Below are 61,428 nucleotides of genomic sequence, written 5' to 3' on the forward strand. Positions count from 1 at the left end.
CGTTTGGTTTCAGTTTGATCATTTTTGTACTCGATGCTGTACTCTCGTGGAAAACACTGGAAAAAAATTGTAGTTTTGCAAACTGGAAATGTTATTTTCTTCACTACTGATGAGTGATTGTGTTTATGTATGTTTGATGCTTCTTCTTTTTTTTAATTTCATCCTGGCGCGTCCAAGATTTCCGGATAATCGCTGATTTATATTTACGTGTGCAATCTGTGAAAGTCACCTATTTTCGAGCGTACCGGTTACTAAAGATTTTCTACAGCTGAGATTATGTAACACTCGTTATCATCCGTTTTGGTTTTTTTCTTCTGTCTTCGTGCCTGGACTACAGACGGCTCTTCGCTATTGGATAGTTCGCTAGAAGTGCTTTTGGTCTTGCATGCCTTTTCTCGTGCTGCTAGAATATCCTGAGTTCGCTTCTCCGTGCCAGCAAGTATGATTTCGAACCACATGCCTGTTTCTACTCAAACTTTGCCAAAATTTGCGCTTCTGCTTTTCTTTTCTGACCAAGACACTAAAATTTGGACGTTCGCAAGCTGGATATCAATGCAAGCTTTTCCAGGAAAAGAAACTTGCCCCTTCTTCTGATATCTGACGACATATCAACCCCTGAGGAGCGCGAAGGCAGCTTCACTGACTAGAGACTTCAGTGCCTTTGATTTCACTAAGACCTCCAGAACCAGTACAAGCCAACGGACGGATCCTAAAACGCCACACTCAACCTTTGACACATATGCACATCCCAGTTTTAAAGGCACCCAAAACTGATTCGACTGCTGATGAAATGATGACATGAACAGAACTATATTGGGATTGGACCAATAGGAGCACTGCACTATCATTGTCATCATGAGGTTTTTGATTCGATTTCCTTTCGGTTTCTTTCTATCGTACGTAGAGTGATATGCTTGGTTTCTATGTGGTCTTATTTCGGGGGCTTTTTGGAATTTTTTAAGTGCCATTTGACTGTTTACGTAGTGAGTCGTGGCCTGCTGTAGCGCGTTCAAATGCAAGCACAAGCATCGTGGTACTCTTGAGGGAAAACCTCAGAATGGACGTCCTAGATGTAAATATTAAGATAAAATGGAAGGATATTTATTTACAGTCCCTTACTTTAAGCGGTTTAATGACAGATATGTTTGAAAAGTGTAAATTGTGATTTTTTTTCCCCCCTCTCTCTCTCTCTCACTGTCTCTCTCTCTTTATCGTTTTGGATGATGTACCTTACATATACAGTACAAATGTATTTTTATTTCCTTTTTTTGTGTGTTGTTCCGATTTACCTCTTAGTAAATTATATCCTCTGAAAACTGGTAAAAGCTTACTAATAAGTGTAGAGTGATTTGTATTGTGTATTTTACATGAAGGATAACAAAACCGGGGAACTTTTATATTTATAAAATTATATATTAACATTTAGTGTGTCAATATGAGGAAAATATAGGAATTATCCAAGACACATGTAGTTTGTTTTTTCTGAATATTTCAGACTTGAGCTCAGGCTAGCTTATTAGTGTTGTTTTCTTAAATTTGTGGCTTGTCTTTCAATTAATAAACCTTTTCTTGTTGAAACGAGAGCTGGTGTGTGTGTGTGTTCGCTGTTGACAAAATGACTCACCCCCTCCACGGCGTTCCAAACAGGGAAGCTGTTGTTTTTCTCTGTGGGAATAGAAGAAAAATAATCATGTTTCATAGAGTGACTCAAAAAAAAAATGTGGAATTGGAAATTTCGGAAGAAAGGTGAAACTCTTCATTTATGCAAACTGCTCACTTTTAGACAAATACGTTTTGCATTTTTGCTGCTTGCGCAATTTGCTTACATTTAAATGAGCAAATGCAAAACAATTGTTGAACGTTTTTGTGTGCAAATAGAAATAGGGAAGCATGCTTTGTTTAGGACTTATTTACTAGAGCAAGCTTATTCATGTTTACTGTTCATTTAAAGGCAGACACTGCAGGCAAAAATAGTTTTTTCATGCACCTGTTTGAGATTTGGGATTTTTTGGTTTTTCATGAAGTGTTTTTTCAGACTAGTGGAAAGTAAACATCTGAAAGACACTGTTAAGTGTTTCTTTTATAGCACTTTATCTATTTGTGTCAGTAGATTTCAATTACAGTATATTTTTCTCAGTGTTGGGGAAAGTTACTTTTAAAAGAAAGGCATTACAATATTGAGTTACTCCCTAAAAAAGTAACTAATTACGTTACTTGGTTACTTTTTATGGAAAGTAATGCGTTACAATATTGAGTTACTCCCAAAAAAAGTAACTAATTACGTTACTTGGTTACTTTTTATGGAAAGTAATGCGTTACAATATTGAGTTACTCCCTAAAAAAGTAACTAATTACGTTACTTGGTTACTTTTTATGGAAAGTAATGCGTTACAATATTGAGTTACTCCCTAAAAAAGTAACTAATTACGTTACTTGGTTACTTTTTATGGAAAGTAATGCGTTACAATATTGAGTCACTCCCTAAAAAAGTAACTAATTACGTTACTTGGTTACTTTTTATGGAAAGTAATGCGTTACAATATTGAGTTACTCCCTAAAAAAGTAACTAATTACGTTACTTGGTTACTTTTTATGGAAAGTAATGCGTTACAATATTGAGTTACTCCCGAAAAAAGTAACTAATTACGTTACTTGGTTACTTTTTATGGAAAGTAATGCATTACGTTACTTTTGAAATCTGGCCAGGGCTTGTTCGTTTGTTTTTAATATAAAAAGTTCTATTTTTGTCAAACGTAAAAGCCTTTTCACACCAAAAGCCTCAGGCTTAGAGAAAAGTAAATTGACGTCTGTACAGTAGACCGCAGAAGAACAAATATCAACTCTTCAGCAATAAAAAAAGAAAACAAGTGTTAGATTATCTCGAGTAATTTTTGCTTATTAGTATGGATGAAGTGGATCATCGAAGGTCAGCAGCAAAGACATCGGTTCATAAAATGGGATTAAATACATAAAGGATATTTGTATTATTTAACATTTAATTATTGCAGGTTTGCGTTGAATTTCAGTGTTTTATTCATTTTGAAGAACACTGTATCTGTTTGTTAAGTGAGTGAGATATTTTTTTTTTGCATGTTCACATTTATTCTATCTAGAACTAAAGTAACATCTTACAATTTTTTTTTTATCAATTAATCAATATATGTGGAAAAGGTAACTGGTGTTGCTTATTTGAAAAAGTAATTCAGATATTTTCTTGTCAATCAAAAAGTAATGCGTTACTTTACTAGTTACTTGGAAAAAGTCATATTATTACGTAACATAACGCATGTTACGTAATAATATGACTTTTTCCAAGTAACATGCGTTACCCCCAACACTGATTTTTCTCAAAATGAGTTCTAGTCAGGTTTCCATCCAAGGATTTTTTTGTGAAAAAATATTTAACGCTTTAAAATGTAGTTGATGGAAATGCCATTTATCAACAAAATTACTCAAGTATCGACAAAAGGTTTTTCTGTTTAACTTTAGTGCATAAATTCTATATTGATAGTTTAAATGTCGTAAAAATTAATGTGGAAACACTTTTTGTAAAGAAAAGGGGCTTTAACGCAAAAAATGTGGTGTCACATGACAAAATCAGTCAATAGGCAGCATCTGTGTTCATAAGCGCATTAAATCATAAAATTATTTTATATAGGCCAGTGTTTCCCCTAGGTTTCCAGCTTTTTATGAAAACATTAATTTCAGTGGAAAAATAAGTCCCAAACTCTCTATTATAACATTTTGAACAATAGGGCTCTACAATTTTTTTTTTTTTTTTTAAGAGTTTTAAATAATTGACATAAAACAATATATATGATAAAAAATAAATATTACAACAAGATTAGGCACTTAATTGTAGAAAAAAACTACAATTATTTTTTAAACGTTTTAAACTGAATTTTTCTTCCATGTATTGATTTTAACAGTAAACCTCTGTTTGTTTGCCAAAAATTAAAAGGGTTTATTTTTCATTTGATTAAAAATAAATACATGTTTATGCTTTCATTTGATTATCAGACAAATTAAAGCACAATAGGAATATATAAACACCTACATTAAACTGGACAAAAGTAATACAGGACTAATATTGTTCTGTTTCATGTTACACCGTACTTTTATTTTGACAGGTTGGCGTGAAGTTTCTGTGTATACAGTATGATATGATGCTAGTTTTCTCAAATGAAACGGTAAAAGTGACACTTACAGCAGTTTTGGAGATTGAGTTTATCTGTTCATGTGAGATGCAAATGCAATTAGCGGGAGCGTCACGTGTGTTTCAGTCTGCTTGTAGTAAAAAAAACACGTCTCCGCCATTCATACATACAGAGGCAAACGGAACATGCAGGATTCATATTAAAACGGTCTTTTTGCATTTCAGTTTTCACAGACACTAGTCCATATGAAAACATCCACTAAATTAAACTGCTGTAAAAAGTTATCAGATAATTTTTTTTTTTTTGCATAAATCTCTTAATCTACCTCAGTCCTGATCAAAACTACCAAATGTTTTGAAAAAATTCAGGATTTTGACTCTTTAATTGCCAAGTTCATAAATGATGTCACTGATTTTGGAAAAAAAAACCCACACAAAATGACTTATTTTTAATATAAAAGGTAATTGTGGCCTGGATTTTTTTTAACCTTTTTAACAGTCTTGGACATGTGAAAGATTAGTAAGAAGATTGGCTTTCATGCATTGTTAGTTTTGGCGCAGCATCAGATTTTCATTTTTTCTCCCTCATTTGTTGTTTGTGGCTGTTTTTGCCCCATTGACTTCCATTATGACCACATTTTTTGATTGCAAAGCCATGACACCATATAATGCTGAATTCTTGATTGTTTGTGGTTTTCCCTGTTGGGAAGGGGTAAAATTAGTAAATTTTACTGTTTATTATCAGTTGGCCCCATTAACCCTTTAGATAGGCCTTTGCAAAAAAAAAAAGCTTAGTTTTACATAGAGTTCTATGGAGTATAACGGCATATTATAGTGTGCTTGTGTGTGTGTGTGTGTGTGTCTGAGTGTGTGAAAGTGAGTGAAAGTGTGTGAAAGTGTGAGAGAGACCTTTGTGCACCTTGATACGTCTGAGAAAATCAAAATAAGCACCTCAGCTCTCAGAACGACATGGAGTAAACAAAAACAAAGTAAGTATATTTATGTATTTGTTTACCATATATCCTGAATTTGTTTATCATTTATCCTGAATTTTTTCAAAAGATTTGGTAGTTTTGATCAGGACTGAGGTTGATTAACAGATTTATGCAAAAAAAATTCCAAAAAATATTGATCTGATACATTTTTACAGCAGTTTAATTTAGTGGATGTTTTCATCCACGAACATAACGAGAGGGTAGTGATTGTGAACAATGCACAAGGGTTAATCCAAAAATCGACGAATTCCGTGGCATTCCGCGCTATAGTAGATTCGGTTTTTATGAATGGAGTCCGCGATCCAGTCCGTGTTTTCGCGGAGGAGACATTGTAAACGCCATGTAGAGACAGAAATGACATGCCTTCATGTAAATAAGATAAATAACATAAGGCTATTTAGTTTGTTTAATAAAAGAACAATGCATAGACCTGTTCTATAGGAAAGATAACCTTAAATGACTTCTATTGTGATCTGGCGCTATATCGAAAATAAAATGAACTAAGATAATGGTAGGGGAAACACTATAGGCCTATGGTAAGAAGACAAGTTGCCTTTCAAATATACATCTTAATTTGATGTTCTTTTAGTATGTTGCAAGTTAAAATGTATTCATTTTGCACAAAAAGTACATTTTACATTCATTTTGGCTTGTTAGCTTATATTTCTATTCTTGTTTTATTCTCAGTTCTGTTCTACCGTTGAATTGAAAGGATTTGTTGTGGAGTGATGGGAAGTAAAATAGCATAGTTTTACAATATGTTTGGCTGGCTGTATTTTACTATGACAATTTCAATGCTTAACTGCACTTTGTTTTTTCCACCCTTGTAAAAGTGGAAACAACTTACAACAGACTACTCCTTTTGTGGTCATCTAAGAGTAAGACATTATTCGAAACTATTCTAAATATTTGTTTTATTTGTGTAGGCTACATTCGCAATAAGAACAAAACATTATTTTTTTAAACGACGGAAACAAACAGGATGCCACTTTCTCAAGAGCGCATCACAAAAATTAAACTAAATTTCGCATAAAGGCTAGGGCTGTGCAATTAATCGAAATTCAGTTTCGGTTTTGATTTCTGCTTCAAACGATGAAAATGCATTAATGGAGATGAAACGATTATTGCGCTCCATTCACATGCAAATCAGCAAAATCATGTAACGCGACTTTCATAAAACGGGACGTGCTTGATTTATTAATGTTTCTTTGATGTATATTTTTGAAACTGATTTCATCCAGCGTTTAGATTTTTGTACTAGAAATGTATGCAAATTAGTGCATATTTCATTGAATAATGCTCATTTGCATATTTAAACAACATTTCAGAAAACTGGTAATAGAAAAAATGTTGCGATTGTCAATGTAATCAATCAGCTGAGTAAGAAAGGTGATGACTATTAGTTCATTTTTTTACTCTATTCACCTGCAGTGTCTCGCCTTAAAGTGGGATTTAAAAAGGAAATACGAGCTATGTCTGAGTTTGGGTGATTTAAAACCAAAAGCAATGCTTATAAAGTTATTTCATCTAATTTTTATATTAGTTATGTTGTTATGGAGAATTGCTGACATAATTTGAACACAGTTCAAAACACTTGAAAGATGAATGTAAATAGTTGCCTTAATATTTGGTAAGTAGATAGTCCCCATCATTTTGAGGTGAATGTGTTTAAAAGTCTGAAAAATCTCTGCGTAACTTTAAGGAACTTCACTACCAAACAGCATTTGTCTATAATTAAACACTTTTTGGGAGGTGTTATTCCATAATATTTACTTTTTATGTGTGTACCACTGATCAGAACTGTGCTAGCTAACCATGCAGTTATGCAACTTTTTTGTGTATTTTAGTATGCTTTAGTAGTGTTTTTGTTTCCAAAACATTAATGTCATGACCGAAACAGCTAATAATTCAGTATACTTTATCTTTATAATTTGTTAATAAATCCTTAACTTTGAAAATCAGTATGATCAACTTTTTGCGTTTTACAAAGAAAATTGGATTCAAAATACAACAAATCTCATAAATTACACTTGAATTATTGTTTAAAATATAATTGTTATCGATTTACCACTGCAAAAATGATAATTCAATAGCAAACATTATATATATATTTGAAATGTAGATGTAAGCAAAATCTTAACAGGTCAATATAACCCTTCCATAGACGTTTACTGTTTTGGTAGTGACAATTTTGGGGAGAAAACAAATATTCCAAAACTTTCTGAAAATACAATATGAGAATTAACTGCACAGTTACGAAAAATGTGTACCTTGGATATCATATTAATTTGCATACATACAATTTTTTTTTCCAACTCTGACTTTGAAACAATTTAGCAGAATGGCCCATATATTCGAAGATTTATGATTCACATATACCTATATAATTGATCATGAGTGTCCAGTTTCATATTAAGGTTAAAAGACGTCGAAACTATTCGTTTTTATTTACCTGACTGGATCAATTTAACGACGAAAATGCCGTCGAACTTGTTTTTTTAATGGCAGGCGCGCGTCTGACAGGAGTGGCGCGAATTGCTTTTACCTCAGGACAGAAAATTAAATAGGAAGCACATTAGGACGACTCTGTGAAAAGACTCAATTAACCTGAATTAACCAGTTTCATAATTTCTAATATAGTCAGAGCTATATGAATGTTTTCGTCGAGAGGGACTGTTTAATTCAGTTAACTTTTAGTATTTTACCTTAATGAAGGAGGCCTTGATGTTTGTAGATCAGCCTGTTGAACTGACAAGCCACGCCCACAACATGAATAATACAGAGACGCACAAACTCTAATATTGAATAGGTAAATCATACTGAATATCAGAAACACTAAATTAACATTACATATTTGTATATGTTACCTAAAATTTGGAGACACGAATAGGATTGTATCCTTAAAACCGTTTTTATACAGAAATGCATAAGTAATATAAGATGAAGATGAGCATCGTCTTATAAGTTACATATTGTGGTGAATTGTTTGGACCAATTTTGCAGAATGGCGCATATATTCGACGATTTATGATTCACATATACCTATATAATTGATCATGAGTGTCCAGTTTCATATTAAGGTTAAAAGACGTCGAAACTATTCGTTTTTATTTACCTGACTGGATCAATTTAACGACGAAAATGCCGTCGAACTTGTTTTTTTAATGGCAGGCGCGCGTCTGACAGGAGTGGCGCGAATTGCTTTTACCTCAGGACAGAAAATTAAATAGGAAGCACATTAGGACGACTCTGTGAAAAGACTCAATTAACCTGAATTAACCAGTTTCATAATTTCTAATATAGTCAGAGCTATATGAATGTTTTCGTCGAGAGGGACTGTTTAATTCAGTTAACTTTTAGTATTTTACCTCAATGAAGGAGGCCTTGATGTTTGTAGATCAGCCTGTTGAACTGACAAGCCACGCCCACAACATGAATAATATAGAGACGCACAAACTCTAATATTGAATAGGTAAATCATACTGAATATCAGAAACACTAAATTAACCGCTAAACATACATATTTGTATATGATACCTAAAATTTGGAGACACGAAAACCGTTTTATACAGAAATGCATATGTAATATAAGATGAAGATGAGCATCGTCTTATAAGTTACATATTGTGGTGAATTGTTTGGACCAATTTTGCAGAATGGCGCATATATTCGAAGATTTATGATTCACATATACCTATATAATTGATCATGAGTGTCCAGTTTCATATTAAGGTTAAAAGACGTCGAAACTATTCGTTTTTATCTACCTGACTGGATAAATTTAACGAGGAAAACGCGTCTGACAGGAATGGCGCGAATTACTTTTACCTCAGGACAGATTCATTAGCGGCGTTTGTTTGTTTTAGTTCATTTAGGTTTCCTAGAATTAAATAGGAGGCACATTAGGAAGGCTAGCAAACTTGTACTGTTTCACGACTCTGTGAAAAGCCTCAATTAACCAGTTTCATAATTTCTAATATAGTCTTTACAGAACTTTATGAATGTTTTCGTTGAGAGGGACTGTTTAATGTAGTTAACTTTCAGTATTTTACCTTAACGAAGTTGGCCTTGATGTTTGTAGATCAGCCGACAAACGTTTCTTAATGAGCGACAACCTGTTGAAGTGAATGACAAGCCACGCCCACTACATGAATATTAATGTAGAGACGTGCGTCACTGCTGACGTAGAGACGCACAAACTCTAATATTGAATACGTAAATCATACTGAATAGCCTAAATTAACGGCTAAACGTACATATTTGTATGTGTTAATTACAATTTGGAGACACGAATAGGATTGTATCGTTAAAACGTTTTTATACATAAATGCATATGTAATATAATATACAGTTGAGTGTCGTGTACATATTGTGAATTGTTAAAAACAATTTTTCCTCACACTTTAACATTACCCAAAGAATGTTTAATTCTATATATGTTATCGAAATATATACGGAATGTTATTTTTAGTAAAAATCAGTGCACATTATTACAAATAAAAAAAATTCCAACAAAATTTTCAGGATCAAATTCATTCATGATGGATAAAATCAATATCCTTGCAAACTGTTTGCAATTTTTCTGTTTTATGTTGCTTTCTAAATAAGATTTTGCTTTTGATATGAGAAGCACAAGTGCATGAACACATTTCTGTGAAGATGAATAAATATGAAATACACAAGACTTCAAAATCAATTTAATATTACACTGTATTTGATAAATGGCTAAAAGTAGTAGTTATTTGAGGAAATGCTTACTGTTCAGAACTTTCCTATTTCGTTTCAAACAGAATATGAAATCAGGCTGAACAGACCGTATCGATCTGTCATCTAAACTTACTCCAGGACATGCAAGGTTGACACGATTGTCTAAATTGCCGCCGTACGGCTTCTCAAGAGCAAGTCTGTCATTTTATAGAGAAAACAACAAGCTCTGGATAATACTGACATCTTATTTCTCCCACAATGGTAATTTCATATGGCTTTCAACGTTCACATCAAAACGCAGCGTTCTAGTTCATCTCATATCCATACACCACCGTCATTTATTATACCAATGACTGATATTCTCAGGCATCCAAGGGGAACATGATGTACGCTCAAAAAAAAACAAAAAACAGAGAGATTAATGGTATAAAAGTGTTAATTAATCAGTTTTCCATAAATGGAGCTCTTGTGAAAACTGCATTAACAGTTCACCCAAAACTAAAAATGTGTCATCCAGATGTAGAAAAATTTGTTTCTTCATCAGATTTGGAGAAATGTGTCTCACCAGTGGATGTGAATGGGTGCCGTCAGAATGAGAGTCCCAACAGTTGATAAAAAGATCACAATAATCCACTCCACTCCAGTCCATCGGTTAACATCTCGAAAAGACAAAAGCTCAAACAAATCCATCATTAAGACATTATCCATAATAACACTTCCTCCAGTGAAAAAGCAGTTTACAAGCCAAAACTTTAAAGCGTTTGTCTTCTCGAGATGTTAACTGATGGACTGGAGTGGTGTGGATTACTTGTGGATTATTGTGATCTTTTTATCAGCTGTTTTGACTCTTATTCTGACGGCACCCATTCACTCCAGAGGATCCACTGGTGAGCAAGAGATAAAAAATGACAAATCAAATAAAATCATTTTATCTTAACTTTTTTTTTTTTACTTGATAGAATTTTGACGAATTCTGACAATCCTCTGGAGTGAATGGGTGCCGTCAGAATGAGAGTCCAAACATCTGATAAAAACAAGACAATAATCCACAAGTAATCCACACCACTCCAGTCCATCAGTTAACATCTTGACAAGACAAAAGCTGAAACAAATTCATCATTAAGACATTCTTAAAGTCTATAATGCATAATAATGCTTCCTCCAGTGAACAAGCACAGTTTACAAGCCAAAACATCTCTGAACTTTAAAGCTTTTGTCGTTAAGATGTTAACTGATGGACTGGTGTGGTGTGGATTACTGTGTTGTTTTTATCAGCTGTTTGGAATCTCATACTGACGGCACCCATTCACCGCAGAGCATCCATTGGTGAGCAAGTGATGGAATGAAAAATCAAATCAAAGTATTTAAGCATAACTTTGTTTGTTACTTGATAGAATTTTGACAAAATCCTCAAAACAATGACTTTAAGAAAATGTGCTTATCCTCAGGCCATCCAAGATTAGGATAAATTTGTTTCTTCATCAGATTTGGAGAAATGTTTCATCCAACAGTTGCTCACCAATGGATGTGAATGGGTGCCGTCAGAATGAGAGTCCAAACATCTGATGAAAACATCACATTAAGTCCATAATTCTTAATAACGCTTCCTCCAGTTAAAAAAAGCAACGTTTATTAGGCAAAACAGCTTTAAACTTTAAAGATTTAGTCTTCTCAAGATGTTAACTGCTAGACTGGAGTGGTGTGGATTACTGATGTTTTTATCAACGGTTTGGACGCTCATTCTGATGGCACCCATTCACATCCATTGGTGAGCACGTGATGAAATGACATTTCTACAAATCTGATGAAGAAACAAACTCATCCACATCTCCGATGGCACATTTTCAACACATTTTAATTTGAGCTGAACTTTTCCTATAAGCCAAAAATCCTAGTACTGAATCCCATTCGTTTTTTTTCTGTAAAAGAGCTGCATTTTTATTCACAGGCTGCAAAGAAGAATAACTGAAAGATGGAAAGAAAAAGAAACATACATAAAGTGCTAGAACAAATACATGGCTAAAAGAAAAAAAAAAAAAAAAAAAGCATTCAGAAGAAACCGGTTGTTATTGCTCGTGCATGAGTTTAGACTAACCGTTATACGTCTATGATGCTTAACGGTATGCGGCGAGAAACTTGCAAAAAAATACAAAAGCCAATTAGCTTAAAAGAAAACGCATGTCTTCTGTAAATGCAACGCCTGCTAATACGACTGAGTCCAAACCACTTTAACCCAAACACTGCAACTCAAAAAAAAAGGAAATGCTACATGATTTTTAGGTTCACGTCGGCTTTGAAACGTTCAGCCTGAGAGACTCTGGTTTGTATTAAGAGATGAGCAAAAAGTTAAAAAAAAAGATTGAAAATGACATTGTTTAGACATGATGGAGACTCTACTGCATGAACAGCATGAAGCAAACGTCTGGGAACAAATTCATTTAAACAGCTCTCGAAGACTCAACCGAATCCCAGCATGCACCTCTGCAGAGCTGGCAACCGCATCTTCATGCAAAACACTTCTGAAGCTTTAGATGATCATATAACACCGGATCCTGTGCCGGTCTGAATGTAATCTGAACAAAAGCAACACAGGCAAAAACAAAAGACGCGAATGAATTAAATGCAGCCGTATGTATCCGGTTGACCTCTGAACCCCGTGGGTCTCTCTGCATCATTCGCACAGTTCGGCGGTACTGGGTTAGTCTGGGTGGCGTGAGAAGGGTCGGTCGGTCCGGTGTGGATGCGGGTGATCTCAGTCCAGCGGCGTGGGGTCGGCGATGGGCATGGTGTGCAGAACCTCGTCCAGCAGCTGCAGCGCGCGGTGAAGGTGGATCTCGATCCAGCAGGGCGTCTCTTTGATGCTCTGCCGCGGGTAATCGGGACCCCAGCCCTTCACGAAACTCATGCGCAGGATGCAGAGGCGGCGGAGGTCGTCCACACCGATACCAGCGGCCGCAGACAAACCTATGTGACAGATCCATAATGAGTGAACCCATAATAATGATCACATGATGCACTTTACACCAAGATTCAGAACTAGGGAAGCTTGTTTCTGCCATGCAGTAAAAAAATGAAGAGGTTATTCCTTACTTTTTCTTTACAATATCTTACAATTCTGCCTCTTTTTCTCTCTAATCCTTAGAGTCAGAATTGTAAAATGTAAACAAAATTCTAAGAAAAAATGCAAGATGTAAAATTTATAACTATTTTTAGGGGGAAAAAACAACTGAGAGAGATCAATTTCACAATTTAACGAGAAATTTGACTTGTGAGACAAAATTCTGAAATAACATTGTATAATTCTGCGTCAGAAACAAAAAAACACAACAACTGCAAGATGTAAACTAATTTCTGAGGGGAAAAAAAGTTTTAAAAAAGTTTTAAAAAAACACACGCAAGATATAAACTGAGAAATTGCAAGAAAAAAGTGAAAATTGTAGGATAAACAGAATACTAAACTTTTGTAACAATTTTGAGAAACACTTTAGAATTGAGAGTATGACTTACCAAAAAATGACGACTTGTACGATAAAAAGTTGCAATTACTTTTTTTTTTTATCATTTTGTCGGAAGAAAAAAAACAACAGTTGGAAGATGTCAAAATTGTCAAAAAAGAGCAAAATGACAGATAAATTCACAATAAAAAAGAGAACTTGTGAGCTAAAAAGTTGCAATAATTTTTGTAATTCTATCAGACACATTAACTCAGAATTCTAAAAAAAAAGTAAATGAAAAAATGCAAAATGTAAACTTATAACATGCAATTTTGAGAAAAATGTCAGAATTGAGAGAGATTTGTTTCAATTTAACAAAAAATGATAACTTTGTTGCAAAAAAGTTGCAATTACTTTTTTTTTATCATTTTGTCGGAAGAAAAAAAACAACAGTTGGAAGATGTCAAAATTGTCAAAAAAAAAGTGTAAAATGAGAGAGATAAAAAAAAACAACAACAACTGGAAGATGTAAACTCCTAATTCTGAAGGGGGAAAAAAGTTAGTTGTAAACTATATTCCAAGGGGTAAAATAGTTACAATAGCAGGATAAAGAGAATTCTGGAAAAAAAAAGACAAAATCAGAATTTGAAGGAAAGAAAGTAAAAAAAAAAATAAAAAAAAATTAAAAGACATTTACTCAGAATTCTAAGAAAAAGGTAAAAAAAAAAATGCAAGATGTAAACTTTAACAATTTTGAGAAGAAATTAAATTAAGAGAGATCAATTTCACAATTTATATTAAAAAAAATTGACTTTTGAGACAAAATGCTGAAATTACTTTTGTATAATTCTGTCAGAAAGAAAAAAAACAACAACTGCAAGAACTAATTTCTGAGAAAAAAACCCCCAAAAGATATAAACTAAGAGATTCCAAGAAAAAAGTAAAAATTGCAGGAATTCTAAAAAATATATATACAGTATATATTTATATATGTATATATAGTTTATTATGTATATACGCCGCAGCAATGGCTGCCCACTGCTCCGGGTGTGTGCTCAAAATAAAATAAAATACAAAAATGACAAAATTAGAATTCCATGGAAAAAAAGTCTGAAAAGAATTCAGGATGTTAACTCAGAATTCTGAGGGGAAAAAATGCAAGATGTGAACTATTATAACATGCAATTTTGAGAAAAAAAGTCAGAATCTAGATATTTACAATTTACAAAAAAAACTTGAGAACTTGTAAGATAAAAAGTCGCAATTACTTTTTTTATAATTTTGTCAGAAGCGAAACAACTGGAAGACGTAAACTCATAATTCTGAGAACAAAAAAGTAAAAATTGCAAGATGTAAACTAAATTCCAAGAGAAAAGTTACAATTGCAGGATAAACACAGAATTCTGAAAATAAATGAATAATAAAAAAAAAGACAATCAGAATTTCAAGGTAAAAAAAAAAAAAAAAAAAAAAAAAAGTAAAAAGATGAATGCACGGTTTAAACTTTTATAGCATGCAATTTTGAGAAAAGAAGCTTCCATAGTTCTGAAATGAGTATGTTTGTTATACATCATTGTTCTGAGCAAAAAAAAAGAGGACTGGCTGAATGAAAATGCAAAATGGAAACGCAACAAGACAACAAGTTTGAAGTTATGAAACTATATGATTGAATTTCCAAGTATGGCCAACTCAAAGTGTGGTTCTGGAGTGTAAATGGTAGGAGAACTTACTGATAGCAGGTGCGATTCCTCCCACGGATCCGGGGCCAGGGATGTTTCCCGCCACCGCTGCTGCCTGAGCGGCCGCCGCTGCCTGAGCCGTCGCCGCCTGCTGCTGCATCTGTCTGTGGCACTGACGCAGATCAAACACCTGCAGCCAATGCAGTTTCAACTTTAAATATTGCGATGGTTTAACAAACAGGCTGCATATTTATTTTTCAGACTTATAGCAGATACTGTAAAATAAAAGATTTGTGAAACTGCTCCGAAATCCTGATCTGAAACAAATGATTTGCGATTGTTATTCAGATGGGGAGAGTGTATCGCGAATCATACGATTTAACCCTCTGGGCCTCCTCATTTAGGGGTCACACTTGGCTCCCTCGCGGTCAAAAGTGACCGAAGCCTTAAAAAGTAACTTTTTTTTTTCTTCAGGAAAATCAATTAAATACATGTTTGTTCAATAATATTTTGTGATTATTATTTAGAATTTTGAGCATTTTTTTATGAATCTATGCAATATTTATACAGTTTTAATGAACAATTTTTTCCCACTAGAATTATTATTATATTTTTAAATTTAATTATATATTTATTATTTTTCAATAAATACAACATTTCACATTAATATAGAGTAAAAGCATTTAAAATCAATTTTTTTTAAGTGAAAATTGCACCATCTAGTGGCATAAAAAAAATAAAAACTTGTGTAATGTCATGTAACCTGTATCTCCCTATATACATATATACAGGGGCTTTGGGATTCCTATTGTTTTTTTTTTATTGTTTCTTCATTTTAATAGGCTTTGCATTTAGAAATATATTCAGACATTCTAAAAGATAACTTTTGGCAAGGTTGAGATATTTTTTGATTGGATCAATTTCAGGTTTTGCATTTTTCTGCTTATTTCTGTGTGTGTGTGTGTGTGTGTGTGTGTGTGTGTGTGTGTGTGTGTGTGTGTGTGTGTGTGTGTCAGTTCTGTACTTTTGATATTTTAGAGTGTCAGTCCTTGCTTGCCGAACACTGCTTTTCAGCACAGTGGCTGATTTGTAGCTTGTACTACCAAAAGATTCTCTGAATTATCGCTTTTTTCGTATTTCCCATTCATTTCCTATGTCGGTCATTTTTGACCACGAAGGAGCCAAGTGTGACTTTTTTTTTTTTTTGACCCTTTAACATATCCGAATCATGTCACTGATTTTTTTTTGTACTCGCATAGCTAATGCAACAAAAGTCACCAAGTGTCATCTCATTCTGATGAAGCTACGATTTTTAAAAATTCAAAACATAAAAATTTTTGGTCAAAAATTACCGAAGAGGCCCAGAGGGTAAATCGTTCAATTTGAATCATTCAATTCGCAAAATGATTAGTTTGAGATCAGGATTTTGGAGAGGTTTCACAAATCATTTGGCTTAGATTGAACTTCATACTGCGTATCACAAATTATTTTACTTAGATTGGAACTTTGCATACATTGTGAATCATTTGATTCAGAGAACTGATCGAGTCAAATCAAATGATTCGCATGCTTGAAATTTCAAAAATCATTTGAATTTAATTGTTCAATTTGCAGAATCAAATGATTCGTGACATGCAAAGTTCCAATCTGAATAAAATGATTTCGCGGCATGCAATTTGAAGTTTGAAATAAGTCAAATGATTTGGGAAAGCGCTCCAAAATCCTCATCTGAAACTAATGATTCGTAAATAATTTTGCTAATAGAATGATTCAAATCAAATGATTCGCGATACACTCTCCCAATCTGAATAACAATTCGTAAACTATTATTTCAAATCATGACTCTGAGCACAGATCACGAATCATTCAATTAGAATCACTCAATTCACAAAATGATTTCACCAAAAAACCCTTTCACATCTGACTCAAATGATTTGACCCCGAAATAGGCGTTTTTTGATACCAGGGTTAGTATTGTTAACTAAATCTAAAAAAACAAAACAAAAAAAGTATTAATTGAAATAAAATAAATTTTAAATTGAACTTATTTTATTTCAGCTGGGCATTTCTCAATTTTATTTCCTTCAACTTCATGCGCAAAGAAATTTAAATATAAATAAATAAATTATTAATTAATATTATAATAATATAATATAATAATATTATTATTATAATAACAATAAAATAAAAATATCAAAATTTTGAAAAACTATAGACACGTTTACAAATATAAAGAATAAAAGTAATAAAAAACTAAAATAATAGAAATGACAAATACATAAATTACTTAAACTCTAAAATTAAAATTAAAAAAGAAAATCTAAAAACAATTTTAAAATATGAATAGAAACTATAATTGTATCTCAATTACTCTAAATTTCTTTCCATAAATTAAGCATAATCAAAGCTAAAGTCCTGAAGCTGGTTGCCGTTTTCTCAGCTTCTGATTTTTTTATATAGTAGTAAAAATGCTTCTGGGTCAAAGACGAAAAAGTGTTTAATCATTACAACAATAGGTGCAATACTGCTTAAAATTGTTGTTTTTCCCAAAAAATGTTTGAAAAAGTTTATATTTAATTGCATTTTTGTTTTTCTGAGCAAAAAATAAACAACACATTTTCCCCTAATTTACATTCAGTATAACAATCTTGTCAGGCATATTTACAATTTTTTTTTATTTATGACATTAAAAGACAAATTACTTTCACTCCAAACACCAATTAGTTGTAATTCTACGTTTAAAAAAAAAAAAATTGCGATTATCCTAGGTTTTGCCCATTTGCTAAGAATTTTTACTAATTTAAAACAATAAAATGTAATATGCCCCCTTAATTTTTATACAGTGCCTTGCAAAAGTATTCACACCCCTTCATTTTTGTCACATTTTGTTTTGTTGCAGCATTATGTTAAACTGCTTTAAATTAGTTTTTCCCAACAATAAATTTACACTCCATACACCATAATAATGACAAAGCAAAAACCAGATTTGAAAATTGATTACAAATCAAACACTGAAATAAGTAGATTGCATAAGTATTCATACCCTTAACTCAGTCCATAGTTGAAGCAGCTTTACAGCCTCAAGTGTTTTTGGGTCTGATGTGAGCATCTTTGCACATCTGCATTTGGCAATTATCTGCCATTCTTTGCCTCACCTTTTCACCTCTCCATCTCTGTCAGCTTGGACATTTTCTAGAGTCCTAGTTGTTCCAATGGTCTTCCATTATGGAGAATGCTTCTGTCAACCTTCAATGCAGCAGATTTGTTTCTGAACTCTTCTCTAGATCATCGCCTTAACGCAAGTCTGTCACTGAGCTCTACAGGCAGTTATCTTGGTTTTTGCTCTGATATGCATTTTCAGCTGTTAGACCTTTTCTGAGAGGTGTGTGTCTTTCTAAATCAGACTCATTCAAATGAATTTGCCACAGTTTAACTCCACTCCAAGTGTAGGAACATCTAGAAGCAATATGAATGCTCCTGAGATACATTTCGAGTGCCCCAGAAAAGGGTATGATTACTTATGCAACGGGATCTTTTCAGTTTTTATTTTTAATAAATTTGCACAAATGTTAAAAACCTATTTTTTGATTTGCCATTATGGAGTAGGCAGCGTAGATTGATGTGGGGAAAAAAAGTAATTTAAAGTAGTTTAACATTAGCAGCAACATAAAATGTGAAAAAAATTAAGGGGTATGAATAATTTCTATATATTTTAATATGTGCAAGTCAGAATAATCATGTTGTTTGAATTGTTACATAAATATTGAGTTACACTGAATGACAATGTAACACTATTTTAACAAAATTGGCATTTTATTCTCCAAAAACTTTTGAAACCTTAAAAGTAGACACTTTACTTACATTTAATGTGCTTTCTCTGGACATAAAATCACTTTTGTAAATTTCTTTTAATATAGACATCTTTGACCCTTCTATTTACCTCACATATTTCTGTCATTTTTGCACTTGTCAAAATCCTAGAAATATTTATTTAATCTTTTTTCTCAAATTCTATTTTCTCCATTGTAATCTTTCTAGATTCCATTTTAATGATGTAATTCAATTTTTGGACTCAATTCAACTTTAATAATCAAAAAGCATGTGTAATTAATAGAAATCATGGGGAAAAAATTACATATCTGAATATTTATTAAATATTATTACATAAATATTTATTTACAAATCTTTTTTCTCAAATTCTATTTTCTCCATTGTAGTTTTTCAGGATTCCATTTTAACGGTTTAACAAAAAATGTTCTATTTAAATTTTTCTGGACTTGGTTTTAATAGTTAAATTCAATTTTAATAATCAAAAAGCATATCTAATTAATAGAAATCATGGGGGAAAAAATTACATGTCTGAATATTTATTAAATATTATTATATAAATATTAATTTTTCTTAAATTCTGTTTTCTCCATTGTAATGTTTCTAGATTCCATTTTAAAGGTTTAATAAAAAAATTCAAATTTAAAAGTTTCTGGACTCAAAAAACTTTTGAAACCTTAAAAGAGGACACTTTACTTACATTTAATGTGCTTTCTATAGACATAAAATCACTTTTGCATTTCTTTTAATATGGAAATCTTAACATCTTTGACCCTTCTATTTACCTCACATATTTCTGTGTCATTTTTTCACTTGTCAAAATCCCAAATCTGTTGAAATCCGAAGTGACTCTATGTCTAACCTTGATGTAAGCGCTGGGGTAAATCTTGTGCACAGCGTCTCCAGGAGCGCGGCCGGCCTCTCGGTCTAAGTAGTAGCTCTGAACGAAGACGGCGTGATCGCTCAGACAGCGAACCCAGACGTCCCCTTCTCCTTTACATTCCAGCTGGACGCCCTTCCCGATGTGCAGTCTGAAAACAGGCACGCAACAAATCAGATCAAGCCAATAATCAGCAGTTCAATCAGGATTACTGTGACGGCTGTACCTCGCCCTCTCGATGGCCTCCGTTCTGTGGACGTTGCTGAGCTGGCCGAGGCAGAAGCGGTCTCCTCCGGACGGGTCCACATAGCCGTCCACGGTCACGATGGGACAGGAGGAGGGAACTTTAAAGGTCTCGCCCACTTGGACGTCCATCTCGAAATAAGCGATGGAGCACCAGTACTCTGGAGCTGCCCGAAATCAGGACACCATAAGACACCCGGAGCATGAGCGAAATCAGATCAGAAGAGAATGAGACTCTTACCAGGGTGGTTGGAGATCGGTGGCTGAAACGCGATTTCGTTGTGAACAGGCCCTGAGGAGAAAAGATACATAAGGTTGAGAAAGTCCACAAAAATTTTTCTTTAAAATAAATCATAAATCAAGACTTTTAGATCTTACAAATAAAATTAATACTGTATAAATCCATATAATCTCTAAATAAATCATGCATGTCAGGCTGTGGCATGTGTTTAGCTGTAAAACAGCTTATAATTAACATTTTTTATTTAAAACAGACATGTATTTATTAATTTTTGTATTTTGAGAATATATATGTTGTCTCTTATTTTATGTTATCATTGTTCATCATGGGAAAAAGATATTTATCTGAATATTTAGTCAATATTATTATAGAAATATTTATTTACAAAAAAATTTTTCTGTTTGTTTTTCGCCAATTCTGTGTTCTCCATTTTTTTCTAGATTCTATTTTAATGGTTTAATTAAATTTTTCCAATTAAAACTTTTTGGACTCCGTTTTAATAGTTAAATTCAATTTTAACAATCAAAAATATGTCTAATTAAAATTGCATATCTGAATATTTATTAAATATTCAGGGTTCTTACACCTTTTCCAAAGTACAATTCAAGCACTTTTCAAGCACTTTCAAGGTGCATTTTCAAGATTTTCCAGCACTGTGGTAAATTACATATTCACATACATGAGTTCTAAATTTTAAATCAGATGTTATTGTGCTATTAAAAAACAACTGTCTCTAGATTGCATATAACATTGCCCCATATAAATAGTCAACATTCAGTATTCAAATTGTATAATTTAAAATATATAATTAATATTATATGTAGTATTTTAAAAATAAAATTTAAAGGCTTTTTAAGACCTGCACAAATAAAAGTAATACTGTCTGAGTGGAGTAGGGCAATGTCTATGGTAACACATTAATGACTGCTATAAAATGACTGTAAAAAAATATGATAAACTAAAATTCTAAAACTTGAAAACTTTCTAAAACTTGAAGGATTTTCACAAATACATTTCACATTCCAGCCTAAAAGTACTAAAAGGTAGTCAAAAAGACACTATAAAATTAATAATAAAATTTAAATGGCCCAAATGAAAAAAGAGAATTTTTTAAACATTGAAAATATTTTTGATTGACATTGAGACTCCTGATTTCCTATTAACAAATATCAAGGTATTTTTTTCACTATTTACAGTGTATCTGCAGAATTTTTAAATATCAATTTAAGGCAATTTATGACTCTTTTTAAGAGCTGCACAAGTAAAATGAACGCCGTAGTGGGGTTGAACAATGTACAGTAACATTAAGCCATTAAATGACATGATTTATAATTCAGATTTTCACAAAAACAAAACATCTTATACAATGGCATTTCAGCCTTTATACCTTTAAAATGGATATATCAAGTATAATTTATTTAAAACATAAATATTACTGTCTTAATTGTTTAGATTTTTAGAAAGCACATAACTTTTACATTTACAAGTCTTATGTGTTTGCTGCACAAAAACATGGGCCAAAATTGGTGATAATCTTACTAAACAGCTGAATATTCGCAAATTCATTCCCTGTCACGAGGGGGCGCTTTAGGAGTGCTGAAATTCTACGGTTTCCTAGTAATGGCTGTACACAAATCAGCATTAACGCAGTTTTATCAGACATAAAATGAAAATGCCAACGACACGTTTCTGAGGACAGTCGCTTCCCTTCAGATACATTCATATAAAGACATCCGTGCCGTGTTTTGACTTTGAAACCTGCAGCATGCATATTTATTCAATATGACATCATTGCCTTTTTAAGTTTTATCCAGCCCTATCGCGATTCTCGTATATCCGTCCCTAACTCTTAAACTTATAATTAAGCCTTTTTTATACTATTTAATACATTTAAAACTTTGTATGGCCTTAACTTTGATAAGGCTAAATTGATGAGTTTGTAATGACCCGCACGAGCCCTCTACTTTAAGATAGTCCGGTGAAACATTTTGGTAGCCCGACTGGAAAACACAATAGCCCCGGGACATAGGGCTGGCAATTTTGCGATCCCCAAATTCTCGTTTTAAACATAATTCTTATTTGTCGTTTTCAAGCCATCGAGGACTGATGCAACAACCTCCTGATAACTGGCATGTTTTATCTACCGCTCTGTTCCATCAGAGGGCGCGCAGCAAGAAAGACCGGCAGATCACACTACAGCATCACGTGCACACTCGAGCGGACCTGTTTTTTTTTTTCTTTTCTTTTACATATAAGCATAACAAAAAAATAACTATTTAGTATGAAAGCGAATTAATATTAAACCGATGCAACTGCATATTCAAGCACTTTCAAGCACTTCATCCAAAATCCAAGCATTTTTCAAACCTTGAAAACACTACATTAAAATTCAAGCATTTTCAAGGAATTCAAGCACCCGTACGAACCCTGAATATTATTATATAAATATTTATTTAAAAATCTTTTTTCTCAAGATCATTTTTTTTAATAACAAATTCTGTTTTATCCATTGTAATTTTTCTAGATTACATTTTAATGGTATAATTACATTTTTTGGACTTATACAATTTAAAACTATTTTTTTAAATAATTTAAAAAAGTGTGACTTTTTATTTTCTATTATTCTTATTTAAATATGTATTCATCTTTCTCGAAATCTTTTTTTAAACCAAATTCTGTGTTTTCTATTTAAAATGTTCTGGATTCCATCTTAAGGGTTTAATAAAAAATTTCAAATTTAACATTTTCTGGACTCTGTTTTAATAGTTACATTTAATTTTCATAATCAAAAAGTATGTCTAATTAAAAAAAATCATGGAAATTACCCAATTTAAAACCAATTTATTAAAAGTTTATTAAAGAAAATCTATATCTGAATATTTATTAAACATGATTCTTATTTAAATATGTATTAATCTTTTTCTCATTGCAATTGTTTTTGTTTAATAATCAAAAAGCATGTCTAATTAATAGAAATCATGGGGGAAAAAATGACATATCTGAACATTAATTAAATATTATTATAAAAAATATATATATTTTCGTAAAAAAATTTTTTTTTTTACCAAATTCTGTTTTCCATTGTAATTTTTCATAAAATATTTTTTTTTAATAAAAATGTAATAAAATGTTTTCTATTTAAAATTTTCTGGACTCTGTTTTAATAGCTAAATTAAATTGTAATATGCAAAAAGCATGTCTAATTAATAGAAATCATGGAACAATTAAAATTATTATTGAAATATTTATTCTATTCTATTTATTTATTTTTTCTCAAAACCTGTTTTTTTTTTTTTACCAAATTTTGTGTTTTCTGTATTAATTTTTCTGGTTTCCATTTTAATGGTTTAATTAAATTTTGAATTATAAAATAAATATTCATTTGAAATAAAATACATAATCAATAAATAATAATTATTTCAATAAAAACTTAAACATTAATAAGTTTAATAATTTAACAAATTAAAAAAGAATTAAGTGTTTTAATGATTCGATTTTAACAGTTATATTAAATTTTAAGCATGAAAATGCATGTCCAAATATCCAAATTCATAAAATCAACTTAATTTGAGTTTTCTAAAAAAAAGTTTTTCCTTATTGTGTCTAACAACACACTTAAGGTCAGATCTAGTAAGCGGGCTCGTAAAGCTGTCAGATGTGTTTTGTCTGAGGTGAGACACTCACAGTAGTGTGCTGGATGGGCCATGGGCGGATGATGCTGAAGATGTCCGTTCTGATGGTGAGGCACAGTTGGAGTGAAGTTGCTGTTCCTCGTCCAGGTGGAGGTGGCATCTGCGGACAGAAGAAGAGAGAGAGCGCACATCTGACACTGGACGTGCTGTCACGAAACAGGTTTACTCATGCTCTGAATACTGAATGCAGGAGATGCTGAAAAGCTTTCGGACTCTAGGAGGAGCTGCTGGGTGGAGGTTCACTGATGGCTTACTGTGATGGTACGTGGAGGGCTGGCCGGGGGGGAAGCCATTCTGCTGTGAGCCCTGCCCCGTCCCAGAGGCAATCTGCAGCAGACCTTCACTGCTATGGCTTCCTGAGAGAACGCTATTGGGCTGAGCTGGGGAGAGAGGCGGCATGCACACATCAACACACGCACAAACCATTAAACACCAGGACTGGCCGCCGTGACCGCAAACTTGTTATACATTATAATACATAGCGATGCATTACAACTCTGCGTACAATCACTAATAATATGCATTAGTTGTTTCCCTGTCATTCTCGCGTAAATAGGGTCCGTACAGATACTTTAAAATTAAATTTCAGGACTTTTCAAGCACTACTTTTTTTGACTTTCAAAGACTTCACTGTCTTCCATTTCAGATTCTAAAAAAAGAGAAACAGATATACTAACAAATCACTAACAAAAAAATAAAGTGAAGCAGATGCAAAGTATTAAAACTAAAGTATTCTGAAGCATACTACATTTTTACTATACTATAAAACCAGTTATTTTTTTATGAATGCACCGGAATGAAAAATCTTGGGCGAAGCCGAACAAAATAAAACACTGAGCTGATTTTTTTTCACCATTGCATAAATTAAATTTTTACAGTTTTGTCTTGCTTTTCAAAAAAAAAAAAAAAAAAAAAAAAAAAAATCAATTACAAAACAACACTTTAAAATATTTACTTAACACTGAACATTTTTAACATTCTAGTAGACATTATAGCCTACCAACAAACCACAATTTAACTTACAATTAAGTTAGTAAAATAATATTCTTTGGCCAATTTAAGACCCCCTTCTTGAATCAGGCATGTGTTTTTAATGTGCAAATAAATGCAGCCTCGCTGAGCAAAGGAGAATGTTAGAATAAATGTATTAATAGAGCTGTTGATTAGGAGTTTTGTCCTTTGGTTAGCTATAAACAGGTCATTTTCAAAAGGGGCATGGTCATATATACCCAAAAGCCTATAAAACCTAAACAAAAACTTAAAACTTTACCAGTCCCTCCAGGATTTCACGATTTTTTTTTGTGATTTTTGCGATGAAAATTATAAATTTTGTGGTGGCAAGTCCTAGAAATTTGCGAAAAGTTTTGCGATTAATTTAATTATTTAATTTATTTATCAATAATTAGGATATCACATTTACCATATTAGGTATTATGTTAGAGGCTCAATTATCATACATAACACAAATCAAACATAAAATTTGTTTATTCTGATACATTTGAACTTTTAAAATAACCTATGGGCAATATTCTTATGTGACCTTTGTAAACATTAACAGCAGGTGTAGAAATGTATACTGTACATAGCCTACTTCATTTCAGTCGCATCTCAGGTGCTTTTTACATTTTGGTAGCCCAAAAATTAATTGAACTAGCCCAAATAAAAAAGCTTTTTAATTTTTTTTTTTTAAATATAGAAATTCAAACAGGAGTCTAAATGTCAATCAAATATGTTTTCAATACAAAAATATAAACAAATATCAAGGAAGGAATTTTATTTCACTCTTTAGTGTATCTACATAATTTTTTAATATAAATTTAAAGCAATGTATGATCCTTTTTAAGAGCTGCACAAGTAAAATGAACAGAATGAGTGGGGTTGTACAATGTAAGGTAGAATTTTATGTCATAAAATTACATGATTTATAATTCAGATACAGATTCACACAAAAACAATATCTTATACAATGGCATTTCAGCCTTTATACCATTAAAAGGGATAAATCAAGTATATAATTTATCATATTTAAAACAAATTACTGTCTTAATTGTTTAGATTTTTTAGAAGGCACATTAAAAACCCTATGTGTTTGCTGCATAAAAACAAACAGCTGAAAAATGTATTGGAAAAAATTCTAAAAAATTAAAATTAAAAATTCTGTCACAAGGGGGCGCTTTAGGAGCGCTGAAATATTATCGTTTCCCTAGTAACGGCTGTATACAAATCAGCTTTAACGCTGTTTTATCAGCATGAAATGAAAATGACAACGACACGTTTCTGAGGACAGTCGGTTCTTCTCAGATACATTCATTTAAAGACATCAGCGCTGCGTTTTGACTTTGAAATGTGCAGGGCTCATATTTATTCAATGACATCATTGCCTTTAGAAGTTTTATCCAGCCCTATCATGATTCGTCTTTCCGTCCCTAACTGACTTTTAAAATTATAATTAAGACTTTTCTTATACTATTTAACAATTTCAAAACTTTTATGGCGTTCCATTTGCAACAACAGAAGCCCTCTACTGTACGATAGCGGGTCGGCAGGCCAGTGAAACATTTTGGTAGCTCGACTGAAAAACACAATAGCCCCCGGGACATCGATCTTGCGAGCCCTGCAGACAGACAGCTCACAGACATCACGTGAGCAGCGTCTTTATCAACATGATATATATATTTATCTTTTTATTATTGAAATATTAGAATAACCATTTTTTTGCGATTATTTTGCGGTTAAATGACAAATTATGCAGGATCGCAAAAAAATGCGACATTTTGTTGATTTTGCATTAAATTCAGCGATCGCAGAATCGCGAAAAACTGGAGGGACTGCTTTACTTACTGGTGAAAACATGTGCCGGATGACTCTTAACAATTATGCAAAGTTTCACTGAGATCGGACCATAGGTGGTGCTACAACAGTTAAAAAGGTGTCAAAAACATATTTCCAATGTAAAAACTAAAATCGCAATAAAACCTCCATATATTCACATATACTCTTCATATCATATGATAGATCTCCTCATTCTGAACAACTTTGCCTTTAAGACCACTGTTGTCGATCAAACTGTTCTTTTAACATTTGAGATTGTTTAAAAAAACATACTTTGGTGAACTAGTCCCAGGTTTAAACTCAAACTCAATAAAATCATATTCTCCATCATGGATGTGTTCTGGTATCAGCCATTTATTTCATATCGGCCTTCACCCTAACAGCACAGAAGCCATAAAGGCCTAAAATGCTTGAACCCTGGTAATATTTGTTATTTTTGTCTTACTTTGTCTTTTTTTTTACAGAACAACAGTAAAATGACAATACTAACATTTATGTATGTTGACTTTTATTTTGGCGTAAACCCGCGAGAAGAGCTCAGTCCTAGTGTTTGCTGGCAGCAGCAGATTTGTGAATGATTGTCATCTTTGGTCTTTGAACCGTGGCTAAGGAGCTGCTGTCAGAATAAACACAATTGGTGTCTGGTGTATTAGACAACAGAACGTTCTGGAGTTGATTGACTAATGGATGATTTCAGTCATCATACAGTAACCTTTCTCTTCTCATGAAGACATGCGATGTGACACTAAACAGTCTCTCGCCGTCTGTGTTTGGAATGATTTTTGCGTCTTTCTCAGACAGTTTTAAATGCTGACACACTGCCCACTAGGGTTGTCACGATACCATAAAAATGACTTACGATACTATACCAGCTGAAGTATCACGATACCAAGTAGTATCACGATACCATGCAGTATTCTGTTAATTTAAAATTCAAATCTACAAAATGAATAAAAAAATTCATAAATAAAAAGATGTAAATGAAAACAGGCAAGATTTTTCTCTGAGTACTTCACTAATGTGAATAAATGACTGGCTATTGTTATCCATGAAATCATGTCAACAAAAGTCATCTGAGCACTGCACAGAAGCTTCATAGAGTGACATTTAGATGTGGTATTTATGCATTTAGACTGTACTTATAATTGCATAAATAATGTTATAAGATAAATGTTTTAAATACAAAACTCTGAATATAGAAATATGTTGGAAAAGAATGGAACATGACGGGAAACTTAAAACCGCCAGCAGATGGAAGCAGTGTTCATGATTGAATCACTGAGTTGTTCAAACGATTCTTTCAAAACGGCTGAATCATTCAGGGGTGAATCAAATGACTCGTTTTTATGAATGGCTTAGTGAATCAGTGATTCGCCCAAACTAACGCGAATTCAGATTCGAACACAGAAACGAAACTAAAACATCTTGCTCATGTCTTATTGCTGAACTGTCACGGGCATTTTTGCTGCCATATCTTAAAATTTCCAAGTTATATATATATATATAATGATTGATAAGAACCAAGGTCAAAACCACTATGTAAATGAATGGAACTGCATTCGTGATCGCAAAGATGCTTCCAGAAACGAATTATTACACATGTTCTAAAAGTGGGCAAATGAATAAAAATACGAAAATTCTGTCTAATAAAATATTTTGATGTTTAATAATTGATTCTTGGGCTGATATTTTTTTAAATAACATTAGACAGTCATCTGAATCAGACCCTCTCTTCTGAAACTGCAGCGTGAACAAGGATGTGCGCGTGCAGCTTCTCATTTCAAACTGAACTGAAGCATGGTGAAACACTGAATAGCATATAAAGCCTATACACTGCTTGTACTACACAAAGCACAGCAGAAAGACATTTTGGCAGTCAACTTGTAATGTTTCTGCTGGCGTGTATGAACGTTTTAAACAGTGTTCCTGCCGTGCATACAACATATCTTATGGTGCTACCGTTTGGACGATACTACCGTTTCAAAAATGCAATGGCACCGCGGGTATTTGTAAGCTTTAGTATCGCGATACTACCGTAGTACCGGTATACCGTGCAACCCTACTGCCCACGTTTGCTGCATTAGTGCACGCCTCTATTTGAACACTTATTTCATACTATGACTGTGCAATTAATAGAAATTCAGTTTCCATTTTGGCTTCAAACGATTATGAAAATACAATAATCGAGATAAAATGATTATTGCTCCTGATTCCGCCCCCTTTGTGCGCATTCGCTCCTCTATAAAAGCCCAATTTCACATGCAAATCAGTAAAATCATGTAACGTGACTCGCATAAAATGGGACGTGCTTGATTTATTAATGTTTATTTAATGTCGAGTTTTTAAAAACACAAAAGAGAATTTGCACTGTTCTGTGTATGTGTATGCATAGCTAAACGCTCAAATACATGCAAATGTCAAAATGCAGCGTTTGCTGATTATTCGTGTAAATCTTCGTCAGTTATGTCTGAAATTAACGTAAACAGTTAATAATGAAATGGATCCGTGCAGCTCTTAAAGCGGCCACAAGTGATATTCTTTCTGCCGTCTCTGTGCTTAATGTTCATTAAACAACAAAAGACAAAGACAAAATCATTTACTGCTCTTGACGGAGGGACTTTTGTAGTTTTTAAAAGAAACAAAGCATGTTTAATTCTTACAGTGAAGACTACGCTGTTTTATTTTACATTAATTACATTAAATTTCCCTCAAAGTAAAAAGTTTTATTTGTATCGTTTTTTTATTGTATTGCCATCTTTAAATTAATTAATCATACAAAGTTCCGGACCCACTCATAATCGTGTTAAATTACAATATTGAACAAAATAATCACGATTATGATTTTTGCCATAATCGAGCAGCCCTATATTATTCATAGTCTTTGAATAATTCAAGCACTTTTCAAGTACCCTCTTCAGAAACATTGCTATTTTTAAGCGTTTTCCAGGCATTCAATTACTAAAAAGTACTTCAAAGTCTTTAAGCACCTTGTACGAACCCTGAGCATCAATAGTGATGTATTTAATAGTATTTAATAATAGTATGCATCACTCAGTATTTTTGCTTTAGTTTGTTCTCGTGTGTAAATAACATAACAGTAAAAAAGCTAGAGCAGAATCTGTACGGTCACAGCGCCCAGCCCTATTAAACACCAATGAAGAATGAGACACCTCCACAAACGAGAAAGCTTTTCAGCATGGCCTATGAGCTTAAGGATATGAGGGAGCGACTGTGACGTGTGTCGTACTTGTGGATCCCACCGCGATGCTGGAGAAGGCGGAGGTGGAGGCCGAGCTGCTGCCCTCTGCTGGCGGGAGCATGGCGGGCGTGTTGAAGGGCTCCTGGGCCACCGGTCTGGCGGGAGGGTGTTGAATCGTCTGCATGTGTCCCTCACTGCTGGGCAGAGACTGCTGGGGTTCGTAATCATACTCATCCTTCACCATCAGACCCGACGGACCTGAAAACAATCAGAAGCAGAAGATACTTCTTTAAAATACATTAAAAATATTACTGTTTAAAAAAATGTTTGACTGGTAGTGTATATGTATTTTATGTAAAATTCACTTTTTGGGTGAACTATCCCCTTTCACTTTTATATTAATCTCTTAAACATGGGCAAAAACATTCAGAAACCAAGCCTTTTTTTTTTGGGGACCATCACTCACCAGAGCCTGACAGAGTGAGTCCAGATAAATCTAGAAGAAAACACCAGATAGTTGAATTAAATAAAGGCGGTGATAAATGAACTTTACACTATTAAATCAAACATCAAACTGACCAATTCCTGGAGACACGACTCTCTCGTAATGGTATGGGTTCACACACACGCTGTCACACTTCAGGTCAAAGGCAAACTGGCAGTACTTGACGTGTTTCAACTCGTTCTTATGAAGGTCCGGCCATCGCCATAACCGTGCATAAATGACATGAGGGAATCCTTTACGACCAGCCACCTGAAAGCAGAAGAGAGTTACAGGAACGGCCATTTAATATGACGTAATACACATGTGTGACCCTGGAGCACAAAACCAGTCTTAAGTAGCATGGGTATATTTGTAGCAATAGCCAAAAATACATCACATGGGTCAAAATGATTTTTTTGAATATTAAGATCATGTTCCATGAAGATATTTTGTAAATTGAACAGTATTAAGGGAGCTTTTTGAAACTCCTAATCAGTAAACCACTGCATTGCAAAATGATTCACTGTTTCAAAGCAATCGAATCGCTAATCATTTGATTCAGAACGGGACTTTAAAGCGTGCATCGCTAATCATTTGATTCAGAACGGGACTTTAAAGCGTGCATCGCTAATCATTTGATTCAGAACGGGACTTTAAAGCGTGCATCGCTAATCATTTGATTCAGAACGGGACTTTAAAGCGTGCATCGCTAATCATTTGATTCAGAACGGGACTTTAAAGCGTGCATCGCTAATCATTTGATTCAGAACGGGACTTTAAAGCGTGCATCGCGAATCATTTGATTCAGAACGGGACTTTAAAGCGTGCATCGCGAATCATTTGATTCAGAACGGGACTTTAAAGCGTGCATCGCTAATCATTTGATTCAGAACGGGACTTTAAAGCGTGCATCGCTAATCATTTGATTCAGAACGGGACTTTAAAGCGTGCATCGCGAATCATTTGATTCAGAACGGGACTTTAAAGCGTGCATCGCGAATCATTTGATTCAGAACGGGACTTTAAAGCGTGCATCGCTAATCATTTGATTCAGAACGGGACTTTAAAGCGTGCATCGCGAATCATTTGATTCAGAACGGGACTTTAAAGCGTGCATCGCGAATCATTTGATTCAGAACGGGACTTTAAAGCGTGCATCGCTAATCATTTGATTCAGAACGGGACTTTAAAGCGTGCATCGCGAATCATTTGATTCAGAACGGGACTTTAAAGCGTGCATCGCGAATCATTTGATTCAGAACGGGACTTTAAAGCGTGCATCGCTAATCATTTGATTCAGAACGGGACTTTAAAGCGTGCATCTCGAATCATTTGATTCAGAACGGGACTTTAAAGCGTGCATCGCGAATCATTTGATTCAGAACGGGACTTTAAAGCGTGCATCGCGAATCATTTGATTCAGAACGGGACTTTAAAGCGTGCATCGCGAATCATTTGATTCAGAACGGGACTTTAAAGCGTGCATCGCTAATCATTTGATTCAGAACGGGACTTTAAAGCGTGCATCGCTAATCATTTGATTCAGAACGGGACTTTAAAGCGTGCATCGCGAATCATTTGATTCAGAACGGGACTTTAAAGCGTGCATCGCTAATCATTTGATTCAGAACGGGACTTTAAAGCGTGCATCGCGAATCATTTGATTCAGAACGGGACTTTAAAGCGTGCATCGCTAATCATTTGATTCAGAACGGGACTTTAAAGCGTGCATCTCGAATCATTTGATTCAGAACGGGACTTTAAAGCGTGCATCGCGAATCATTTGATTCAGAACGGGACTTTAAAGCGTGCATCGCGAATCATTTGATTCAGAACGGGACTTTAAAGCGTGCATCGCGAATCATTTGATTCAGAACGGGACTTTAAAGCGTGCATCGCTAATCATTTGATTCAGAACGGGACTTTAAAGCGTGCATCGCTAATCATTTGATTCAGAACGGGACTTTAAAGCGTGCATCGCGAATCATTTGATTCAGAACGGGACTTTAAAGCGTGCATCGCTAATCATTTGATTCAGAACGGGACTTTAAAGCGTGCATCGCGAATCATTTGATTCAGAACGGGACTTTAAAGCGTGCATCGCTAATCATTTGATTCAGAACGGGACTTTAAAGCGTGCATCGCTAATCATTTGATTCAGAACGGGACTTTAAAGCGTGCATCGCGAATCATTTGATTCAGAACGGGACTTTAAAGCGTGCATCGCGAATCATTTGATTCAGAACGGGACTTTAAAGCGTGCATCGCGAATCATTTGATTCAGAACGGGACTTTAAAGCGTGCATCGCGAATCATTTGATTCAGAACGGGACTTTAAAGCGTGCATCGCGAATCATTTGATTCAGAACGGGACTTTAAAGCGTGCATCTCGAATCATTTGATTCAGAACGGGACTTTAAAGCGTGCATCGCGAATCATTTGATTCAGAACGGGACTTTAAAGCGTGCATCGCGAATCATTTGATTCAGAACGGGACTTTAAAGCGTGCATCGCGAATCATTTGATTCAGAACGGGACTTTAAAGCGTGCATCGCTAATCATTTGATTCAGAACGGGACTTTAAAGCGTGCATCGCGAATCATTTGATTCAGAACGGGACTTTAAAGCGTGCATCGCGAATCATTTGATTCAGAACGGGACTTTAAAGCGTGCATCGCTAATCATTTGATTCAGAACGGGACTTTAAAGCGTGCATCGCGAATCATTTGATTCAGAACGGGACTTTAAAGCGTGCATCGCGAATCATTTGATTCAGAACGGGACTTTAAAGCGTGCATCGCTAATCATTTGATTCAGAACGGGACTTTAAAGCGTGCATCTCGAATCATTTGATTCAGAACGGGACTTTAAAGCGTGCATCGCGAATCATTTGATTCAGAACGGGACTTTAAAGCGTGCATCGCGAATCATTTGATTCAGAACGGGACTTTAAAGCGTGCATCGCGAATCATTTGATTCAGAACGGGACTTTAAAGCGTGCATCGCTAATCATTTGATTCAGAACGGGACTTTAAAGCGTGCATCGCTAATCATTTGATTCAGAACGGGACTTTAAAGCGTGCATCGCGAATCATTTGATTCAGAACGGGACTTTAAAGCGTGCATCGCGAATCATTTGATTCAGAACGGGACTTTAAAGCGTGCATCGCGAATCATTTGATTCAGAACGGGACTTTAAAGCGTGCATCGCGAATCATTTGATTCAGAACGGGACTTTAAAGCGTGCATCGCGAATCATTTGATTCAGAACGGGACTTTAAAGCGTGCATCGCTAATCATTTGATTCAGAACGGGACTTTAAAGCGTGCATCTCGAATCATTTGATTCAGAACGGGACTTTAAAGCGTGCATCGCTAATCATTTGATTCAGAACGGGACTTTAAAGCGTGCATCGCGAATCATTTGATTCAGAACGGGACTTTAAAGCGTGCATCGCGAATCATTTGATTCAGAACGGGACTTTAAAGCGTGCATCGCGAATCATTTGATTCAGAACGGGACTTTAAAGCGTGCATCGCTAATCATTTGATTCAGAACGGGACTTTAAAGCGTGCATCGCTAATCATTTGATTCAGAACGGGACTTTAAAGCGTGCATCGCTAATCATTTGATTCAGAACGGGACTTTAAAGCGTGCATCGCGAATCATTTGATTCAGAACGGGACTTTAAAGCGTGCATCGCTAATCATTTGATTCAGAACGGGACTTTAAAGCGTGCATCTCTAATCATTTGATTCAGAACGGGACTTTAAAGCGTGCATCTCGAATCATTTGATTCAGAACGGGACTTTAAAGCGTGCATCTCGAATCATTTGATTCAGAACGGGACTTTAAAGCGTGCATCTCGAATCATTTGATTCAGAACGGGACTTTAAAGCGTGCATCTCGAATCATTTGATTCAGAACGGGACTTTAAAGCGTGCATCTCGAATCATTTGATTCAGAACGGGACTTTAAAGCGTGCATCTCGAATCATTTGATTCAGAACGGGACTTTAAAGCGTGCATCTCGAATCATTTGATTCAGAACGGGACTTTAAAGCGTGCATCGCTAATCATTTGATTCAGAACGGGACTTTAAAGCGTGCATCTTGAATCATTTGATTCAGAACGGGACTTTAAAGCGTGCATCTCGAATCATTTGATTCAGAACGGGACTTTAAAGCGTGCATCTCGAATCATTTGATTCAGAACGGGACTTTAAAGCGTGCATCTCGAATCATTTGATTCAGAACGGGACTTTAAAGCGGGTTCACAATAAAGACAGAATCTGAAGCACGTGAAAGCAGTCCTGTCTCACCTGCAGCCGGCCGTCTAGCGTTCTCTGTATAGTCACACATTTGCTGGGATGAGCTCCGTTGGTGGTGATGGCGGTGATGAGCGAATCCAGCTCATCTTTCTTCTCCTTCAGTTTCTTCACCAGACTCTCAATGGCTCGTTTGGCGAACGTCTCGCTCTCGCCGCCCTGTCTGTGACACATCAGACTGTGTACGATGCTCAGACAGGCATCATTACTGGTGGGCGTGTTTGTGATGGACATCCTGCGCTGGTTATCGGCCTCAGAGAGGCTCCCGTGTGCCGTCTCAAACTCGTTTCAGCAATGCACCGCCGCCAGTGAAGGGTCCATCCAAACGTTCCCTGTGGATAGATTGAGATTAACACCATTAATGAGCAATCAAGGGGCTTTCCTCAATCATTTTGCATACTTTTATAGAAAAAAATATTTAGAATGAGTTGATGTATTAAAACCCATTTCGGGATAAATTTTTTTAAAAGACAATTCTGACTTTTTTTCTTGCATTTCAAAGTTTGAATTCTGACTTCTTTTTTAGAACATTAAGATATAAACTCACAAAAGAGAGTTACAAAGTAGCAAGTCGGCCCACAATTCTGACAATTTTCTACAAGTTTATATCATGCAATTCTAACTTTAACATCTCAAAATTGTCAGAAAAAGCCACAATTACCTTTTTATTTTTAAATCAGTGGTAGAAACTAGCTTCCATTATATATACACAACCAGTCAAAAGTTTTTGAACAGTAATATTTTTAATGTTTTTTAAAAGTATCTTATGTTCACCAAGCCTGTGTTTATTCAATCCAAAGTACATCAAAAGCAGTATTAATGTGAAATATTTTTACTATTTAAAAAGATTTATATTTCTGATAAATGCCATTCTTGTAAATTTCCTATTCAGCAAAGAAACTTTTCAACATCATAATAATAGTAATTCATGTTTTTTTGAGCAGCAAATCAGAATATTAGAATTATTTCTGAAGGATCATGTGACACTGAAGACTAGAGTAATGATGCTAAAAATTCAGCTTTGAAATCACAGGAATAAATTACATTTAAAAAAAATATTCAAATAGAAAACAGTTGTTTTAAATAGTACAAATATTTACAAAATGTACAGTTTTTGCTGTACTCAGGATAAAAAAAATGTAGGCTTGGTGAAAAACAATAAAATCATACTGTTGAAAAACTTTTGACTGGTAGTGTATATATAAATGTGTATATTACATATAAAATTAATTATATATAGATATAAAAGCATACTATAAATTAAAATAATATTTATACAAAAATATTTTTTGTTAAAAAAACACTATACATGTAAAAAAAAATAAGATTATAATCCATATAAAATAATATATATATATATAGTTTTATTTATATATATAAAAAATTCTGTTTTTAATGTATGTGAGAATATCAATTTCGTACCTGGATATTGGTTTTACTAAAGCTAAACGTCCTTGTTCATCAAACTGAACATGCATGAAGATGTTTAAAGCAAATACTATCAAATAAATATTTAGATCTGAAAATTAATCTGATCAATACACTGACAGCACAAACATGTTTACTAAGAGTTACTTGGATAAAGCGTCTCACATCATAATAATTCTTCACACACTTGATTTCAGACAAGCTGCTTAGTCTTATACGGGTGGAGAAGTGTCTTAAACTCATGAATGGGATGACAGTGGTGTATAAATGAGCTGAAGTGAATGTAAACAACGTTGAGATCTGCGTGTTAGCATAACCTGCTACATGTTAGCACAAGAGCGGCGGTTACTTCAGACTGAAACTTATGATACAGACAAGCTGAACATATTTAAATATGAACGTGGGTGTTCAAATATCATACCTGTTTGTCTCCTGTGAAGGAATCTGCCTCTATCTGTCCAGTTGGTGGTTTTGATGTGAATCTTGTTAGCGGCTACCGCGCGTAACACTCTTCAGCAAGACTAACGCGCTCCGCTGATATCTACAACGATTTAAAGCGACGACAGATGACAAGAGTTCTTCATTTGAGCAAAGACTTCGCTAGACGTGATTTGGCACAATATTTTCTTAACAGTAGAGTAAAAGCAGTCACTACTACGCGCAACGAAAATAAACAATGTAGCCGCGATGGTCTCGAAGTACCATCTCACACACACCCTGCTGCGCAATATGGCGATCAGCGCATGCGCACTGCACTGAGTCCGGCTGCGCCTCAAAACACACCGAGTTGACTAGGTATACTATACACCTGTTTGGGCATCAGAGGCACATTTTAAGTCTGCAACGTTTTTAGTAACATTTGGCACATATACTGTCATGTATAAAAGACCCCTATATGTCCACGAAGGAGTAAATTTATTACATTTTTTTTCTTTGTTCTGTTTGTATTTATAACTACTTAACACACCTAATGGTTTGGTGTTTGGTGTACTTTTTAGTAAAAAACAAATCACAAAAGATCCACGATACGAGCTCCAAAGCCACGATCTGAAGCAAATGATTTGTGTTATCCGCTTTAAATTCCCGAAATGAAATAAAAGATTTGCAAAAGAGCTCCGAGTCCCGAAATGAATCAAATGATTCGCAAACCCACTTCGATTCTTGAAATTAATCAAATGATTCGCGATCCCACTTTAAAGTCCCAAATTGAATCAAATTATTCGCAAACCCGCTCAGAGTCCCGAAATGAATCAAATGATTCCCAAAATTAATCAAATGATTCGCGAACCCGCTCCGAGTCCCGAAATGAATCAAATGATTCCCAAAATTAATCAAATGATTCGCGAACCCGCTCCGAGTCCCGAAATGAATCAAATGATTCCCAAAATTAATCAAATGATTCGCGAACCCGCTCCGAGTCCCAAAATGAATCAAATGATTCCAAAAATTAATCAAATGATTCGCGAACCTGCTCCGAGTCCCGAAATGAATCAAATGATTCCAAAAATTAATCAAATGATTCGCGAACCCGCTTCGATTCTTGAAATTAATCAAATCATTCGCGATCCCACTTTAAAGTCCCAAATTGAATCAAATGATTCGCAAACCTGCTCCGAGTCCCGAAATGAATCAAATGATTCCCAAAATTTATCAAATGATTCGCGAACCCGCTCCGAGTCCCGAAATGAATCAAATGATTCCCAAAATGAATCAAATGATTCGCGAACCCGCTCCGAGTCCCGAAATGAATCAAATGATTCTCAAAATTAATCAAATGATTCGCGAACCCGCTCCGAGTCCCGAAATGAATCAAATGATTCCCAAAATTAATCAAATGATTCGCGAACCCGCTCCGAGTCCCGAAATGAATCAAATGATTCCCAAAATTAATCAAATGATTCGCGAACCCGCTCCGAGTCCCGAAATGAATCAAATGATTCCCAAAATGAATCAAATGATTCGCGAACCCGCTCCGAGTCCCGAAATGAATCAAATGATTTGCGAACCTGCTTTAAATTCCCAAATTGAATAAAATGTTTCGCGAGCCCGCTTTAAAGTCCCGAAATGAATCATATGATTCGCGAACGCACTCGGAACTCCCAAAGTAAATCAATTGATTTGCAAACCCGCTCCAAGTCCTGAAATGAATCAAATGATTCTTAAAATGAATCAAATGATTCGTGAACCCGCTTTAAATTCCCAAATTGAATAAAATGATTTGCAAACCCGCTCAGAATTCCCGAAATGATGCAAAAGATTCGAAAACCTGCTTTAAAGTCCCGAAATGAATCATGATTCGCGAACCGGCTCCGAACTCCTGAACTAAATCAACTGATTCTCGAACCCACTTAAGAGTCCCGAAATGAATCAAATGATTTGTGAACCCACTTAAGAGTCCAGAAATTAATCTAATTATTTGTGAACCCGCTCTTAGTGCCAGAATGAATCAAATGATTCACGAACCCGTTTCAAAGTTCTGTTTTAAATTAAATGATTCGCAAACCCTCCCAGACTCCCGAAATGAATCAAATGATTCACAAACCCGCTCAGAGTCCCCAAAATGAATCAAATGATTTGCGAACCTGTTCGAGTCCCAAAATGAATTAAAATATTTCCGAAACCATTTTAAATTCCTGAAATGAATCAAAAGATTTGCAAACCCGCTTTTAATTCCCGAAATTAATCAAATGATTTGTGAACCTGCTTTGAAGTTCCGATCTGAAACAAGTGATTCGCAATACGCGATCCAAATCAAGCACTTGAATCATTTTGCCAAGCAATGGTTTAACTAATTCGAAACGTAGGAAAACTGTTTCACCCATCTCTATGTGCTTTTTAAAATAATCTGTTTAAAAAAAGTTTAATAAGATGATAAACAAATATATCACTCCACAATGAGCACTTTTAAAAGTAGCCTAATACTTGAAATAATTGTATTAATAACATATAATTCATTCATTTAATCTAATATTTTGTTCATTTTACTTATTTAATGTATTTTTATTAAAATCAACCAAATTTATGAATGTATTATTCATTATTCAATGCCTTAAATCTAACTTATTTTAATACATTTTAATTAGTTAGAATGTTTAGTTGACTTTGCAAAACAAAAAAGTTTTTTTTTTTTTTTTTTTTTTGCAATCAATATATTTTATTACCATAAGATTTATTTATTAATTTCAATTAAATTTTGATTTATTTCAGTTAATATGTGTGTGTGTTATTCCAAGCAGTGCTGAGGACTGATTTCAGGTTGTGGTTGGTGTGTACTGTATATCAGCTCTGTAGTGTGTGGCTTCCTGATATGCCTCTGTATCTCCACTCCTAAAGGTCTTTACATTAAAACACTTAGTGCTTCAGATAAAACAGATCCAGTCTAAACAGGTACCTCTGCGGTTTTACTGACACATAAGGGAACGTGTGAGCATCTACAGGTTTATTCACATCACACGCACAAAAACAAAAAATAACTCTGGACGGCTCATCAATCAGGAATAAATACATTTCATGTCACATTTAACACGGCAAATACATGGAAAAATGGAAAATGTACAGTAATTTTGTGCAAGAATCAGGTTATCTGTTGAGTAAAAAAAAGAAGAAAAAAATAAATTTTGGTACTTTTAATTCTTTTACTCTGTCTTTGATTTTATTTTCTAACACTTTACATGCTAAGTTGTTTAAAATGTAAGCTATAAATGTAAGCAATGCGATAACCTGGTCAAATTTAGGCACTTTTCACAATACGCATTGTTTCAAAGCAGAATATATTTATAATTTATTCATACATTTATGCTTAATAGTCACATCAGTTATTTTAACATAATGTACATTGTACACAACTTCATGCAATAAATGAAAAACAACTGATCTCACTCTCACTCAAGACCAACATAAAAAGTGTACATAGTCTTCAGTCCTCGGGTTGCCAGGTATTCATTCCAAGAATCAACACACATTAGTAAAAATATGCATTTCCATTATTTTTTGTCAGCAGATACATTTTTGGGAGCTCTCTTATTTTTTCATGACTGCATTTTCAAACTTGCCGAGTTGTGCAGAAAAACTGCTAATCTGGCAACACAGACAGAACCTTTCCATTCCATTATTAAAATGTTCTCCACACTAATAATAAAATGGTTCTTTTAGGAACTGACCAGTTAAAGGTCCTTTGAGGAACCGGAAATGGTCTCTCTGTGAAAACACCCTTTAAGAACCTTTATATTTTTAAGAGCGTGAAACACAACACAATGCAATATGGTTACACTCAGGCCCTAATTTGACAGATTTTGTTGGGGTGAAGTTCACACATGTCCGTGGAGCGTTAGATGGCAGGAGGAAGCGGAGGCAGCGTTGGAGACCGTTGCTGTTGGTGCTCAGGAATCCGGCGGCTCTCTGGTCCAACGACACACCACTTGGAATGAGGTCTCATCCTGAGTGAGGGGTCGAACACATCTCGCTTTTTCACACCTCCTTATCACAGCTGTGTGGAAGAGAACGTGGCTGTGGCTCGCACGGCATGTGGCCATCGGGGGCTCGCATATTCACACTCGTTTTGGTTACAATCGGCGCTATTTGACTGTACTGGCATCTACAGCTGCGTGACATCCATAGAACTTTTCCATTGGATTCCAAAGGATCTTTACACCACTCTTAAAAACAAAGCTTCCAAAAGGTGGTTTTTATGGTTTCATGGCAACAATGAGTATTTTTTTAACAAATGGTAAACAAACAAAACAAAACAAAGCTCAATAAAACATTTACATTTTTTTAAAATTAAATACATTTTAGGCTTTATATGCCAAAATATAATTTAAAACGTATTTCAGGAGCAATACATTTTTCCAAATTTGATTATTTAGGCTGAACACAAATGTGGATGGAAAATAACTGTACATCACATGTAATTCACCAAACACGCTCCGAAGCCATTGAATAATGAGTCTTAACTCGTTCCGAGTCCCGAAATGATTCAAATGATTCACAGACCCGCTCTGAAGTTCCAAACTAAATCAAATAATTCACTATAAATGCTTTGAATTTCCGATCTGAATTAAATTATTCATGATACGCACTCCAAAGCCCTGATTTGAATGATTTGTGAACCTGCTTTGAGTCCAGAAATGAATTAAAAGATTTGCAAACCCTCTCCGAAGTTCTTAAACCTAAATCACATTTATTAGTGTGAAGAACTTCTATACACTTCTAAGAAGGTCCTTCATGGAATCAATGCCAATGCAAAACCTATATATTTTAGATTTTAAAATGCTCTTCTAAGAAGTAACCACTAAAAGGCTCTTTGAAAAACTGAAAAATGGCTCTTCTATAGGCCAAAACACCCTATGTATTAAATAAAAACAAAAGCAAAGCTCAAATCAAACAAGTTTAGTTTGAGTTTCCCTCATTGTAAGTGACACTTGAACATCTAAAAGCAGCGTGTTGTAAATCACAATAGAAAACAGACTCATTTACAGCTAATAAATATACACAAGGTCTATATAAAATGCTGTTGAAGGCGCCAAGATTCTAGATGTTCATGCTTTCCTCCTATTTTGATTTGACCAGTCCCGCGGTTTCAGTCTTTCCTCCTGCCGTTTTAGACTATCTGCATCCGCATTCCTTGACCACCATACCCTCGTATTTATTATTCAAAACCACGACGCCGTTCTCGTTCTCGTACAGGAGAGATATGGGCTTGAACATGAATCGAATGGTTCGCAAACTATCTCCGAAGCCACCAATGAGTAAGCAACCGCACTTTGAAGTCCAATCTGAATCAAATGATTCCCTGATGCACTTTAACTATTAAAATTTAATCAGTTTCAACATTTTTCTTCAAGACTTAACTCAATTTTTTAAAGTCAGTTTAATATAATTTAAAATGTAACATTTTTTGGGAAGTAGGTGGATTTTTTTTTACAGCAATGTATTTTCTCGGATTTAAATATTTGAATAGCAAAATATATCTTAAACGCTTTATTTTAAAATAACTAAAAAATATATTTATTAACAAACTAATTATTATGAACTTGGATTAATTTTGTGCCTTTTTTGTATATTTTAAAAATATATTTAAAAATAAACAGTTTTGACATATGGGCCAGAGAACCTTTCAGTTTCTAAAAATAATCACATTTACTCAGTACTTCTACAAACTTCTAAAAAGGTCCTTCGTGGAATCAATGCCAATGCAGAACCTTTATTTTTTAGATTTTTAAATGCTCTTTTAAGTAGTGACCACTTTGAGAAACTGAAATTGGTTCTTCTACGGGCCAAGAACACCCTATGTATTAAATAAAAACAAAAGCAAAGCTCAAATCAAAGAAGTTTAGTTTGAGTTTTCCTCATTGTAAGTGACAAACACTTAAACATCTAAAAGCAGTGTGTGGTATATTAAAATAGAAAACAGACTAATTTACAGCTAATAAATATACACAAGGTCTAAATAAAATGCTGTTGAATGAATTCCTCCTATTTCGTTTTGACAAGTCCCGCGGTTTCAGTCTTTCCTCCTGCCGTTTTAGACTATCTGCATCCGCATTCCTTGACCACCATACCCTCGTATTTATTATTCAAAACCACGACGCCGTTCTCGTTCTCGTACAGGAGAGATATGGGCTTGAGCTCGGTGGGAACGCAGCAGGCCTGCGCGGCTTTCTGAGGACTCTTGAGATTGAGCAGAGTCTGAACGATGGCGTGTTTGGTGGGCGTCACTTCCCGAACCAGAGGATAATTGCAGGCGCCGCGGCAGGTGAACGCCTGATAACCGGCCGGAGCCAGGATGAACGAGTCCCAGCCGATGTCCTTGAAATCCACGTACATCTCGGCTTTCCTGCAGTCTTCTGTTTTAGCGCTGCGCCGGACTCTGGGGCCGTCCTCGTAGACGAGACTGGAGCGAGTTCGGGTCGACGGCGCCTCGTCTCCATCCCGACGGTTTTCGCTCGTGTCGTCTGAGAAGACGATCAGCACGGGTTCGTGTTTTCCATCTGGATCCCTGTCAACGTCCAGATCTATAACAGGCCACTCGTTGGTGTTTTTAAAGGCGTGCAGGTTTTCGATACGAACCTCTAGTGTGGGGTTCACAGCGTTGAGCTTCTTCCAATGCTGGACGGCTTTTGTCAAATCCAACACTTCCCAGCCGCTGTTCTTGCGACGCACGTGCTTCGACGCCAGCGGATCTCTCTCGCCCTCGGCGTTCCCGCAGCGTCCGAATATATTCACCTTCCAGCCCGCTCCGATACGCTGGCGCGAGTCTGTTTTGAGATGCATGTGGAGACGCAGCTCGGCGCTGACGATACGCTCCTGCTGCGGGACTGAGATGTTGAACAGGAGACGGTGCGTCCGAAGGCTTTTGCTTATTATTCCGTGTGAGGTGTGGTCTGTAGATCAGAGATGGAGGAAAAACTGAATTTTGTGAGACCACAGATCATGTTATGTGTGCAAAAAACAGGAGAAAAAAATGAAATATGAGATTTTTTGTTAAAATAATATAATATTTGTTAAAATATGAATGATTTTAAATATATATATTTTTTATAATTATTTAAAGAATGGTAAATCATTTTAATAATAATAATAATTATTAATATTTAAGTATAATAATACTATTAATTATAATAAAGTTTTTAAATAATGTTTAAATAAATCTAATAATGATACCATAACATCATATTTATTACATTCAATTTTTTATTTAAAGTATAGTTAAAATACTACTACTAATTATAGTTAAGTTTTAAAAATAATTTTTAAATAAATCTAATAATAATAAATTGTAATAACATTTATTATTATCGTTTTTTAATTTAAAGAATGGTATTGATAAATGTTTTTTTGTTAAATAATATAATACTTGTTAAAATATTAATGACTTTAATTATTATTTAAAAATTTGTAATTTAAAAAAATAATAATAATTTAAACTTTTTAATGTAAAGATTATATATATATATATATTTTTTTTTAAGTATAATAATACTACTAATTAAAATGAAGTTTTTAAAAAAAAATAATAAATCTAATAATAATAAATTATAATAATAACAACATCATATTTGTTATTATCATTCATTGTTTTATTTAAAGAATGGTTAAAATAATACTACTAATAATAACAATTATTATTTAAGTTTTTAAAATAATGTTTAAATAATTGTAATAATAACATAATATTTATTAAAATCATTAAAAATAATTCATAAATCATTTAAAATAATTATCATTTCATTTTTTATTTAAAGAAATTAAATAATTCTGATTATTATTTTTTTTTAAATAAAGAAATGGTAAAATTTAAAGGACAGTTACAGATCATGTTATGTGTGCATAAGGAACAAGACAGGAGAAAAACAAAAAATATTTAATTTTTTAAAAGTTGTTGTTTTTGTTAAGTACTATAATATTTGTTAACATATTTATGACTTTAAATAATTATTATTAAGTTTTTTTTAATTGTTAAAAAAATATTTCATTTTTTTAATTTAAAGAATGGTTATATAATGACAATATTTATTTAAGTATAATAATACATCTAATTATAATTATGTTTTTAAAATAAATTTTAAATAAATCTAATAATAATAAATTGTAATAATAACATCATATTTATTACTACCGTTTCATTTTTATTCAAAGAACGGGTAAAATAATACTACTAATTATAATAATTTCAAATATATATTTTTTTAAGTTTTTAAAATAATGTTTAAATAAATATAATAATAATTGTAATAATAACAACATCATTTTTTTTATTTAAAGAATGGTTAATTATTATTATTTTTTTTTAAATAAAGAAATGGTTAAAATAATAATGATTTAAAATGTTTAATTTAAAGGATTGTTAAGTAGTTCTAATAATAATATAATATTTATGTATAATAATACTACTAGTTACAATGATTTGAAATAATAATTATTATTTAAGTTAATGTTTAAATAAACCTAATAATAATAAATTGTAATAACATCATTATTTATTTATTATTATTGTTTAATTTTTTTCTTTAAAGAATGATTAAAATAATACTGCTAATTATAATAACTTAAAATAACAATTATTATTTAAAATAATGTTTAAATAAATATAATAATAATTGTAATAACATCATACTTATTAAAATAATTTAAAATCATTATAATTTAATCTTTTTATTTAAAGAATGGCTAAATAATAATAATAATAATTATTATTATTAAAAAATAAAGAAATGGGTAAAATAGTTATTATTTATTTTTTTTAATTTAAAGAATTGTTAAATAATTCTAATAATAATATCAAATTTATTAAGTATAAGTATAATAATACTACTAATTATAATTATTTAAAATAATATGTATTATTTGTTTTTAATAATGTTTAAATAAATTTAATAATAATAAATTGTAATAATGTGATTTTTAAAAAAAAAATACATTTAAAGAGTGGTTAAAAATTCTAATAATAAAAATTATTATTAAAATTACAATTAAAATTACATGATTTTTAAAATAAATAAATATAATTATTAAAAACGATAATATATACATAATTATTTAAAAAGTATAAGTAATTATTTAAACATTTTAATTTAAAGAAAAGTTAAACAATTCTAATAATTATTATAATTTTAAATGATGAAGAATAAGAAATGGTTACAATTAAAAAATTATTTAAGTATAATAATAATAATTATAATGATTTCAAATATTTATAATTTAAGTTTTCAAAATAATGCTAAAATAAATCTAATAATAATAAATTGTAATAATAAAATCATATTTATTAAAATAATAATTATCATTTAATTTATTATTAAAAGAATGGTTAATAAATTCTAATAATAATAATAATTACTATTGTTATTAAAATGACAAAAATGATGGTTTATTTAACAACAAAAAAAGTGGTTAAATAATTGTAACAATAATAAATATCATATTTGTTTTTAAATGATAATATATACATCATTATTTAAAATTCAAACATTTAATTTAATTTAAAGAATGGTTAAATAATTCTAATAATTGTTACCATTTAAAAAAATTTAAAGAATGCCCCATTTTATATTTAATAAAGTAAAAATAATATCATATTTAATAAAATAATAATAAATAATAATTTTTGTTTGTTTTTTATATAAAAAAGGTTACACAATTCTAGTTATAATAAAAACATTAGATAATATCCAATTTATTTAAAAAACATTTGAACAAATAATTTATCAAATTTATCAATTTAAAAAGTTTATCTAGTAACTACTAAAAAGTACTCTCTAATGATCAAATTCAAGACAAAATATATACACAACAATATTCAACAATAAAGAATAATTATAATAATATTAAATTGTAATAAAATAATATTCATAAAAATAATCATTTAAAGTAATTATCATTTAATTTATTATTTGAAGAATGGTTAAAAGATTCTAATAATAATAGTTATTGCTATTGTTATTAAAATGACAATAATGATTTAAAATAATAATTATTCCTTAAAACGATTAAAGAGTGGTTAAATAATTGTAATAATAATAAATATCATATTTTTAAAAAATGATTATACATAATTTTTTTAAATGTATAAATAATTATTTAAACATTTTAATTTAAAGAATAATTATATAATTCTAATAATTACCCTTATTTAAAAATTATGTTAAATAATATATTTAATACAGTAATAATAATAATATCATATTTAATAAAAAATAATAAATAACTTTTTATTTAAAAATGGTTAAATAATTTTAGTAATAGTAAGAAAAAACATTACATAATATCCCATTTATTAAAAAAAAAAAAAATAATATATATATATATATATATATATATATTTTTTTTTTTATTTTTTATTACCATACATATTTTTAAAGGCAATTCGATTTTTCTCCTACACTGAGCTATAAATCTCCACTTCAGCAGCACTTACACACACCACACTTTACATTTTTATTCCTGTCTATATCCTGAAGGTTTTTACAAAGGGATTTGTTCAGATATAATTAGCTTGATTTTATGCAACATTTTATTCCCCCCAAAAATTGTAAAAAATACATTGTTTTCTGTCTGTTCTAAGTTTCTTCACAAATATGAAGTGACAAAATGAGATAAAAATCCCCTCTGTAAAAACATTTGACTCTAATATATAAAAAAAAAATAAAACAAGAATTTTGAAACTGACTTCATCCAGTGTTTAGATTTTTGTACTAGAAATGTATGCAAATTAGTGCATGTTTCATTACATAATGGCTCATTTGTATATTTAAACCTAACATTTTAAAAAACTTGTAATACAAAATTTTTTTGCAATTATCAATGTAATCAATCTGCTGAGTAAGTAAGGTCATAACTATTAGTTAATTTTTTACCCTGTTCACCTCAAGTGTCTCGCCTTAAAATAATTATTTGAAATTATAATTTCATAAACTAATCTAGTAATTACAGAAAAAACTGAAAAACCATATAAAAGGACAGAACTCTGTTCTATAATGTTCAAATTCAAGAAACAATATATACACACAATTAAGAATAAATAAATAATTGATCACAACTGATAATTATGCAACACTGAATTATTTTGTGTTGTATTAATGAATAGGGTAAAAAATTAACTAATAGTTATGACCTTACTTACTCAGTTGATTGATTACATTGATAATTGCAAACATTTTTTGTATTACAAGTTTTCTAAAATGTTAGGTTTAAATATGCAAATGAGCCATTATGTAATGAAACATGCACTAATTTGCATACATGTCTATGTTACGGCCCTATGAGTTTGCCGGTGTGTTGCGTTCTTTCTTTTGTTTTCTCTCACTGTCATCTCTCAGGTTACTCCCCTTGGTTTCCAATTGGCCAGGAAGGTGCCTGTCATTGTTAACCGGAGTGACGTCGCCACCCGCGCTGCCAATCACGGACAACTGCTCTAGTTTAAAGAGACGCCGGAATGAGCGTTCGCGAGCTTGCTTGCGCTCCTACTTTGTGTTCTGTTCTGTTTGATTCTGTTCTAACCTGGTTGTTGTTGTTTTTTTGTCATACTTCGTATGTCTACAGTTATTATTCTATCGTTGCAAATATGCATTTTGTAACTCGTGCTACTATCTGGTGATCGTTAGTTTTTCCCTGGGAAAAGAGGATAGGAAGATGTCACGTGACGTACACGGTACCACACGTAGTAACCAGACTGTTTAAACACACCAGGTTAGGAGTGAGCGCCACACCTGTAGATTTTGTTTTGCTTAGTTAGTATAGTTTATTTAGGGCGTTTTTACGCTGAAGACTTTTCTTTTCCTTTTTATTTATAGTTAGGGTAGAGGTTAATGCTAAGTTAGATTGGGGTTTTGTTATATTATTTTCTTTCCTTTGGCGCCACTTATGTCCCTTTTCCCTTGGGTTTATTTATTGATTTGTTTGAATCTATTTTGACTTGTGCATATTATTTCTTTTTCTTGTTTCTCCATTGTATATATTTTACATTTCCTCTTTTGCTTAAATCATTTCTACTTTTGTATAAATAAATTTCATTTGGCATTATATTTTTCGATTTAGGTTTGTTTTCTTGCCACCAACATTTCACCAAAAAAAATCACTATCTAAATGTTACTTTCTACACCCTAGAATTATCATCAAAATCGTAACATTAAATGGGGGCTCGTCCGGGATTGTTAAATCCCTGATTTTGTGATAATTTGTGTGTGTTGGTGGCAATGGACGCTATTTAGTGCGTTGGTAGTATATTCATGCGGAGGGGTATCGCGTTGCTTATTTGTTTGCTCTGCGTTATGGATGTTTTCAGTTTGCAGCACTTTATTGCCCATCCGTCTTTAGAACAGATTAATTTGTGTAGGAAGCAAGACTTATTGTTGATAGCTGACCACTATCAGATTATTGTGAATAAACAGAGTCGCAAAGCAGAAGTAAAAAGCAAGCTTTTGCAGAATTTGAGTGAGACAAATGTTCTTCCTCTATCAAGTGCTGGGGATGAGACTGGCGGAAGTTTAGGCCTGGGTGACGTTGCTGGGGCGCATCTTAGCCTTGGGGCTGAGGAGGATCATTTGAGTGGTAGAGCTGATGCTGACGCGGAGGTGTTGGCCGATGCGAAAGCCGGCTTGCCACCCTTTGAACCGTTCTCACCGTTTTCCTCTGGTTCCAGAGAGGACGCGCGACTGAAAGTCCGCCTAGCCCGTTTACAATATGAGGCGCAAGAGAAAGCCCAAACACGTCAGGCTGAAATTAATCTGCGTTTGGAAGTACGTAAACTCGAGATTGAGGCTGATACGCAAGTAAAGTTGCGACAGCTCGATCTGGAAGCGATGAAGGTTGCTTCCAGCCCGGCTGCACCGTCAAGCCCGACGCAAGTTGCTAGTGCTTCCCCGCCGACTGATTCATCCCAGAGCACCTTTGATGTGAGTAAGCACATTTCGTTGGTACCTCAATTTCGAGAATCAGAAGTAGATTCATACTTTTGTGCGTTTGAGCGCATAGCTACTTCTCTTCGATGGCCTAGAGAAGTTTGGTCACTACTTCTGCAATGCAAGTTGTTTGGCAAAGCACAGGAGGTCTGCTCTACTTTGTCATTAGAGGATAGTTTGAAATACGAGTGTGTTAAATCTGCCATTCTCAGAGCGTATGAGCTTGTTCCAGAGGCTTATAGACAGAGGTTTAGAATGCATAAGAAAAATTCCACCCAGACATTCGTCGAGTTTGCGAGGGAGAAAGGAATTTTATTTGACAAATGGTGCACAGCAAGTAAAGTGACTGATTTTGACTCGCTGCGAGAGCTTGTTTTATTGGAGGAGTTTAAAAATTGCTTGCCAGAGCGAGTTGTGGTTTACCTTAATGAACAGAAGGTGACTTCGTTGTCGCATGCAGCTGTTTTAGCGGACGAGTTTGTTTTAACCCACAAAACTGTCTTTGCACCTGCACGTTCGGAGAAAACCCAGTTTGTCCCTCCTCAATCACAGGCCGGTCGTTCCAAATCTAGTCCATCTCACGCTCGTGAGGAACGAGAATGTTTTTATTGTCATAAGCAGGGACATATCGTAGTTGACTGCCCGGTTTTGAAAAGAAAATCACAAACTAAAAGTGTAGGGTTCGTGAAAACTCTGAAAACGGCTGTTACTGCACCGACTGATAAAACTGTGGATGTTAGCTATCGACCTTTTATCTTGAAAGGGTTAATTTCCCTATCGGGAAATCATGAGGATCAGGTAGAAATAACCATGCTTAGGGACACTGGTGCTTTGCAATCTTTTATTGTTGCAGATAAGTTACGGTTGTCGGATGACACTTCCTGTGGCTCAAGTGTAATCGTACAAGGCATTGAGATGGGCTGCATAAAAGCACCGCTGCATCGTATACATCTTGAGAGTGACTTGTGTAAAGGGTTTGTAAGAGTGGCTGTGCTTCCGTCACTCCCGGTGAAAGGCGTTGATTTTATTCTTGGTAATGACCTGGCAGGGGGAAAAGTAATGCCTGTTTTAGAAGTTGTTGATAAACCAGATGTTTGTTATCACTCAGATTTGTCTAGCACTTACCCTGATGTTTTCCCTGCGTGCGCTGTTACGCGCGCTCAGTCGCGTAAGTCGGGTGACGTGGTAGATTTGTCTGATTCGTTCTTTTCTCCTCTCCTTGCTGAGGAGGAGGCAGTGGATACGGTGGTATCCTTAAAAAGGCAATCAGTAGAGAATCTAGAGAGTCCCATTGTACCTGTATCTGAAGCAGATATGTTAAAGATTCCTGTGTCACGAGAGCGAATACTCGCTGCGCAAAAGGAGGACACGTCTCTTGTTACGCTCTTTAATTCTGCTGTTTCTTCTGACAGTGTTAAGGACATGAAATGTGCGTATTTCGTTGACAATCATTTGTTGATGAGGAAATGGTGTTCGAAGACGGATACAGATTTTGAGGGGAATGTTGTATACCAAGTTGTTGTTCCGTCTCCTTATCGTCAACATGTTTTATGTCTTGCACATGATCACCAGTTGGCTGGTCATTTAGGAATTACGAAAACATACAACCGAATTTTAAGACACTTCTTTTGGCCAGGTTTGAAAAAAGATGTAGTAAAATATTGTCGCGTTTGTCATACGTGCCAAATAGTTGGGAAGCCAAATCAGGTGATTCCACCTGCCCCACTGTTTCCCATACCGGTAGTCGGGGAGCCTTTTGAGCACATAATTGTTGATTGCGTGGGCCCATTGCCTAAAACTAAAACGGGTAATCAATTTTTATTAACAATAATGTGTGTAGCCACCAGATTTCCGGAAGCAATTCCACTAAGAAAAATCACCGCTCCCGTCATCACCAAGGCGCTGGTAAAATTCTTTTCTACGTTCGGTCTGCCTAGGATAGTACAAAGTGATCAAGGGACAAATTTTTTATCTAAACTTTTTAAACAGGTACTACAATCACTTGCGATTTCTCACCGCGTATCAAGTCCATATCATCCGGAAAGCCAAGGGTCTCTTGAACGTTTTCATCAAACGCTCAAGTCTATGCTTAGGAAGTACTGTCTGGACACTGCTAGGGATTGGGATGAGGGAGTTCCCTTAGTTCTATTTGCTGTGAGGGAAACCGTACAAGAATCTCTCGGCTTCAGCCCGGCCGAGTTGGTATTCGGACATCAGGTGAGGGGACCGCTAAAGGTTTTAAAAGAACACATGCTGTCTATTGAATCAAGTCTAAAAACTAACATATTAGATTATGTTAGTACATTTCGTGAGCGTTTACACTCTGCATGTGCGCTAGCTAAAGAGTCTCTAGCTAGTGCTCAGCAAGGTATGAAGCGCAAGTATGATCAAAAGGCTGTTGCGCGTTCTTTCACGCCTGGTGATGAAGTACTTGTACTTTTACCGGTGTCAGGTTCATCCCTTTCTGCTAGATTCTTCGGTCCTTATGTTGTAAAAAAGAAAGTGAGTGAAACTGATTATGTGATCCATACCCCTGACAGGAAACGTCAAACTCGTGTGTGTCACATAAATATGTTAAAGCCTTACTATAGTAGAGAAAAGACAAAGCGAAAAGTCGTGTCACAGAATACAGAGCCTGCTGTTTCTTCTGTTGCCATAGCCGCGGAGCTGGAGCCGTCTTTTCAGGTTTTGGCCGCTGACGGGGATGATGTGGTACTTCGCAACGCCCCTCAGCAGGGCGCAAGGTTGGCAAATTCGGAAATATTAAACAATCTAAGCCCGTACCTTAAGCATTTGTCTATTGAGCAGAAATCGGATATTGTTAAATTACTATCTGATTTTAACTGTCTATTTAGTGATGTTCCTAAACAGACAACCGTTTTACAGCATGATATAAATGTGGGTGACGCTCGCCCTATAAAGCAGCATGCTTATCGCCTAAACGCAGCTAAAAGATCTGTAATGCGCCAAGAGGTGAATTACCTGTTAGAAAATGGTTTGGCAACACCTAGTTCTAGTCCCTGGAGTTCCCCGTGTCTCCTTGTTCCTAAACCTGACGGAACGTTCAGATTCTGCACAGATTACCGGAAAGTGAACGCAGTCACTGTGCCTGACAGCTATCCATTGCCGCGTATGGAGGACTGTGTCGATAATGTAGGTTCTGCTCGTTTTGTCAGTAAATTAGACATGTTAAAAGGTTACTGGCAAGTTCCACTTACTTCTCGAGCTTCTGAAATTTCAGCATTTGTAACGCCAGACACGTTTCTGCAATATACGTCAATGGCTTTCGGTTTGAGAAACGCGCCTGCGACATTTCAGCGTCTTGTAAATATAGTGTTGTCTGACATTCCAAATTGCAGTGCGTATCTCGATGATTTGGTTATTTATACTATGAGCTGGCAAGAACATTTGTCTTCGTTAAGAATGGTGTTTGAACGTCTTTCGAATGCTTCTCTCACACTTAATTTGGCAAAATGCGAATTTGGCAAAGCAACTGTCACGTACCTCGGGAAAGAGGTTGGACAGGGCCAAGTCCGTCCCGTAGAGGCGAAGGTCACGGCTATTTTGGAGTTTCCAGTTCCCACTACTCGTCGAGAGTTGCGGAGATTCCTCGGTATGGCGGGTTATTATCGCAGTTTTTGCAAAAACTTCTCCTCTGTTGTTAACCCTCTTACGTCGTTGCTTAGCCCGTCTAAGCCTTATGTGTGGTCTGAAGCTTGTCAGAGTGCTTTTGAGTGTGTGAAGACACTTATGTGTAATGCTCCAGTTCTTGCAGCTCCTGTATGCACCTCGAACTTTAAACTTGAGATTGATGCAAGTGCCGTTGGTACCGGTGCTGTACTCCTTCAAGAGGATGATAACGGCATTGACCACCCCATTAGTTATTTTTCCCGCAAGTTCAATAAACATCAACTCAATTATTCAACGATAGAAAAAGAAACACTTGCTTTGTTGTTTGCTTTGCAACATTTTGAAGTTTATGTTGGCTCTAGTAGTCTTCCCGTTATTGTTTACACTGATCACAACCCACTTGTCTTTTTATCTCGGATGTACAACCAAAATCAACGTTTAATGCGTTGGTCATTGTTAGTCCAAAATTACAATCTGGAAATCCGACATAAGAAGGGTACTGATAATGTTTTGGCTGATGCTCTCTCTAGAGTATAACTGTGTTATTGTTTTTTTTTTTTCACAAACAGGTTTGTTCTTGAGGGTCGGGGTGTTACGGCCCTATGAGTTTGCCGGTGTGTTGCGTTCTTTCTTTTGTTTTCTCTCACTGTCATCTCTCAGGTTACTCCCCTTGGTTTCCAATTGGCCAGGAAGGTGCCTGTCATTGTTAACCGGAGTGACGTCGCCACCCGCGCTGCCAATCACGGACAACTGCTCTAGTTTAAAGAGACGCCGGAATGAGCGTTCGCGAGCTTGCTTGCGCTCCTACTTTGTGTTCTGTTCTGTTTGATTCTGTTCTAACCTGGTTGTTGTTGTTTTTTTGTCATACTTCGTATGTCTACAGTTATTATTCTATCGTTGCAAATATGCATTTTGTAACTCGTGCTACTATCTGGTGATCGTTAGTTTTTCCCTGGGAAAAGAGGATAGGAAGATGTCACGTGACGTACACGGTACCACACGTAGTAACCAGACTGTTTAAACACACCAGGTTAGGAGTGAGCGCCACACCTGTAGATTTTGTTTTGCTTAGTTAGTATAGTTTATTTAGGGCGTTTTTACGCTGAAGACTTTTCTTTTCCTTTTTATTTATAGTTAGGGTAGAGGTTAATGCTAAGTTAGATTGGGGTTTTGTTATATTATTTTCTTTCCTTTGGCGCCACTTATGTCCCTTTTCCCTTGGGTTTATTTATTGATTTGTTTGAATCTATTTTGACTTGTGCATATTATTTCTTTTTCTTGTTTCTCCATTGTATATATTTTACATTTCCTCTTTTGCTTAAATCATTTCTACTTTTGTATAAATAAATTTCATTTGGCATTATATTTTTCGATTTAGGTTTGTTTTCTTGCCACCAACATTTCACCAAAAAAAATCACTATCTAAATGTTACTTTCTACACCCTAGAATTATCATCAAAATCGTAACAGTCTAGTACAAAAATCTAAACACTGGATGAAGTCAGTTTCAAAATTCTTGTTTAATTTATTGACATATTAGAGTCAAAAGTTTTTACAGAGGGGATTTTGGGTAACTCATTTCATCAGACAGGAAACACTACTTTTTACCATTTTGGGGGCAATAAAATGTATAAAATCAAGCAAATTATATATGAACAAATCCCTCAGTGAAAACCTTAAGGATAAAGAGTCAGGAATAAAAATGTAAAGTGTGGTGTGTGTAAGTGCTACTGAAGTGGAGATTTATGGCTCAGTGTAGGAGAAAAAAGTCATTGCCTTTAAAAATCTGTATTGTAATTGAACTCTATTGACACAAATAGATAAAGCACTATAAACGAAAGACTTAACAGTGACGTTTTCATTCCACTAGTCTGAAAAAACACTTTAGGAAAAAGCAAAAAGCCCAAAATCTCAAACTTGACAGGTGCATTATTTTATCTGTATATATATTTTCTTTTTCAAAACTGTTCCTAATAGAAGAAATACTAATAAAAGTAGTTGAGGATCAAAGTATTATTTAACTAAGACTAAAACATAAACAAAAAAAAACATCATTGTTACTTGAAACAAGTTAAACTTATACAAAACCTTACATTTACCATTTACCACATTTACATCTTAAGTAAATAAATGAACTGAATAACTGAAACTAAAATAAAAATTACAATAAATTATATAGATATATTTTTAAAAAATAATAAAAATACAACAAAATAGTATATAATAATATAATGTTCACTAACACTACCGTTCAAACGTTTGGGGTCAGTAAGACTTGTAAAAGTCTTTAAAGAAGTCTCTTATGTTCATCAAGGCTGCATTTATTTGATTAAAAATACAGAAAAATAACTGTACTATTGCAAAATGTTTTTACAATATAAAATAATGTTTTTTATTTTAACATACTTTAAAATAGAATTCATTCCTGTGATGAAAAGCTGAATTTTTATCAGCTGTTACTGCAGTCTTCAGTGTCACATGATCCTTCAGAAATCATTCTAATATGCTGATTTATTATTAGAATGATCAATGTTGGATAATATCAACAAATATTTTTTGGAACGTGTGATTTTTTTTTTTTTTTTTCAGGATTCTTTCATGAATAACAAGTTTAAAAAGCAGTGTTTTTTCAAAATATAAATTTTTATAACAACGTAAATTATTTATTATTAACTTTTAATCAACTTTTAATTATTAACTTAATACATCCTTGGTGAATAAAAGTATTAATTTCTTTAAAAAAAAAAAAAAAGAAAGAAAGAAAGAAAGAAACAATAAAAATGTACTGACCCCAAACTTTTGAACGGTAGTGTAAATTAAAATGAGAACAGAAAATATATTTTTTTAAACATCAAATTGTAGTGTCTCCCCCTTAAGACAATCTGCCTTGTCTAAAGCGCTGTAGAAATAAAGGTGAGAAAAAGATTCTGAAACGGGATTCCTTTGCTTTTTGTTATTAATATTCATCAAAAACAAAACTGCAGCTGCTCACCTTCGTTCCTGAAGCTCCTGACGATGTTGGCTGACGGTGCGCCGCTGCGGTCGCTGGCGAATCGGTTGTACAGTTCCAGCATGTATTCGGGCGGTTCGGTGCGTCCGGAGCGGGGCCTCGGCCGGGGCCCCTGATCAGTCCAGTTCAACACCTGCAGAATCTGACCCAGAACCTCCTGCATCTCATCCACATCAACACCTGGAGGAGGAAGCGGACCGCAGCGACCCAAAGACGGCAGCAGGACGCAGAGGCTCAGGACGCAAACGCAGCCGACCGGAGAAAGCCCAGAAAGAGGCATGACCGCGCCGGAGACGTGACGATATTAAAATATAGGGATGATGTGAGGGTTCGGGACACCTGCGCAGGTCCGCGGCGTTCGCTTGTGTCTCTCCGGCCTGACAGGTCGATGTGGCGCCAGAGGACAAACAGCCTCGTCCTTGTGAATCTTGTGATCGAGGGTGGAGGGCAGGACTACGGTGTCGACCCGCTTGTGCTGACAAGTTTGGAGATGTTGCCACTTGGTCTGTGGGCCTTTCATAGTGTGTCTGGGTTCCTCACACTTCCTGTATCTTCTTTCCATGCATGCCTTTCTCAGACGTCCAGCTCAAACGTATGCGCTCTGACCGCGCCGTACATTCACATTTACACTGAGCAGACGCTCCAGAGCGACCTATAGAAAGCGCTTCAGCTTCACAACGGCAAACACCTCGATACCAGCATGACAAAGCGATTCCTAATCAGTGTTGGGGAAAGTTACAGTGCCTTGCAAAAGTATTCACACCCCTTCATTTTTTCATCTACATCTCATACTCCATAATGACAAAGCACAAAACAGGTTTGTAACAACTTTGAAAATGTATTAGGAATAAAAAACTGAAAAGATCCCGTTGCATAAGTATTCATACCCTTTTCTGGGACACTGGAAATTTATCTCAGGAGCATTCATATTGCTTCTAGATCTTACTGCACTTGGAGTGGAGTTAAACTGTGGCGAATTCATTTGAATGAGTCTGATTTAGAAAAGGTCTAACAGCTGAAAATGCAGATCAGAGCGAAAACCAAGATAACTGCCTGTAGAGCTCAGTGACAGACTTGCGTTAAGGCGATGATCTAGAGAAGAGTTCAGAAACAAATCTGCTGCATTGAAGGTTGACAGAAGCATTCTCCATAATGGAAGACGATTGGAACAACTAGGACTCTAGAAAATGTCCAAGCTGACAGAGATGGAGAGGTGAAAAGGTGAGGCAAAGAATGGCAGATAATTGCCAAATGCAGATGTGCAAAGATGCTCACATCAGACCCAAAAACACTTGAGGCTGTAAAGCTGCTTCAACTGTGGACTGAGATAAGGGGATGAATACTTATGCAATCTACTTATTTCAGTGTTTGATGTGTAATAAATTAGCAAATCTGTTTTTTGCTTTGTCATTATTATGGTGAATAGAGTTTAAATTGATGTGGGGAAAAACTAATTTAAAGCAGTTTAACATAATGCTGCAACAAAACAAAATGTGACAAAAATGAAGGGATATGAATATTTTCGCAAGGCACTGTGCTTTTAAAAGTAATGCGTTACAATATTGAGTTACTTCCTAAAAAAGTAACTAGTTATGTTACTTAGTTACTTTTTATGGAAAGTGATGCGTTACGTTACTTTTGCGTTACATTTTAAATCTGGGCAGGGTTTGTTTTTAATGTAAAAAGTGTTATTTTTGTCAAATGCAAAAGCCTTTTCACAGCAGAAGCCTCAGGCTTAGAGAAAAGCAAATTGACGTCTGTACAGTAGACCGCAGAAGAAAAAATGTCAACTCTTTCGCAATTAAAAAAGGAAGAGTAATTTTTGTTTATTAGTATGGATGAATTGGATCATCGAAGGTCGGCAGCAAAGACATCGGTTCATAAAATGGGATTAAATACATAAAGGATATTTGTATTATTTAACATTTAATTATTGCAGGTTTGCGTTGAATTTCAGTGTTTTTATTCATGTTGAGGAATACTGTATGTGTGTTAGTGAGTGAGATGAATTAATGCATGTTCACATTTATTCTAGAACTAAAGCAACATCTTACTCACAATTTCCTTAGAAATCGTTTATTTAAAAAAGAAATCATAAAAATCACAAAAACTTAATATAATAACAACAAAATTACTATAATGTTGACTTAAATTAAAAATGAGAACAGAAAATATGTAAAAAAATATATATATATATAAAATATAAAAAATAAATATATATTAAAAATAAAAAAATATATATATATTTATCAAATTATAATAGTATCTCAGTGATACTAAAATAATACTGGAAAAGTCTGAAATAAATTAATACATATTAAATTAATCAGCCAGTTGTTTTAATGAATAAGTGAAAATTTAGAAAACATTTTAGTATATTTTAGTATAAACAATTTTTTTTCATTTAAAATAATTTAAAATAATATAATATTTCTTAAAATATAAAAAAATGTAAAATAAAAAAGTAAACAAATAGTTAAATAATTATAATAATAATATACAGAAGTATAATAATACTACTAATTATAATGATTTAAAATAATTATTAAGTTTTTAAAATAATGGTTAGATAAATCTAATAATAATAAATAGTATTAATAACATCATATTTAATAAAATAAAAAATAATAATTATCATTATATATTTTTTATGATACTTTTAATGAATAAGTACAAATTCAGAAAACATTTGCAAATTTTTGTATTTTTTTATTTAAAAAATGGTTAAATTATTTTAATAATAATAATAATAATAATAGCATATGTATTTAAGCATAATAATACTACTTATTATAATGATGTAAGTGTTTAAATTAATGGTTAAATAAATCTAAAAATAATAAATAGTAATAATAACATCACATTTATTGCAATAAGAAGTTAAAATAATTATCATTATATATGTTTTATTATACTGGAAAATAATACGGAAATAGTCTAAAATAAAAATAATCAGCAAGTTCCTTTAAATGAGTAAGTAAAAATTCTGAAAACATTTGCAAAGGTTTGTATTTGAGGCTCGAGAAAAACATGAAATATTAAAATTTTTTGGGTAAATAAATCTAATAATAATAAATAGTAAATATAACATATTTATTTAAATAATAATTTAAAAAAATATCTTTTTTTATTATACTGGAAAATAATACTGGAATAGTCTGAAATAAAATAGTAAAATTATCAGCCAGTTCTTTTTAATGAGTAAGTATTAATGAGACATGAATTAGTATAATTATTAATTATTGAGTAGTTTATACTACTTTTTTTAGGTATTTCAACAATGTTTACAGCAATAAAGAACATTATATATATATTAGGGCCGGGACTTTAACGCGTTAATTTAGATTAATTAATTACACAAAAATAACGCGTTAATTTTTTTTAACGCATTTTAATCGCACTTAATTTTGCACCGCGGAACGTTTCTCACTGGATGAGTTTCAGCGGACCGATTATACTGGAGCACCAACTAGCGTTCAGACAAAGGAATGCGCATATCACCGCAGCACATCGAGCCTCAAGTATCACCTCAATGCTTTTACAGAAGGTCTACCTACCTATAGGGTACCTGAATTTCTGAAATGTAGGCTAGTATATTTCTAAATATCCCAGTGTTTCCGCTACCATTATCTCAGGGGGGCGCGTTTACAATGTCTCCTCCAAGAAAACACGGACTGGATCGCGGACTCCATTCATAAAAACCGAATTTACTATAGCGCGGAATGCCACGTAAATTCGTCGATTTTTGGATTGATAAATCAAAAGTTCATCTGTCACTTAATTCAAATCGCGATATGGACTAGTGTCTGTGAAAACTGAAATGCAAAAACACCGTTTTAATATGAATCCTGCATATACCGTTTGCCTCTGTATGTTAGAATGGCAGAGACGCGTTTTTTTACACTGCACGCGTGATGCTCCCGTTAATTTTTGGCATTTGCATCTCACATGAACAGAGACTCAATCTCCAAAGCTACTGTCAGTGTCACTTTTACCGTTTCATTTGAGAAAACTAGCATCATATCATACTTTACACACAGAAACTTCACGGCAACCTGTCAAGTACGGTTTAACATGAAACAGAACAATATTCCTATTTAAATAATTGATAAAAAACAATATATATGATAAAAAATAAATAAAACAACATGATTAACCACTTAATTGTACTACGATTATTATTTAAATGTTAAATTATTATTATTTATTGATTTTAACAGCAAACCTCTGTTTGTTTGCCAAAAATTAAAAAGGTTTATTTTTCATTTGATTAAAAATAAATAAATGTTTATGCTTTCATTTGATTATGAGAAAAAATAAAACACAAGAATTTCTTTAAAAAAAAAAAAAAAAAGCAAAAGATTTTAAAGCCCTATTGTTCAAAATGTTAAAATAGAGAGTTTTGGATTTATTTTTTCACTGAAATAAATGTTTTCGTTATTACACAAAGTAGGGTAAAGTACCGAGAAAAAAAAGTATGGAAACCTAGGGGAAACACTGTATCCTATTGCTACACTTAATGGCAATATTGCACTGGTCTGTTGGACTTGGTTGAACAAAAATAAACAATATTTTGTTGCTTAAGTTTATGTATTCAGTCATTATTCAATGGTATACTAAAAATCCATATGAAAAAACTTACTTCTCACTGTTCTCAGGTCAAATATTTATATGCGATTAAAATGCGATTAATTTCGATTAATTAATTACAAAGCCTCTAATTAATTAGATTAATTTTTTTAATGGAGTCCCGGCCCTAATATATATATATATATATATATATATATATATATATATATATATATATATATATATATTATATATATATATATGCATAATCTGACAATTATGCATAAATGCATCAAAATAATATTTTAAATATTAGTTTATGTTAAAACTGTGTAATTCAAATGCATGGAAAGTTAATGTGCAATTAACCTGAATATTATCATAATGATTTAAAATAATAATTATTTAAGTTTTTAAAATAAATAAATTAATTTAATTAATTTAAATAAATCTAATAATAAAATGTAATAATAACATCATATTTATTATTTTAAAAATAAAAGAAGGTTATAATTATTATCATTTAATTTTTTTAATTTTAAGAATGGTTAAATATTTCTAATAATAATATTTAAGTATAACAATTCTACTAATTATAATGATTTAAAATAACTATTACTTAAGTTTTTAAAATCTAACAATAATAATAAATAGTAATAATAACATCATATTTATTATTTTAAAAATAAAAGAAGGTT

At 33.6% G+C, this 61,428-nt stretch overlaps 1 protein-coding gene and 1 pseudogene across 2 annotated transcripts; both read right to left on the reverse strand.

The window, feature by feature from the left end:
- Positions 1-9,843: 9,843 nt before the first annotated feature.
- Positions 9,844-36,832, reverse strand: smad4a (SMAD family member 4a). 2 transcript variants are annotated; one of them, XM_073829164.1, is made up of 12 exons: positions 36,546-36,832; positions 34,691-35,028; positions 30,466-30,640; positions 30,353-30,382; positions 29,935-30,144; positions 24,110-24,235; positions 23,848-23,955; positions 20,164-20,214; positions 19,906-20,089; positions 19,662-19,830; positions 15,023-15,161; positions 9,844-12,822 (listed from the first exon to the last, which is right to left on the reverse strand). In XM_073829164.1, the coding sequence occupies exons 2-12, from the start codon at positions 34,928-34,930 to the stop codon at positions 12,611-12,613; spliced, it is 1,644 nt and encodes a 547-aa protein (XP_073685265.1). In that variant the 5' UTR covers positions 34,931-35,028; positions 36,546-36,832; the 3' UTR covers positions 9,844-12,610. The 2 variants fall into 2 exon arrangements, with proteins under 2 accessions (XP_073685265.1, XP_073685266.1); XM_073829165.1 differs by lacking the exon at positions 24,110-24,235.
- Positions 36,833-42,652: 5,820 nt separating this feature from the next.
- On the reverse strand, positions 42,653-56,723 carry LOC141299816 (bone morphogenetic protein 10-like; annotated as a pseudogene).
- Positions 56,724-61,428: the final 4,705 nt, after the last annotated feature.

The sequence above is a fragment of the Garra rufa genome, chromosome 23, assembly GCF_049309525.1.
Source record: "Garra rufa chromosome 23, GarRuf1.0, whole genome shotgun sequence".
Taxonomy (NCBI): domain Eukaryota; kingdom Metazoa; phylum Chordata; class Actinopteri; order Cypriniformes; family Cyprinidae; genus Garra; species Garra rufa.

Bases quoted from the DNA above. Each gene is read 5' to 3' on its own strand.
- smad4a (XM_073829164.1), bottom strand. From the start codon at position 34,930: ATGTCCATCACAAACACGCCCACCAGTAATGATGCCTGTCTGAGCATC. The intron at 30,641-34,690 runs GTGAGACAGGAC...TTCTGCTTTCAG, and splicing joins CGCTAGACGGCCGGCTGCAG to GTGGCTGGTCGTAAAGGATT. The intron at 23,956-24,109 runs GTAAGCCATCAG...TTCTGTCCGCAG, and splicing joins GCCCTCCACGTACCATCACA to ATGCCACCTCCACCTGGACG.